Below are 72,089 nucleotides of genomic sequence, written 5' to 3' on the forward strand. Positions count from 1 at the left end.
TATAATAAAGTTTGGGAAGAGGGGCTAATAACAAAAAATTGGAAAGAAGCAGTAATAATACCTATAATTAAACAAGAAAAAGATTCAAGCAGACCAGAAAACTAGACCACTAGCTCTTACGTTGCATGTTGGAAAACTAAAGGAAAGAATGATTACGGAGAGATTGAATTATTTTCTTGGGAAGTAGATATTTAACAACAAAATATCAGAGTGGTTTTAGTTTAAGGTAGGGGAACAATAGATCCATTGGTTTATCTTGAAAATGAAATTAGAAAAGCACAATCTAATAAAGAAAGTTTGGTAGTTGTATTTTTTGATCTTGAAAAAAGTATATGATATGGTTTGGAAAGGGACTTAATGGTAGAATATTTGAGTGGATGAAGAATTTCTTATTTAATAGATATATTCAAGTGAAGGTGGGGAATATAATGCCAAATATGTATCTAGTTGAGAATAGGACTCCTCAGGGAAGTATAATTAGCCCAGGTTTTTTTCTAGAATGATAAATGATGCTGCTTTTGAAAATATTGGTTATGACTTTGGAAAAGCACTTTTTGCGGATGATGGAGCCACATGGAAAAGGGGAAGAAATATTCAACATTTACAGAAGAAGTTGCAATAAGCAATATGGAAGGTGGAAAGTTGGTCTTATGATTGGGGTTTTAAGCTTTCAGTGGACATAACTAAAAGTACGGTTTTTACAAGAAAGAGGAATATGGTAGTTAATCTTAGATTATATAGAGAAAATCTGGAACAAGTAAAGAGTTTTAAATATTTGGGAGTTATTTTTGATACTAGATTAACTTGGAAGGAGAATATCAGTAAAATTGAAGAAAGACGTAAAAATGTAATTTATGTAATAAGATGTTTAAAAGGAACTGGCTGGGGTGCTAGTGCACAGTATTGATGGGAAGTCCGGCTCTTTTTAGAGAGCCGGCTCTTTCGGCTCCCAAGTGGCTCCTCAGATTTTCTGTTGCGTAGAGTACATTTATAACCAAAATAGTGCAAAACTATATGTAAAATTATTTACTAATGTAAAAAAAACAATATATTAAATATTTATCATTTATATGGATTTAATAACTGAACACTTCAAGAAATCTCCACTTTCAGACTGCTGGCACTCATTTTCTCACAGTCTTCGTTGCACTCTCCTCTCTCTCGCTCGCCCTTTTCCTCCTCCTCATTCCCTCTCGTCTCCCTCCACCCGCATGTGCTCGGCTGTGTGTCTGAGTATGATCCTTCCTCTTCCCCGCCCCTACTGCTCCGTGTGTGGACAGTCTGGACACGCAGTCACACATGTTGACCAATCGCCTGTAGCTTTCACCAAAGCAAGAGGAGAGGGGGGAGGGGAGGGGACGGCTCCCAGTGACGAGCCGGCTCCCGTCGTTCACTTCAAAGAGCCGGCTCTTAGAACCGGTTCGTTCGCAACCGACACATCACTAGTGCACAGGCATTGAAGCAGATTTATATATCCATGATTAGGTCGGTGATAGACTATGCTAGTATTATGTATGGTTCAGCTGGTAAGACTTTACTAAAAAGGATAGACAGTATACAAAATCAGGCTTGAACAATATGTAGTTGAGCAATAAAATCAACACCAGTAGCATCTTTACAAGTGGAAATGGGAGAAATGCCGATATGTTTGAGATTTAAGCAGATTTTGTTAAATTATTGGACTAGCCTACAGGGGTGTACAGAGGAAGAACATTTGGTCAGGAAAGAAATGTTTTTATGTTGGGAAAATGGAAAGGAAAAGTACGAGAGTGTGATTGGGAAAGCAAATAGATTAGCTGAAATATTTAAATTGAATGATAAAACTTTTGTAAAGAAATGTTTATATTCAGTTATTCCAAAGTGGATTTTTCCTCATTTTAATATTAATCTTCATATTAAGATTAAAATGGAGTAGAATAAAGGTAAGGGGTGTTGTTGTTGATAGGTTAAATGGTATTCATAAAACATTTATTCCAAAATTTACAGACGGCTCAAAAGGCTCAGGAAATGAGATCACGGGTTTTTCTTTTTGTATTCCAGTTTTAGAAAAGTGTATAAAATTCAGAACGTCTAATCATTTATCAGTTTTAAGGTGCTAGCAATCTCATTTAGCTAACTTTGAATAGAACAGAATAGAATAAAAAAGTGTATAATATGTACAGATTCTCTTTCGGCTCTAATGTCAATTAAGTCGTTGTCAACTGATAATCTTTTAGAAGTATTTGAAAGTTTATTTAGATTGAATAGATTAGAAATAGAAATAAGATTTATGTGGGTTCCAGCACACAGAGGGGTTGAGGGAAATTAAATGGCAAATTTTATGCAAAACAAGCAACAACATTAAACACATGGGTAGATATTCCATTTAGTGTCAAAGAAGTGAAGGCGATGATCAGGAAACAGATGATGAATGAATGGCAGGAAATGTGGGTGAGGGAAGAAAAGGGAAGGTGTTTATTTAATATACAGAGAAAGGTGGGTATGATGAAAATTATGGAAATTAATAATAGAGAACAAACAATAATATCAAGGTTACAGATGGGACACACAGGTTTAAATATGTAATGAGTCTAACTTACATGTTTTTTAATAAGCCATAAGACATAAGTTTCCATAGTAAACATGAAATCAACCTTATGGATCTGTGAGTACTGTTTAAGATTGGAACTTTTTTATTGCAGAGATTAGATAACAGCTTCATATTCACTCAGAGACAGAAGAAAGAGAGTCAAGTTTAAAAGTTTAAAGATTTATTACTAAACAAATTAAACTAGACTAACTTTAACACTAAATGTATGGTGTTACTAAGGTGAATGAGACGGAGAATGGTGTAATGCGGAATGTTGCTCAGAACCAGCAAATCCAAAGAAGCGATTAGTTCTGATGGGAAATGAAGGTGATGTCTTCGCTTTAAGCTTTGGTTAGGAGATTTATAAACACATTCAACGCCATTTGTCGGTCTACGTACCCTTAGCTGAAGTCCCCGTCTAGATCAGGAGGTGTAAAGGTCCAGCTTGACCTTTAAACAGCTGCGGCAGCCGAACACCAGTCTTGAGATACTCCCGGGTCACGACAGTTTTGTTGGCATCTAGTGAGACCCAAACCTGGGTCGTGATGGTTCAGCTTTTATTCTGAAAGGAACCATTGCAGCAGTTGGAACAGCAAAAGATTTTATCCAGCTTGTCGTTGGTTCTTTTGTTGAAGAGGAAAGTTACGGATTGGCCACTCCGACACTTCTCTAGAACGCTTTGAACTGGCGTTAGAGATGAAGTGGGCATAGTTTTACACTTCGGATGTTTTGGTTTATGGTCAAATGAAAAGATGACAGATTTACCAAGTACATGTAGGTGGACGGTGGCTACTAGAGTCTCTCTGTGGGCCTTGTTCTCTGATTGTTAGGCAAGAAACATTTTCATTTCAGCTTAGGCTTGTGTAAATGGACAGTCAAATCATGTGTTTTTGTTTCCTTTTAGTTTGCCACTGCTGCTAGATTGAGTTCATTAACTGAGTAGTATATATATATATATATTTTTTTTTACCTATGTTTGGTACAACCCACTTTTAAGAAAACTGAATAAAAATAAATAAAGGCCCTATTTTTCTCTACCTCTGCCTTGGTTCCTTATTGTGACCAGACCCGCCTGGGGGTTCTGATTGTGGGTGTCTATTCCTTGCGCTAGGTCACACACTGAACCTCAAGTAATGTGGCGTCTGTGCCTCTCCTCTCTTTCTCCAGACTCTGGAACCTTAATTTTCAAAGGAAAAGCAACATTTACTTTCATCAGATAACATAACTTTGGACCACTCAGCAGCAATCCTGTCCTTTTTGTCTTTAGCCCAGGCGAGACGCTTCTGACGCAGTCTCTTGTTCAAGAATGGCTTGACACAAGTAATGTGATGGCTGAAACCCATGTCCTCCATATGTCTGTGTGTGGTGGTTCTTGAAGCACTGACTCTAGCTGCAGTCCACTCTTAGTGAATCTCCCCCACATTTTAGAATGGGCCTTGCTTCACAATCCTCTCCAGGGGGCAGCTTTCCCTATTGCTTGTACACTTTTTTCCTACCGCATCTTGTCCTTCCCTTCACCTCTCTAGTCATGAGCTTGGACAGCCAGCCTCTTTAGCAATGGCCCTTTGTGCCTTGCCCTCCTTGTGCAAAGAGTCAATGGTTGTCCTTTGGACAACTGTCAAGTCAGCAGTCTTCCCCATGATTGTGTAGCTTACAGAACTAGACTGAGAGACCATTTAAAGGCTTTTGCAGGTGTTTTGAGTTAAACAGCTGATTAGAGTGGGGCACCAGCAAATTTCATTAGTTGTCAAGTATAATCATCAAAATTAAACCCCTGGGATGGACATGGTTCAGCAACAATACTCAGGAAGGCTGTGATGTTTAAACCAGGCTCAGATGGCACTTAGGGGTCCAAAATAGGACCAGAACATGCCACCACCACCAGCAGTAGCAGCCTGAAGCACTGATACAAGGCAGGATGGATTCATTCTTTCATGTTGGTGACACAAAATTCTAACCCAGATCATCAGACCAGGAAAGGGCTTACCAGTCTCTTCTGGTCCGGTTCTGGTGAACCTGTGTGAATCGTAACCTCAGTTTCCTGTTCTTGGCTGGCAGAAGAGACACCTGGTGTGGTCCTCTGTTGCTGGAGTGCATCTGGAGCCAGATGTTGTGGTTCTCCAGACCTTGGTGAACCAGCTGCTGCTATCTTTCTATCATCTAGAACCAGTCTGCACAATCTCCTCCCATCAGTGACATCAACAATGTAAGAAGAGTGGTGATGAAACTTAGCGATCGTCTCTGGTTCTAACAGCAAAAGCAAAGGTTCGACTAGAAGGTAAAACATGTTGTGAGATGAGGTCAAATCTTCAAATGTGAGGTTTCTCGAAAAGCCTTGGTACGGTGTTCCTATAGCGGCTATTTTTGTGACGGTGTGCACATAAGATGAACATTTCCGTGTTTTTGTTGTGACAAATCAGGTGAAAGATTGTTATTGTGACAGTTCTTCTAACTTTTTTTTAAGACTTTGATTTCTCCGAGCACAGAACAAGGCAGAAACCTTTCCGTTCTGTGGAACCTGTTGTTTTAGAAACCTAATGCAACACTTTCTGTTTCCTTCAGCAGCGCGCTGGCGTGGGGGTTTCTGTGTGAACCTGACACGTTTACGTCGCGTCTGTCAGTTTTCTCCGGGTACATGGTTTACGTGAGACGGTGTTTTTAAATTGACCGAAGACGTGTTTGTGAATTCTCAGCGTGTTTGCTGTTTTGTTGTGTTCTCCAAAAAACAACCCCTTTTACATGTAGTCATGCTCTTTGCATTGTTGATGTATTTTCTCCATTTGAGTGCTATCTGAAATCTTCTTTCTTTTTATTTATCTATTTATTTGCTATAATTTCCGAAATGTTTTTGGGTTTTCTCTTTGCGTTATAATTAAATGTCTGCAATCAGAGAAACTTTCCTCCCTAAATAACAAACAAGTAAACAAGGTTCAGTCAAGACTGATTATATTTTATCAACTAAAGGAAATCGTTTTATTTATTCAGACTCTCTAAATCAAACGCTGCAGGTAGACATGACGTGCATTTATTAAGAAATGAAATAACTGGCAACAGTTTCCTGCTGTTGTTGTTTTCCAATCATGCACTTATTTGGTGATAAAGTTCCTTAACATCGTGTGGGTGACTGAGGACAAACATAACGGTATCACTCTGCAGAGTGTTGGCTGCAGATGGCCGCAGCTCTGTTGTCATACGGACTTTTGTTTGCTTTGCTTCCTCCTGGACTGACAGTGAGCACCTGCAAAGGGCAGCGCTCGCTGGGCTGATGTGTGTTCAAACGCTCGGCTGACTCGGAGAGAAGCTCGCGGTCGTAGAGGAGTCCGAAGGGCCCGGTGCCAATCACATATAGCTGAGCTGTCTAAAAAATAAGTAAAAAAATCAAGACATAAATGGGTCTGCTCAGCTGGACGTTGTTCTTTGGAAGGTTTCTGTAGCTCGTCTCTGTCCTTCTCTCTCTGCTGAAGGCGCTGCTGGTTATTTCTTTCCTCTCTGACTCAGGCCGAGCGTCCAAACAATAAAAAATGAAGCTCAGAGGTATTTTATTGTTGACCTCTTTATAAATTCATGTAAGTACCATAAATATCTTTATAAAACTTTTAAAGGTCAATGTCACTGAGAAAACATTTTTTAACAGTTATTTCTGATTGTAATCAGAGATTTTCATGCAGGCTGAACATGAAAATAGTCTCCTACACCTATCTCCTGCTTTAGCTTCTTATAGAAAATGGAAAGTGAAACTCTAGGATTAGAAAATCCTGACAGATCTACATTACACCGTCACTTAATGTTCATGGACTCACCCCCTTCACTCATGACGGGGAAGGCTGTCGTTGGTTTAGCATCCAGGAAACAGCAGAGAACGTCTCTGGTAGCAAAAGCTAACTATTAGCAACTCCACCACACGGCAGAACTCCTTCAGGGTTATTTGTGGAGACAGATCATCAGCATTGCAGGACAAAGTCGAGGCTAGTTTACAGACAAGCAACGCCAGTAAAGGCCACTTTTCTAAATGCAGTGGTCCCTCGTTTATCATGGTAAATGGACTGTATTTGATATAGCGCTCCTGGAACCCCTCAAGGCGCTTTACAACACAATCAGTCATTCACCCATTCACACACACATTCACACACTGGTGAGGATGAGCTACAATGTAGCCACAGCTGCCCTGGGGCGCACTGACAGAGGCGAGGCTGCCGAGCACTGGCGCCACCGGTCCCTCTGACCACCACCAGCAGGCAACGTGGGTTAAGTGTCTTGCCCAAGGACACAACGACAGCGACAGACTGAGTGGGGCTCGAACCTGCAACCTTCCGATTACGGGGCGAGCTCCTGTGCCACCGTTGCCTCATGAGAGCTAAGTTCTAAAAATTACCCACAACAGGTGAATTCCACAAACTGTTTACTACTACTATAGATGTCTGTAGCGTATGCAGCTACTACCAGGATGTCTGTGGCTGTGTCTCAATTCAGGGTCTGCATCCTTCGTCGGCCGGTTACGTCACAGCGCCGTGACTAGGCCTGTCCCAATTCAAAGACTCCTTCAAATGCGGTCGACAAATCCGGCCTTCTTTTCGCCTGCATGAAGGATGGGTCCGGTGTATCCTTCAGTGGTTTACATTTCCCAAGATGCCTTGCGGGTCGGACGGCAGAACTTTTAATAACAATGGCGGACAGTGAAGCGGGAGCTGTCGGAGAGGATTGCGCACATAAATGTCAGTATAAACTCGAAAACTGTTAGGTTAAGGACTTTTTGTGATGCATGAACATTGTTTTAGTTAGAAATGTTACAGTAAAGGTGCTTGTATTGCGGTCTCGGCTCGTATGTTCGGCCGCTCGGTGTCGTACTTCTCCCGCTACGTTTTCCCCCTGATTTTAATAGAAGTTTGTATTTTAGGGACAAAAGAGAAAACCACGGACTTTATTAAGCTCAGGGCGGAGATGGACCACATGTTCACTGGAGCAGAGTTTAGTTTTTTCTGCGAAAACATGAAAGGAATAACCGTTGTCCTCTTTTCTCTTCCTGTTTTTTTTCTTACATGTTTGTTAAGACTATTCTGGAGAAAATGGGCATCCGGGGGAAGGTGACAGCGATGACCAGCTTCTGGAGCTGATCAGGGAGGACATGAGGCTGCAGAGGGAGGCAGAGCAGCAGAGGGCACAGGAGAGAAGGGAGAATTTTGACAGGCTTGCTAGAAAAAATGGTTAAGAAAGATTAAACAAGTACATATAAAATAAATAAATAAATAAAATCAGTTCTGTATTAAACTCTTGAATTTTATTTTTGTTTACAAATGTGAATTGTTTAATATTACAGGGTATCCGCTGGGTCTTGAAAAGTCTTAAAAGGTGATAAATTGGTTTTGGTCAAATTAAGACCCTTAGAAAGTATTAAAAACTATTATCACATCTTTGCTCAGGCTCAGCTTGTCTAAAGTATTTTCTCTGAATTAGCTCTCCAACAGTCAAGGAAATGATTAAAAAGCTAAATAAAACTTTGAGCCCCATCGTTTAAAGTTCCTTCTCCCTTCTGCTCAGCGGTTCCACGGTTGCTAGGCGACGGAACGTTCGCTGAGGGAGTGGCAGGAATTCATGAAGGCTAGGCCTGTCCAAATTCACAGCCGTTAACGTCCGGTCTACTCGGCCGACGGAGGACCCAGCCCACGTCGGCCGAGTAGGCCGGGTCCGTCGAAGGATGCCGACCCTGAATTGAGACACAGCGTGTGTCTAAACATTTTATGTGTGCATGCGTAGGGTGACCATATTTCCATTTCCAAAAGAGAGGACAGGAGATCTGTTCCTGCCGATGACATCACACTAGGGCTGGGCGATATGGCCTAAATCAATATCACGATATATTGAGGATTTAACCTCAATAATGACAAATGGACGATAACTACAGGTGTGCGCAGAGACAAAAGTTGTCCACTAGATGGGGCTGTCACGTGTATTACGTTGAGTCACATTTTTACATGACTCAAGGTGGTACAGCTTCTTAAAGGGACATGAACGTTGCCAACCTACACACATTTTTTCATTTTTTATTATCAAATTTATTGACATGGGAAAAATTATCTCAATAAGAGTCAGAAATTTTGATAACGATAAATTTTCAATTTATTGCCCAGCCCTACATAACAATCTGGCAAAACTACATAAACCACGTTGGGACCCATAGTGTTAGAGCTAAAATTAATATCAGATTCTGCCAACAAAACGGCTCTAAAACAATTCATATGTCAATATTTAGCATTTTTATTGCAAAATCTAATTTTCTGCTGCTTTATTGCTGCAACAATGTTTTATTAATAAATTATTGTACCTTTTGTTTAACTACGGCACCGGTAAGCTTCCTGTGCACAGATTATTAAGGATGCTTGTTTCAGCTGTGAGATTAGACGATAGGATCAATGAATGAAAAAAAAGTTTGTCATGGAATCCATGGAAACTTACAGAGAATCCACAAATAGTGGCTTTCAGATGGTTTTGTTACTGACAGATATGTATGAGTTTAGAAAAGAAGCATATGAGACGGCGTGTCCGGTAATTTTATTTTTTGTTGTACAACATTAGAACATGTCAGTAATGTTTGAGGGTTTTTTACAAACACTGTATAACCAATACTCCTGGACAGGGTAGGAATTACACAGAGGTTTCTGGGGGAACCCAGGGATGGGGTGGGGAGGGTGGGGGGTGGGGTTCCGTTTTGCCTTGGCCCCCAAAATGCCTTGAGACGGCCCTGGGTGTGTGACTTAGTTTTGAAGGTGATCTGAATTGTATCAAATGTATAAATATTACATGTGTGTAACTTATTGCGTTATACAGGTAAAAACGTGTCGTAGAGATAAAGCTACCTACATTTTACTTGTCAACACTTTGCTTTGTTTTCTTGTTTTTATTTAACTATTTTCCTGTTCTCTCTGTCTCTCATCTTCCTGCATCTCCTCTAAATTCTGCAGAAAAACTGTTGCCTGGATTCTTACATTTTCACCTCATCAGTTACTTTAGAACAAAGCAGATCAAAGGGATCTCCTGACCGCAAAGCGGAGTGCGCCTTTCCATGCTGCGTCAGTGAGGTGAAATCACCGCAGCACACGATGAGTGGACCACATCAGGAACAATTAAAAGACAGAGTACCAGAGGATATGAACAGACATGAACGATTATGTGTTAATAATAAAGTTTTGTCGCACCACCTTGAGAATGTATCGTGCGCTGGACGTAGCGGGCGCACCAGCGATCAGCGCTCTGCGTCCTCTCCGCTCAACAGAATCCCGCTACGCTGAGAGTCCATCAATATTGTAATATGGAAACTGGATCTTTCCCTGAAAGATATCTAGCCCCCATAACTCAATCCCTGCTCCTGGATGAAAAACTGGACATTTTGATCAATGTAGGAAACTCCCCCGGACAGAGAGTTAAAAGTGGACATGGCCGCAGGAAAGAGGACATATGGTCACCCTAGTCTCCACCAGCTTACACATCACACTGCTCTGTGATCATCAATCAATCAGATTTATTTATAAAGTGCTTTTCAAACAAAGTGCTGCTCAAAGTGCTTTACAAAGTGACCCCAGATTCCCATAACAAGTTAAAAACATTGACATATACACGCACACGCACGCATGCACGCACACACACACACACACACAAGTAAAAAATATATATTTGGCTGGGACCAGATGAGCCAAGTAAGGAAAGGCAAGGAAAGACCATCAGAGGAGCCGTCTGCACCGGCAGTATCAGGTCTTCCACACTAAGTCAGGGCGCTCAGTGGAGGGGGAGCATAGACCCCCACCTATAGAGTGCCCAGTAAGCTACAGTCGACCACCGCTCCCGGGGCAGAGGCAGGCGTGCAGATAGGGTGGGGGACGGGGGGATCTGTCCCCCCCAGATTCAGATCGACCCCGATCCGTCCCCCCCAACTAAGGCCAGAAAGAAAACAAAATCGGAGGTTTAGCGCTTGAAGCTCTTTTTTCCAATTACATTGAATGCAGCATGACGTAAACAAACACCGACTCCAGAGGCGCCAAAGTGGTTGCTGTTAGGATGCAGGATGAAGCGGAAAAGGCAAGCAACGATTACTGCGTATTTAAAAAAGACCAACAGTGTAAGTAGGCGGGACCGATCTGTCTGTTTATGCATGTTGGTTCTAGTTTCAGTACGTTGTTGTCAGTGTTGGGACTTACTCGTTAAGTGCCAAAGCCTCACTGCTGACTTTAACAAGTCTCATCTACAAATATGATCCCTCATGAAGTTACTACTTTACATCAGAAGATAGTGGAGATGTGGAACCTTCAGGCTGAGCAAAGTTTGGGAGTTTTTAAGAGTTTGAAAAATGCCTCTCGAGTCCCGCTGAGAGGCTCCCAGTTGGGGAGAGGAGGAGATGCGTGCAGCATGAAGAGCGCAAATATTAGATAAAACGTATAATTGCTGGCAGGTCTGGTCTTTGTTGACTGATCACTTTGTCTGGTAATGACTGACTTTGATTATGAAGCAGATTATTGACTCTGATGAAGAAATTCACTCATCCAGCCGGGAAGATTGACGCTGCTGCAGCATCAGACAGCTGGTGCTGCACGAGAGGTGTGTGGAGTTTACAAGCTCCAAATGTTGGGTTTAACCTTCTCTGGGACGTGATGGATGTAGAAACTATGGTAAAACACTGCGAAACGTGACAGACGTAGCGGCAAAAAAAAAACAAAAAAAAGGCCGTTAAAAAGAGGCATGGAAGTCAAGTGTGCCACATAATCATAAAAAAAGTAAAATATAAAATTTTAAAAGAGATTTATATATAAATTAAAACTTTCCAAATATAATGAAAATTTATAAATAACGTAAAAATACGAAGGAACATCTGTTGGTCAGGCTGAAAAGTTTGGGAACTACTGCTCTAAGTGACAAGTGAACACTGTTTTTAAAATATATTTTATGTGCAGTTTTTTAGGGTTTTTATGTTTTCTGTAACGATTGGTATGCTGAAAATCATTTAATGTTTTGCATAAAGCATGAGGTTTTGGTTAGTACTTGATTGGGAGAATAACAAATGACTGAATTAAATAGTGGGGCGCCTCTGTCAGTGCGCCCCAGGGCAGCTGTGGCTACATCGTAGCTCATCCCCATCAGTGTGTGAATGGATGAATGATACACTGTAGTGTAAAGCACTTTGGAGTCCTTACTCTGAGAAGCGCTATACAAGTGCGGATCATTTATCATTTATAGTGTTGATCAGGCAGAGCTTTGTTGCCAGCGTTCCACTGCATAATGGCTTCAAACACGTATATAAAAGTGTTAGTTTTTACGTAAACCATTGGAGGAAATTACACAAACCGACTGAGCTCTAGTTAAGGCGCTTGCAATAGTTTGTGTGTGTGTGTGTGTGTGTGTGTGTGTGTGTGTGTGTGTGTGTGTGTGTGTGTGTGTGTGTGTGTGTGTGTGTGCGTGTGCGTGTGTGTTTGGGGGAGGGTACATTGGAACTTTGTCCCCCCAATTTGAAAATCCTATCTGCGCCCCTGGGCAGAGGGCCCCTTACAGAGGAAACACTGGATTAAAATGAGTAAAAATATAATAAAAGAGCTAATATAAGGGACAAAAGTTAGAAAATAAGTAATAAATAAAATCATATAGACAATAAAATAATAATATTAAATAATGAAAACAATGCTAAAATATAATCATACAAAACATGCAAAGCAAGCAATAAAACATAATCATGTAAAACGAGAAATAAAACTGTAGTAAATATTTAGATAAAAGCTAACATAAATAGGTGGGTCTTGAGCCTGGACTTAAAAACATGAACGGTCTCTGCAGCCCTGAGGTCCTCTGGCAGCTCGTTCCAGAGGCGAGGGCCACAACACTGGAAGGATGCCTCGCCGTGTGTGTCCTGACTTTAGGGATGACCAGGAGACGCCTGCCAGAAGAGCGCAGAGGCCGTGAGGGTTCATATGGTAAAAACTGTTCTGAAAGATAAGAAGGCCCAAGACCATTAAGACACTTAAAAACCATTAGAAGAACCTTAAAATTGATCCTGAAACATACGGGGAGCCAATACAATGATTCTAAAACTGGTGTCATGTGCTCCCGCCTCCTGATCTTCATCAGGACATGTGGTGCCGAGTTTTGTAGAAGTTGTAAGCCTGAGATGCTCTTTTTGGGAAGACCAGAAAGCAGGGCATTACAGTAGTCTATTCTACTGGTGATATAAGCATGCATCAACGTCTCCGTATTGGCCCGAGAGAGAACGGGGCAGACTCTGGTAATATTCTTTAGATGATAAAACCTATTTTTATGATATTTTTAATGTGTGGGATAAAAGTCAGTTCAGAGTCAAAAATCACACCCAGGTTCTTCACTTGTTCAGATGGATTAAAAGACAGAGATTGTTATGTCGGTAAAAGCTTCTCTCTCTGGGCCTCAGGACCAATGACTAAAACTTCAGTTTTGTCCTGGTTGAACTGGAGAAAGTTCTCTGCCATCCAGGATTTGATGTCTAAAATACAGTTAAAAAGTGCATCCATTGGCCAAGAGTCATCAGGAGACACGGAGCTGTACAACTGTGTATCATCAGCACCTGTGAAAGTTGACCCCGTGTCTCCTGATGACTCCGCCAAGAGGGAGCATATAAAGATTAAAAAGCGCTGGGCCTAAAATTGAACCCTGGGGCACACCACATGTAATCCCATGGACCCTAGAGGAACAGGTATCCAAACTCACCGTGAAAGTCCTGTCTGTGAGGTAGGATGTGAACCATCTATGTACAGCACCAGAGAGGCCGATCTGTTTTAAACGAGTTAAAAGAACAGTGTGGTCTACTGTATCGAAGGCAGCACTAAGATCCAGCAGAACCAACACTGTCAACTTCCGTTTGTCATAATTTACTCCAAAATCATTTAAAATCTTCAGAAGGGCCGTCTCGGTGCTGTGGTTCACCCTAAAACCAGACTGAAATTTCTCTAGGATGTTGTGAGTGTTTATAAAATCATTTAGTTGATTTAAAACCAACTTTTCTAAAATTTTGCTTAAAAATGGTAAGTTAGATATCGGTCGATAATTGTCTAATTCATTAAAATCTAAATTGCTCTTCTTCAACAGGGGCCTCACCACCGCCCTTTTAAAGGCAGCAGGAAAGACCCCCGTCTAAAGGGAGCAATTCATCCGGGTTAAAATCTCATCACTAAAAGATCCATAGAATTGTTTAAAAAACGAAGTTGGGATTGGGTCCAGAACACATGTGAGGGGTCTCACTGAGGAGAAAACTTTATCAAGAGTCTCAGCTTCTACCAGGACAAAACTGTTCAGTGTTTCCTCTGGTATAGACACACATTCAGATATATTTAAAACCTTATTACTTATGGAGGATAAAATATTCCTTCTGATGGTGTCTGCCTTCCCTCTGAAGTGGGCTACAAACTCCTCACAGAGGGCATTTGAGGATGTTTTCTGAAGTGAATTAGATGTACGTTTTAAAATGTTGTTTATGGTGGAAAAAAGTATTCTGGGATCATGTGATATCCTGTAAATAAGGAGACCAAACAGTTCTTGAAGTGTAGTGGAGCTTTATATAAGAAAAACAGGAGCAACAACCATGCTACATGTTCACATCTTCATCACAGAAGCTTCAACTCTTTCTTGCTGGGTAAAAAAGGTACCACAACTAAAAACTAGCCTGTTGTCAGCCCACAGCGCCCCTACAGGTCACTAGCAACATTACCTGCCCTATACTACATTCCTCCCCTCTAAAGCTTTGACTTCCTTAACTGAAATAAGAGAAGAATAAAACCACCCAGTCACTTAATTTCTAATTAACATGCTAGATCTTAAACTATTACCTTCCAATAAAGTTATGGTTGCCCTTTAATCTATACAGGCAAACTTTTAACACTTATAGTCCTTCAAGTAACTAGGTTTAACCACTGCACGTTTAGAACGTCGCAACGGAACCACACTTGGTGACTCAGATTCAATTCAATTCAAATTCATTTCAATTCAATTCAAAAATACTTTATTAATCACAGAGGGAAATTGATTGCTGTAGTAGCTCATAATAATAATAATCAAGTCATCAAAGAGTTGTTGTATATTACAATGGCTGTTGGCAGGAAGGATCTCCAGTAGCGGTCAGTGTTGCAGCGAAACTGAAGAAGCCTCTGACTTAAGACACTCTTCCGTTGTCGGACAGTCGTGTCATGTAGATGCCACGTTTACCACTTCTGGTAAATGTGTGTCCATCACTGAAGATGTTGGTCCCTCTGGAACCTCTCCTTCCGATGCACTGCTGTCCTTCTCTCGAACAAGGATCTGGGATCCTCCTGCAGCTGCGGCCATTTCTCCTGAAACTAATGGTAGTTCCGGGGCTCTCAGTTCCATGAAGTCCTTCTTCTCTTCTCTCCGCAGAATCTGGTCCACATGCCTCCTCACCAAGAAACCTCCATTAAACATCACCTTGTACGACAGTGGACCCGTGCTCTTGGCAATGAATCCTGGAATCAATTTAGGTCCATAGCTGAAGTTTCGAGTCATCACTGTATCTCCCACGTGGAAACTTCTCTCTCTACTTCGCTTGTCATGATGTTCTTTTTGCATCTACTCTGTCCTCTCCACCTTAGCTCTGAGGTTTGGGTGCACCAGATCCAATGTTGACCTCCGTCCTTGCAACATCTCTGCAGGTGACAATCCTGTTGCGAGGTGTAATGCGGTAGTTGAACAACACTCGTGACACTTTGGTTGCCATACTTCCTTCTCCGGCCCTTTTCAACATTGATTTGAAGGTATGGAGAGCCCTTTCAGCGCGGCCATTTGAAGCAGCATGGTATGGTGCCAACGTGACGTGTTCTATGCCATTTTTGTTCAGAAAATCCTTGAACTCCACACTCATAAAACATGAATCATTATCTGATACAATAGTCTCTGGTAGTCCTCGGCTACTGAAACTTTTCCTCAGGCATTCGATGGTAGTGGTAGAAGTGGCTGTTTTTACTGGGTATGCATCCATCCATTTGGAATGAGCATCCATTATTATCAAAAACACTGACCCCATAAAAGGTCCTGCATAGTCTATGTGTAGTCTCTGCCATGGTTTACTCGGCCACTCCCATGGGTGTAGTGGTGCAGCCACAGGTGAGTTGCGATGTTGTTGACAGGTGTTACACTCTTTCACAGCGACTTCGATGTCTTGGTCCAACTTGGGCCACCAGAAATAAATTTGTGCTAAGGCCTTCATTCTGGTGATGCCAAAGTGACCCTGATGCAGCTGTTGTAGAAGTGCACTCCTTCCTGGTGGAGGGATTATCACTCGTGACCCCCACAACACACATCCATCTTGCACACTCAGCTCTGTTTTTCTCACCACGTATGGCTGAAAAACTGGATCAGTTTGTTGTGTTGTCCAGCCTCGCTGGACCAACTGGAACACTCTGGACAGCACAGGGTCTTTGCGTGTCCACCCGCTCAGTTCCCTCGCTGACACCAGTGTGATGCCCTCCATCATCAGAACTCGGTCCTCCGTTTCCTCCTCCTTGGGATGCCATGGTAGAGGCAGTCGGCTCAGTGCTTCCGCGTTGCTATGGTGTTTCCCGGGCTTATAAACAATCTCATATTCAGAAACTCTCAACGTTACAGCCCATCGCTGCATGTGGGGAGAAAACATCTGAGGCACTGCTCTCTTCTCGTTGAACAGTGACAACAATGGCTTATAATCTGTGCAAATAATAAACTTCCTTCCATATAGGTATTTATGGAAGCAATTAATGCCAAAAATCACAGCTAAACCCTCTTTGTCTAGATGGGAATTGTTTGACTGCTGTGGTTAAGGTTCGTGACATGAACCCGATGGGTCGTTGTTGTCCATCTGGAATGCGATGTGCCAACACGGCCCCTAGCCCATAAGGAGATGCATCACATGACAGTATTAAGTCTTTGTGACTATCATAGTGCACCAACATATCTGATGACTGCATTAGCTTCTTTGACTGCTCAAATGCTCTGTCCTGTTCCTCCTGCCATGTCCACAGTGTCTCCTTCCTTAATAGTTTATGTAAAGGAGCTAACAGCACTGACAGGTTTGGTAGGAACTAGGGATGGGTACCGAATTCGGTACTTTTTAAGGTACCGACCGAATTCCATAGCACCGACCGAGCACCGATTCATGTCATTTCAAACGGTGCCTCGTTTCGGTGCCCGTCCTTCATAACGAGAACTTGTCAAGACAGCTGCGCATGCGCAAGAGCGTTATGTCGTCGCCCACTGCGAGCCAGTTGTAAACAGAGCAGCATGCAAAGAATGCACGCTGAAACTTGGGTCCACTTCACTAAATGTGATGGGTAACTGGGTGATGATGAAACCAGCGACAACGATCTAAGTGAGACATCCTCATCTTAATCTGCTTCGGTAGGTAAATAAAATGTTTAAGATAATGTTAGCTTGATTTGCTAGCTTCCATTTTGCTAGTGGTGCGTTCGCTTTCTCCTCGGAACTCCGTATTTCCCACTAGAACATGAATGTGCTCTAAAGTTTGGCTTCACTTTACAACGATCTAAGTGTGAGGCATCATTGTTTTAATCTGCTCCAGCAGCTAAATAAACTGTTTAAGATAACGTTAGCTTGATATGTTAGCTTCCATTGCCACCGTTGTTATCAGCTAATGGTGCGTTCGCTTTCTCCTCGGAAATTCTAACTTCCCAGTAGGAAAAATCAAATAAAAAAGGACGGCAAAAGGAATGAAGATACACAATAACTTTAGTTCACAGTAAAGATGTTTGCTTCAGTTTAATTATCAGCTTATAAAACTACAAGGACAATGTTAAAATACAAACAGTTTAATGTTATTTATCGTGATATTTATCAAATATTGTTATACATTGAGAAAAATATATATTTAATTATAAAAGAGAATTAAAATAATAAAAGCACTCAAAAGTATCAAAAATTGGTACCGTTAAGTACCGGTATCGATTCCTAGGTACCGGGAATTAGTACCAGATCGATTCAAAAGTCAAAGGTACCCATCCATAGTAGGAACCTGTCATAGTAGTTGAGTAAGCCTAGGTAGGCCTTCAGTTCTGTAACATTTGTGGGTGCAGGTGCCTGCTGTATGGCTTTTACCTGGTTTGGCAGGGGGTGGAGGCCCGAAGCATCCACCTTGTAGCCCAAGAACTCTGCTTCCTGTTCCATGAAAGCTCATTTACTCCGCTTTACCCGCAGACCTGCCTCTCGCAGTCTCCTCAGCACCTCGTTCAAGGTCTCCAGATGTTTGCAGCTGTTCCTACCCATCAGCAGGATGTCGTCCAAGTAGACAGCCACATTTGGCATTCCTGCCACCAGTCCCTCGATTATTCAAAGTCACTGAACAGTCCTGCAACTCTTGAGCTTCAACCGTCTTGCCATAACTTCCCATATTCAGCCTTTGACAAAACTGTCACACTACAGCCAGTATCCACTTCAAAATGGATCATTTTACCTTTTAAGTCCAACTGTGCTGTAATGGGATCGACCCTTTCCATCCTTGACTCTTTCATGTTGAGCATAGTAAACACTTCCTCTTCTTCACTGGTTTGTTGATCTGCAGCTTCACGCATGTGGTGTACATTCTGTTGTTTTGTTTTCCTGTTTCTCCTTTTGTCCTTTATGTTGCTCTTTTCCTCCCTCTTCCTCTGCTGGTCCCTGGAGGGCATCGACCTGCACATTTAATGTGACTGAAGTAAGCTTGTCAACTCTGTGAACGATTTATCCCCGGCTTATCAGGGCTCAATAAGTTCCTCATCAGACTGTACGTCTTGCTGCCCACTGAGCTCAACAATATGGCTCGCTTCCGGCCTGCATCCGTTATCTGGTTTGCTTCAAAAAAGTGCTCCAACACTTCACAATACTCCTCCCAGGTTTGTGTTTGACAGTCGTATGCAGCCAGCGACCCCAACATGGAAACAGACATAACTCCGGCAGCCACAGTCTTTTCGTCGTCCGACATTAACTGAACCCCGCCGTCTTGAAAAAAAAAAAACTCGCCCGCCGTCGTCATTCTAACAGCAGGCTCTTGAGTTCTCCAGTTTCCTCGTCGCCAATGTGTGATATCCTTGTAAACAAGGAGACCAAACGGTTCTTGAAGTGTAGTGGAACTTTATATAAGAAAAACAGGAGCAAAAACCATGCTACATGTTCACATCTTCATCACAGAAGCTTAAACTCTTTCTTGCTGGGTAAAGAAGGTACCACAACTAAAAACTAACCTGTTGTCAGCCCACAGCGCCCCTACAGGTCACTAGCAACATTACCTGCCCTATACTACAGATCATATAGTTGTTGTTGTTATTATTACACTTTATTTCTTTGACAACATGTTTCTCAGTTTACATTTTTAACAAACCAGATAGATTAGAATAAGATTAGCTAAACTAGTAATCTTACATACTTTTGAACATTTATTTATGAGCTTTACTAGTACAACAGAAGACACAATCTCCCATCAATGTGTGCTTGACAGCTTAACACAGGAGTCTGTTCCGGATGGGAAAAAGGATGGTAAATAATACCTCATTTAGCAAGCAGTTAGCTTCCATTAGCAACATACTAACTGTAGCAATTATAACCAATAAAGCTTGTTTTTCTAGCAGAATTATGACTGAACATATCACAAAACACACTGAGAGTATTTAAGTATCAGTAATGAATCACATAAGCTACTTAACTCAACATTACCTGCTGGGGTAAAACGTGAACACGCCTGAAGGACCCTTGTGTGTTATTGTGCCTAAAAACTAGAAGATGATTTTAAAATACAAACACTAAACATCAGTCAGAGTTAACTTTAAACTAATGTTTAACTATTACACATAAGCACTGAAATTACCATCCATATCTTCCTTCTGATCTCTGTTGAGTCTCAGTGAGCGATAGTTATACTTTTATCAAAGCAAAACACGAGAATTTAGTCTTTTGCACTGAAGAAACTCTGTAAACTCTCCAGCTAATACAATTTTAACACAAGCCAAAGCAGCTAGCTGTGCTTCCTTGACCGGGGCATTCTGTCACACTTGTCTGGCGGCTTTTCAGTAAGTAAACCTAATTTATTAGACATCGAAACCTCTACTAACTTAGTCGTAAACCTATACTTTGATTGAGTTGTAAAATCATGAAGCTAACTGGTTTTAAAACTGTCTACAAAACAGAAGGGTTATTGGAGGCTGTAAGCTAACGTAGCTAAAAGCCAAATCAATCAACACAATTATTAAGCTTTCTTAGCCTGTTTTTAACCCTAACTAGCAACATTAGGCCTTTATAACAATTACCAAAGCTTAATCAAATATTTTTCTAAACGGTTTTGACCAAGTTTGCCTTATCTTGATGAAGCTTAACTTCAGGTCGGTTTAAAGAATGACGATGCTAAAAGCAAATCCTCCGGTGAAGAACCAGTGGCCTGCGAGCAGACCTCTAAAACATTTTTTGTGTGACATGTTCCGGGCAGGACTTGTGTTGGGGGTGAAGTGCATCTACAAACCATTGCACAGCTAAGATGTAAGGGTTAAAACACCACCTGCGACGCTTCTTTTTCTGTTGTTTATCTGTGTCTGCTTTCAGTTCCTTAATCGATTTGTTATTCTTCTCCTTGGTGTCAGAATGATTCTGGATTTCATGATCGAGCTCCTTCTGAAAGCTGCCAACCTGCTTTTTAGCACGAAGAATGAATGTTTCATTTAGTTCTTTGATCTCCTTCTCTAGCTGAGCTATTCTCTTCTGTTTACAAACCGTATTTTGGGCATTCGATGCCCTGGTTTCAGAATGAATCTGGATTTCTTTATCTAGATCCTCCTGAAGATGTTCAACCTGCTGTTTAGCAGGAAGAATCTCTGTTTCATATTGTACCTGAACATCTTTCTCTAGATGAGCCTTTCTTTGTTTATAAACATTATTTTGGGCATCATACATCGCTGCCATTCTGGGAGACATCACTATATAAGTCTGATAGTTTGCTTTTATATCTCTGAAGGTTTTCTTCTGCTGTACTTCTGGTTCCTTCGGCTCTTCAAAGGACTTCCTACAACCGTTTTTCTTGAGAGCGTCTCTTTCAACTCTCAGGTTTTCAATCACTCTTTGAGTCGTTGCCCTGGTTTCAGAAAGATTCTGGATTTCTTGATCAAGTTCCTTGTGAAGACGTTCAGCCTGCTGTTTAGAAAAAACATCTGCTTCATGTTTGGCGCTCAGCTCTTCTTCTAACTCAGCTATTTTTTTTATATAAATATTTTGCTGATTGTTGAGAGTCACCAACTGACTTTTAGTCTCTTGGTGTGCCAGGATTTCATTTAGCAGCTCCATTTCCAATCGTTCAGATTTCTGTTTGGTGCTAGAGCCATCAGAGTTGTACATACCATGAATTTCTTCACACGAAGCCTTAATTGTGTCCAGAGCATTGAGTAATATTCTCTCTCTGCTTTCAAAAGACTTGCTCTGATCCGGTGTCTCCTGTTTTTGGCGATCTTCTCTCAGTTCTGTGATTAGGTCTGTAGTTCCTGCCAGCGTATCACAATGAGCAAAGAATTCTCTATCGAGTTCTTGCTGTAAATGATCAGCCTTCTTTTGAACACCGTCGTATTTCTCTTGGAGCTCCTGATTTAAAAGCGTCATATCTTCTAGAGCTTTTTGTAACTTTGACTCTTTCTCTCTGAAAGCTGACTGTTGTTCAGTCATCATGGCATAAAGACCGTCTTTCTCAGCTTTCAGATTTTTAATAAGAGCCAGGTCCTTAATGTTAGCTTTTCCAATAGCCTCCCTTTTTCGGTTAGGTTCCTGCAAAGAACCGTCTAAATGCTGGCTTGTCGGGGGAACACTGGTGTCGTTTTCTGTATCTGTTGGACCAGAAACCTGGGAAAGCCCGATCTTTGCTTTGAGATCGTCTGTACCATGCTGGTCTTTTAGTTCCTGTTCTAAACAACCATTTCCCTCCATTTTATATTCCTGTGCTAATGGTTCAGCTGTTGTTAAAGTCAAAAGACTATTTCCAATCCTCTGTAAAAGATTTTGGAAGAAAGTTGTCATCTTACCCAGGTTTTCCATAAACTTCAGTTTTTCTAATCAAACTAACGAAGATAAACTGAAATAAAGATGAATAAAAGTCCTCTTCAGAAGTGTTTGCTTAGCTGCCTCCGCTGGGGTGTGTAGCTATACTGAAATGAAACAGCTGCTGCTGAAGCGTTTATACTCTGACCCACTCTTGGCTCCTCCTGCACCTTTATGACATCACTCCTATCATCTCCATGGTTACAGTGGAATCAATGCAAACAGCAATGTAGTTGTGCATTTGTAATCAAAAAATGAATCAAACATTCATTTAATTATTTAGGCTCATAATAATAATGTTAACAATAAATAAATAAATATTTAAATATATAAATAAATATGTAAATACATACAATAAATATATAAAATAAAAAAATACAACAAATAATTAACTGATTATTTTCTGAAACAATAATAATAAATTATCATCAGCTGTTATAATAATCATTTTTAAAAAGTAATTATTCAATTAATCCGTTATAACAATGAATGATTATTTTGTAGTTATTTTGCTAAAGCATTTAGTAATCAATTAGTTGTGTAATAAATTATACAAATATTTATTTCATTTATTAATTATTTAGCATTCTGAGGTTAATTAATTTCATAACTTATTAACAGATCAGTTAATTAGCAAATTAATCAGTAATTGAATTAGCTAACTACAGAAAATTACACACACAAATCCTTTAATGTGTGTTAATCGTGGGTGTGTTCATTATGCGTATGCACACACACACGTTTCATCAAAATGTAATGCGGTTGTGATAATCATGATATTGCAGTGATCGACCCAACGTCTCCTCAATAGCCTGATTTTGGGGTGATCACCCTGACATCACCCCAGGATCATGATTTTGGCCTTCATCTTTGCCAGCAGGCAGGCCCCTTTTAACAAATTCTTCAAGAGTTTTCTAGTTTTTTTGTTTTGTTTGTTTACGGTTCCAGCTATTAGAGCTAAACCTGTCCTGCTGTCACCACTGGCCTCTCAACCTTCCTGCTCTTTACCAGGTTGGAAGATCCTAGCTCTCTGACTGAGACTATGCTACTGAGATGATGCTGTAAGGGCAGATTGCAATAGGGGAATGTCCCATGAGATACATAAGGAGAAGGTGCATGGCCTGGAGAACTATCTCCCACATATTTGTGTTCTGTATGATCACACTCCTGCCTCTAGCTGATGTCCCACCATGCTTAACTGACTCTGACCCTGCATAACCCCGGTTGCTATCCCTCCCACACCAATTAAAAGCACTGGCACAGTCATACCATACTGCCCCAAAAAGTGATAAAATGTAATCAATAACAACATGCAAAGTTAATTATCTACTAAAAAAAGAATAATTTAAAAGCTAAGCTAAATTAATAATTACTAAAAAATCCATAAATATTAAAATAATATAGTATAAAATAGTGAAAAAAAATGTGTGTCCAGACTGTAAGGATAACAGGTCTGTTTAACCGATGTTACCCTGTCTTCTTTACGAGCTCGTCTCCATCCACCTGCTGCAGAAACAGAAACAGGGATCCGTGCTGCAAACACTGAATCTGTGTGTTACCAGTACAAAGTTGAACACATTTGTTGAATGATTTGTGCAATAATCAGATTTTTATTTTACTTCAAGAAAATGCAAGTTCTGGATTAGATATTACAGAAACGGTGACGGCTTGTCATCAAATGTAAAAGCTGGCGCTCTTTAATTAGGCATCATTTTTAAAGTCAGGCAGTCCAAATGACGGCGTGGAGGCTCGCTAGCTAATGCACATATGCGCAGTGGGCATTATTTTACTCCAACAATCCGGGTGGCTGTGTGCATGCACGTCATTTGGAATGAGGATTGGACAGAACCACCTGTCATGGATTTTATCAATATGTTTATCAATAACCCATTTCCTATAGTGAAGAGAGAAGGAGACAATGAACAAGTCAAACAGTTATAACTGTGGCAAGATGCCTGAGGCAAATGCCCCGAACATCCGGTCGCAGAATTTATTTGGAGAGAGAGAGAGAGATTGTGTGTGTGTGTGTGTGTGTCTGAATGAGTTCTGAACTAGTGGGCATGCAGGGAGGCATAGAGCAATAGAAATTACATTCAGTTGGTTGAGTCCATGATCAAGAATTAATAAACATACATTTTTCCATAACATTCCCTCCCGTTTATCCGAATAGGATAACCAAACAAAGGGAAGCAACAAAACAAAACCACATAAGGAAAACTAAATAAGTAAAGTAATGAGGAATTTCATCCACTGACATAACTAGTCACCATCATCCATGAGAGCTACATCAATCTGCTCAAGACAAAAAATGATGAGCATCAAAACAAGAAAAATAATAAGTAAAGTAATAAACACTCCGATTAGATAGGAAAAGTTCAGGATCAACACGATAAGGCAAACACAGCATGAGGTGCTGCAATCATTTGTGCATTGCAGATCGTAATCTCAATCCTATTAACTTGTCCAAAGAATCATTCCATACAAAGTTTAATACAAGAATCAGCAAAACAAGAAGAACAAATAAAATAATACACACAATAATTCAGACACAACTGACAATAATATCTCACAGCTGTTCACAGAGATAGAGAATGGAATCAGCTAAATCAGCACAATTACAACCTTAAGAAAAACTATTTCATACATACTGAAATGAATTTACTGTGATGCACTATTCTACGACTTATGGCAGTTCCTGTAAGGAGATTTGGGAAGGGTTAGCAAAACCATATAATACACAGAAAACATCAGTACAGTGTATTGAAACATCAAGTTAATTTAGATTAAAGCTCCAAGGTGCAGACAAATCTTCAGTGAAGGAGGAAAACTGGGGGTGTAATATTAATTTACGCAGCTCTATCTATGGCAGAGCTGAGGCAAACCAGGCGTTCATCAAAGGGCTTGTCCGTAGACTGAGAGTCCTGGTTGGAATCCTTTTGTCACATCGCAATTTAATTGCACATGCAGTTAATCGTTCAGCCCTAATTTACATGCAGCTCTATGCTAAAGGTGTATTTTCAAAGAGGTAATGATGGATTTCCTTGTAAAAGTTGTCCATCTTTCTAACAGAAAAATTTGCCTGGACCAACGTAACGTGATAACAACGTAACGTGATTACGTAATTCCGTAAGGTTCATGTTCAGCCAATCAACTACTTTGACGTCATCGGCAGTCGACGGACCCCGAGCCGATCTTGCACCTGAGCAGATCTTGTACCGACACCGACAACCTAGTGGTGGTCCACCCCTTTGTAGCCGGACTTCGTTGCCACACTAGAGCGGTTAGTTGATAAGCTTGCAGTGGGATAGATGAATCCAAGATTGCCTCTCAGCAATCTTCACAGCAGTGGGAATGATGAGGCGTACTTCGAATGGACCTCTGGCTGCCCCATCTGTTTCACTTCAGCACCTTCATCTAAACCCAATTTCCTGGTTTCAAGACCTGTGGCGAAAAAGCACAAGAAAATTCTGGGAGATCACTGATGATTTTGAATTCTTTTCAGCAACAATCCTTATCATTGTAGCATCATGAATGGCCTCTAATTTGTTGCAAAGGTCACATTTTCCCAGCTGGGTCAAGCTGTAACTTAGCACCACAGATTACCCGCCAGGAGCCATGATGTCTGCTGAAACGCCATCTTTATCTGGCTGCTGTTCCGTCCCAAGATGGACACTTCAAGATTTCACAATAATAATTTTTAAATAATAATTTTAATAAACTCTATGACTTTATTACTGCTTATTACAATCATCATAAATCTTGGTTCAGTATAAATGTATTTTAATTACTGAAATGACTTATTATGCTTTGTGCAATAATAATTATTATTGACAATCAAGTAATGTGTGTTCAGTAAACCAGAAGGTCATCTTGCACGTTAACCACCTCATGCAGAGGCTATCCAGGGTAAAAATTAAACCACCTCACATGTTTTTTACTTCATGACCAAGTTTTCTGACGCTGAGAGGGCGTGTTCTGAGGGTTTTGTTAAAACCAAAATCTCTGCAGCAAAAAGCCAGTTCTTGAACCCACCAGAGGACGAGGGTCGGCCGCCCCAGCCTCACTAAGCATTCTGTCACGCCGATAGAATTGCTCCGATGAGACGTGCCTGTAACCAGCTGACGCAAAACTCCTTCAGAGTTATTGATTTTGAGACGCAAATAGTTTCACCAGTCGAGTGACCCACGGAGACATCTCAGGACCGATTTGGTCGCACTAAGGTCCTTCTACCAACCTCGTGCCTGGAGGACATCATCTCCACCTGATATCTCGAATCCAGAAGAGGGTCTCCTGATACTGGGTGAGGTAGACACTTTTGACAGATTGCGTCCGTGTGCTGTTTTCTCTAAGAAACGACTCAGTTAGCTGCAAAACCAACTTTTCACCTTTTCTCGCTGAAAGAAACCTTCTGAGATTCATTCATGCATCCAAAAACTCGCATTTCATTTAGTTTCCATTCAGTCACAGGTTTGCTTTTAAAAACAAGTTTTAATATCAAATTGTCTGTTAAAAATTGTCATTTCAAATTGTCATTTTTAAAAGTGTTAGTAATAAATTCTTAACTTTAAAAAACTGACTCTTCTTTGAACTGAAACACAGAATGGTGTATATATTTTTGGTTATTGAATAAGCAAAGATTCCTAACTTCTGATTCAATAAATAAACTTTTGCTATTAAATTTAATTATCTTAAATTAAACATTAATCTTTGGATTAAAAATAGACCAAGCTCGTTGGCATATGAACTTCTATCGAATATATAATATCCTAGATATTTATATATGATAGAAGCTTCATTGTTAACTTGTTTGAGCTTTTCTCAGCATCTAACAAAGCTGATAGCAAACAGCGTTAATTCTAGTATGTAGTTAACCATGCTACATCATCTAATATGTAAGGTAATTCCATCCGGGCAGTATAATAATGTGAGGAAATCGTTATCAGCGTTCCCTCCTTTTGAGGCATGAGGCAACCCAAACCTCACATAAATATGTTAAAGGAAAGGTAGCACAGAGTATTGGGGTTTTGGGAAAAGCAAGACATTTTGTGAATCAAAAGGCGTTGTATATACTGTGCTGCACACTGATAGTACCATACCTAACTTACTGTGTTGAAGTGTGGGGACACACCTATAAAACTACCCTATATGCACTTAGTACATTACAAAACGAGCCATAAGGTTGGTCAGTCATGTTAGATATAATGAACACACAAATAGCTTGTTTATAAAATTACAAACCTTAAAGTTAAAAGATTTAATAGAATTTAGGACTGCATTATTTATGTACAAAGTAAATAAAAAATACTGCCTGAAAATATTCAAAAACTGTTTGCAGAAAGACGAGGTGGATATAAGTTGAGAAAGGAATTAAATTTGAAGCAGCATTAAGCTCGAACAAAACTGAAAAGTATGTGTATTTCAATTAGTGGAGTTATTTTATGGAATAGTCTTGAGGAAAGAATCAAAGAAAGTTTAAACAAAGTGCAATTTAAGAAATTATATAACGAATTAATTTTTCAAGATATACACAAGAGGATCACTAATTTGTATATGTACTGTAGTGAGAATATATATTAACATTATTGTGTATTGATGATGAAGGTAGCGCCAGTGTTTCCGGCTTGTCATCTGTCAGCTCCTCTACTTTTGTATTTTTATTGTTTTTAGCCTACGTGTTGCAACCCGCTCACCCGAGATTGGTGTATGATCATCATATGCTATTTAAAATAGGTTTTTCAGTTGGATTTTTACCATCTGAAGCTGTTGAGCACTGGAACACTTCCTCTCCCCTCTACCTGGATGGCCTTTCGGCGTGCTGGGAAACACCGCCGTTTACGCACTCTGCTAGTAGGAAATGTAGGAGAGACTGTCGGGGTGGACGGCTCGTCAAGCTGAAAGCATTGAAGCTTGCCTTTTCTGGCAGTTCGCGAGTGGTCTTGTGTTCATCCACTTGGTTCCTGGCACCGTGGCGTGTGGTGGATCTGGTGGATTCGTGGCTCGTTCCTGTTGCCGGCAATTCATGGGAGTTTGGTAAGTGCTCCCCACCCTTTCGGACATTCAGTCGGAGACGAGCCGATCTGAGGAATCTCCAATTATTGCCTAGAGCTTCTTCCACCATCAACAGTTCTGAAGTATCCTTAAGGTGGGGCCTGGTCAATGCTAGGTCTGTGGCTAACAAAACATTCATTGTGAATGAATTTTTTACAACGCATGTTCTCGACATCCTCTGTGTGACAGAGTCATGGATTCTTCCTGATGAGTCCGCTGTTTTTGTCGCGTGCACGTCCCATTTGCCGGTTCCGTTAAAACCCAGTTCTGTTAGAACTTATGAGACTGTGCATCTTTCAGGGTTCGGTGGAGATGTCGGTGAGTTTTATCGTACTAGACCCTGGTATGGACTCCCTAAGTAAGAATCATATCTTTTATTTTAAAGGTGAAATGATATGCAAGACTTTTCCTTTGTAGTAGCTCACTTCTTTTTAAGCAATCCCGTTATTTTTTGGTTAAAGTACTGGGGACGAAGCCTGGAGAAAGGCCAATCCTTCCAGCAATTATTTGGGTTATTTGGATTAATTGCGTCCCTATCAGCTTATGTGGGTGGTTGGTAACTATAAAATGATTTTTGTTAGTTGATCAGGCTAACATAGATTTATCAATTTATTTAATTAATCCAACCCTCCAGCTGATAGAGACTTTTTCAACTTGCGAATCAGAGCCAAAATTAACCACTAATGTTCTGGTTTTATCATCCTTAAGACAACTCGTCACTCGCGGATGAGGGAGGAGGCAGACTCCTCTTATCTTAAGGTTTCTTTATATTAATTCGTCACAAACTGTAAAGTAAGTCCTGATAATTCAAGAACCCATAATTAATATGCTTACCTCTGTGCAATTAATGGTCAGGGCCCCAACCGTGAGGCTTTAGAGAAAACCTGAAAGAATCAGGATTATATTTCTTTTTCAAAAAAGTTTATTACAAAATCAAAAAATACAAAAATGAGTAGATATGAAAACAAACGCTTTCCCCCAAGAAGGGATTAGTTCTAATGATTAAGGAATAAAGAGTTGATTTACACCAACTCGGTTCTTCTGAGAATCGCCCCAAACTTCTGCCTCAAAAACTTGTCTAGTTCTGCTTCTCTCCAAAGAACTGCCTGTCATCCCCCATCCAGAGGATGGGGATGACCTCTCCATCCCTGCTCTATCTCTGTCGTCTGCCCCAGCTGCTGTCGAATCTCTCTTCTGCTGTTCAGAGCTGTTCTTATATACCCTTCCTGGGCCAGCTTAGACAAGGTAAAAAGTCACATATCATTACCTCATGACAGTGAGGTCATGGGGTCATTTACCAGATACACACTTTTTAGCTCAACACAAGACATTTGGTATCATTTTCACTACATGCAGCATTCACATGAGGGCACAAATCGTTACATGCAGCATTCTTCTTAATACAGGTCATTACATCATCTTTTGCAGCATTCTTCAGTTTCCCTCCAATGTTCCTGAGAGGGCTTCTGGATCTGATGGACTTGTCTTCACTCTGTTCTCCTCCAATACCATCTTTCCAAGCCAGGGGTGGATCCAGGGAAGCCAGCCTGCCTCTTGACCCTTTGCCTAGTTCTGTCCCCGACAGCAAGTTCTGAACTCTTGTCCTTTTGACCCTTCTGTGACCCTCAGCTTGGACGCTTAAAAGTGGATCTGAGCTCCTGTCTTCTGGCTGATTTTACTTGCATAAGCCAGTTCAGTGTGTTTCAGCTTGCCACTGTCTTTGGCATGTGGGGACTGGCAACATTTTTAATGAACTGATCCCAGCTGACTATGCTTTTATTAATGTGCCGAGGACCACTAAACGTGGCGGTGGATTGGTGGTTATTTATAAAGCTAATCTGAAGATGAAACATTTGCAGTCCTGGTCTCCTATTACCAGTTTTGAACTGTGCTTATTCGAACTTGGTCATCCACAACCAATCCTCTGTGCTGTAGTATATAGACCCCCGAAATACAGTAAGGATTTTTTGCCGGAATTTTCAGAAGTCCTAGCAAACTGGGCTGCTAGATACGAGCGGATATTGCCACTGGGAGACTTTAATATTCATATCTGCTGCCCTGGAAAACCTTTAGTCTCTGATTTCATCAACCTTGTGAACTCTGACTTTTACGCAGTGGGTTAATGGGGCCACACAGGAATGTGGCCACACACTGGATCTTGTGTTATCACTGGGGTGTTCAGTAGATAATCTGACTATTAAGGATGCAGTTTTTTCAGACCATAATCTGATATTATTTGAGACTACTCTGCATAGCAATTTGCTGGCGCCTGTTGCCCCCAGTAGGTATAGTTGTCATGTGAACTCTGACACTGCAACTCATTTCACTTTGCTGTTTGAACAAGCCTTCTTTGATTTATCAGACAAGTCCTCACTGGATGGACTACTTACTTGTTTTACTGAGACCTGTGAGGCTATCCTTAACACTGTTGCGCCGTTAAGGCCCAGGAGGAGAAAGCGTACGGTAAATTGATGGTCAACGGACACTACTCGTGCCGCAAGAAGGACATGTAGAAGATACGAGAGACAGTGGAAGAAGGATAATCTGCATGTTTCCCTAATTCTCTACGGTCACGTAGAGAATTAAACTACACACTGGAATCAACTCTGTTGCTATTCAGTTGGAGATTCCGAAAAATGACCAATCAGATTAACCCATGAGGCTTAGATCATGTATAAATATCCCAGATACTTATATATGATCTAAGTTCATACACCAACCTGTTGGTCTAATTTTAGTCCAAGAATTAATGTTTAATTTAGATAATTAAATTTAATAGCAAAAGTTATTTTGAATCAGAAGCTAGGAATCTTTGCTTTCAAATAACCAGAAATATTGTACCCTTTCTGTGTTTCGTTTCAATAATGAGGTAAGTTTAAAAAATGAAGAAACTTATTACTAACAATTTTAAACCTGAAGATTTGAAACGACAATTATACGACAATTCATGGATGACAATTTAATGACAATTTTTAACAGCTTTGATATTAAACTTGTTTTAAAAGCAAACCTGTGGCTGGATCGAAGCTAAGTGAAAATACGAGTTTGAATGCGTGAATGGAATTATTAGAAGGTTTCTTTCAGAGAGTTGGAAGCGTTCTGGATGGAAATTATGTTTTGCGGCTACCTGAGTCTTTCAACTTAGAGAAAACATCATCAAATGCATTCCCGTGTTCTACCTCACCCAAATGGAGACCCTCTTGTGGATCCGGAGATCAGAAGGAAGTTGTTCATCCAAGATGACACTCGGTCCGGCAGGGGAGACGCGAGTGTCCGATCATCTTGTCCAGAGATGTCCCGGGTTCACAGTTGTCAAGCGTTTGCGGATGGACGTTCTCGTCTTAACTTAACTCAGAAGTCAACAACTCTGGTAGAGTTTTCGTTAGCTGGTTACAGTTACGTTTATTCTTAGCTATTCTGGTCGGCGTGACTGGAACAGCAGGTGGAGGTTTTAGGGACGGCCGTTCCCTACCTCCGTGATGTTGGTTCAAGAACTGACTTGAAGCTGGTGATGGTTACAGTTTTACCAAGCTCTCAGGAAACTCCCACTCTCTCCCCAAGAAAGCTTTGATCATGCGTCAAAAACATGTGTTGCAGTTATCGTTTATCTGGACTCTGTGTTAGATGGATAAGGTGCACTGACCTTCTTTGCTGAACACATCTTTTACTGTCATCAACCATAATCATAATTAATCATTATTATTATTATACCCAAAGCATAAATTCATTTCATGTAATTAAAATAGCTTTATACTGAACCAAGTGATCATATAAGATGATTTTCATAAACAGTAATAAAATCAATGAGTTTTATTAATTATTATTATCTAATTATTATCATCGTGACTTGAAGTGTCCTCCTCCTGGGATGGAACAGCAGCAGATATGGACATGATCTTGAGCAGACATCATGGCTCCTTGTTTAATCTGTGGATTTAAAAGTACTGTTTGACCCAGCTTGACCCAGCTAGGGTAGATGTGCCCTTTGCCACAAATAAGAGGACCTTCGGTGACGCTACAGACCCCCCTTTTGTCAATGGCAGGTGGACGCTGAAATCCACCTGTCGTTGGCAACCAAAGACTTGAAGGGACTCTATCTGAAGAAGCTGTTGCAGTCCAGGCGAATGCTGGAGAGAGGAAAGCGTTCCCTCTTTCAGTGAAAACAGGAGCACATCCCGAGAAGTTGGTTAAGTCAAAATTGCAGATCATTGTAAAGTAATCCTCGATAAGATGGCTATTTCAATAGCAGTTGGTTATCTTAAGTAGTAATGCCAAAGCGTATGCAAAGGATAAAGTAGCCCGTGTTTCCACACAGAGCCGAGCAGGAGGATGTAGACAGACGACCAGCCGTCAGCAGCATATGATGAGAAGAAACGTTTAAAAGCTGAAAACATTCATCTGGAGAACCAGAAATCAGAGTTTGAGCAGAAAAAGATAGAATTACAGCATGAGATTACAGATAGACAATTTCTGCTCAAAGAGGAATTAAATATTCAACTTCTCAGAGAGAATCTGCAGGAAGAGAAAAGGGAGTTTATTAAAACAGTAGAAGAAGCTAAAAGTGATTTCAATGAAAGTCTAAGGGATTTAAATGAGAGTTTAAAATGTCTGATCATTGCGAGTCTGTGTGTGTATGTGTTTATGGGGGTGCAGTGTATGCGTGTGTGCATGTGGCAAGGACGGGGAGCGCCAAGGATTAATCAAGCCTGGGGCACCAAATTGGGTAGAGTCAGCCCTGGTGTTACCTGACACCTGATGATAGGCCCTGTCAGCATAGGTAGGCGGCCTTGGGGATCAACCCAGCGACATGATGACTGAACTTTCCGGAACTGCGCTGCTCTGGGTGCCTGCATGTTGGAGTAGCTCTGTTGACGCTATGTAAGTTTTGTCTTTTCTTGGACATTTTTTCTTCTAGTCTCTCAAGAAAAATTGTATTTTTTTGGACATTTTACTTTTCTGTTTCTGGTGCTGTGAAGCTTGGAGGATTTTTTTTGTAATTTATTTATTTTTTTGCTTTTTTCACTGTTTGAACATTTGTTATGATGCGTAACCATGGCTACAAGCTGGTTTACAATCGGGAGCAGCTGACTAACATTGGAAAGGCTGAAATAATACCTCAACTGAAGCCACCAGAGGTGGAAAGTAATGAATTACATTTACTCACGTTACTGTAATTGAGTAGCTTTTTATGTTTATTTATACTTTTTAAGTAGTTTTTAAAATCTGTACTTTTACTTTTACTTGAGTACGTTTTTAAAAAATAATTGTAATTTGCTACATTTTAAATCATATCTGTTACTTAGTGAAAATAATTTGTAGGCTTAGTAAATAAAAAAATTACGTGTAGCAGCGTCAGAACAGAAAGAGACACCTGCATGAGCACTGCACCTAAAACGGGGGGGGGGGGGGGGGGGGGACTTTTGATAATGAGGACAAACAGCCATTTTTACCGCAGTTTTGCTCAAAAACATCAGTTCAGTCCCTGTGATCCACTCGCTGTTTACCTCCTCTCTCCCTCCTCAGCTGTGGGAGCTCTGTAAAGCTGACCCCCCTCCCGTCAGCTTCAAAAGTGCAGGCAAATAGGCTGCTCGGTTATAACTAGAGGGGCGAGGAGGGCTAATGCAACAACACATTCTCACTACCAGCACGTCAAAAACAAACGCTTGGTCAGCCACCCTCTGTGTCAGACCCCTGACGTCAAAAGAACCCTTTTTCGTCACTTATACGCGAAAAGGGTTTTCCCTTTTCTGACTGCAGATCCCAATGCAGCGTAAAACTGACGCGATGGGATTTCCACAGTCAGGGCACCAAACAAGCTCACTGTACCTCACCCTAACCTTATCCTCTTGTTATTTAACCTTCCCCACACCCCTATCCTAACCTTAACCATCTTGCCATCGAACACGTTAGTGATGTGTCGGTCGCTCTAAAAGCCGGCTCTATAAAGTGAACGGCGGGAGCCGCCTCGTCATTGGTCGGATTTGGACCGAGGCAACGTGAGGGGGAGGTTTCAACTACCAAGGTGGAGGTTAAAAGCAGAGGGTATTTGTAACCTCCCCCTCACCAGATGGTATGTTCTAATGTTCCCCTTGGGCGGCAAATATGAAAACTCACAGTCAGAATGCATGGGAAACAAACACTTGATCACAGTGAGAGTAACGTTTTAGGTAGCAAGAGGGTTAAGGTTAGGATGAGGGTGAGGGGAAGGATATAAATAGCAAAACTTTAAGGTTTAGGTATGGTTAAATGAGCTGGTTCAGTGCCGCATCAGCGGACATCCCATCACATCAGTTTTACGCTGCACTGGGATCTGCTGTCAGAAAAGGGAAAAAACCCTTTTCGCACATAAGTGACGAATAAAGGGTACTTTTGACGTCAGGGGTCTGACGCGGAGGGTTGCTGACCAAGCGTTTGTTTTTGATGCGCTGGGAGTGAGAATGAATGCAAACAAATGGGAATTACAAGGGAGTGACTGGGAGGAAAACATGAGGAAACCTAGAGGGAGCTGGGGAACACAAGAAGACACATGAGGGGAACCTGAGGGAGAACAGGAGGGGGCTGGGGACCAAGGGGACACAGAACATGACACATTCAACTGGAAAACCAGAAATTAGAGTTTACAAAGTCTGAAGAACAATTTGAACAGGAGAGAGCAGAAAAAAAATAGAAAATGTTTTAAGAAAAATCAGGATGTGTGGTAATAATGATTTTCTGCTACCATGGCACCAAAATCTGTAAAGCTGACAGAGGCTATTTTTGTGGTTACAAAGGTTGATTAGCTGTAGCAGCCATCTTGGATGCTGTTGACATCAGCTGTAAATGCACATCTAATGAGGGAATGTCCAGGGTTCAATTAAAATCAGTCCAGTGATTTCAAGGTCAAGACAGAACGAAGAACATCAAAGCCACACAAGCATAGGGGAATTGTTGTTATGCAGATTTTCTCTGATGCTTAGAGAAGACTGAGGAGTTAATCTAAGTCAGTGAAGTTGATGCTTTGACTGTTTCTCAGGTTGGTCTGAGATCTTTTTGAACAGCTTGAAACAGTTGCATCAGAGCGTTCGTCCACAGCTCTCTCTGATGCTGGTCGGTGATCTGCGCTAAAGTCTGCGATGTGTAAACTAAAGTCAGCACGGTCCTCTCGAAGTCCGGCCAGCTGAGAGGCTCCAGCCGCTGGGCGAGTTCAGCCGTCAGACGGCGGATGTCGGAGAGCCTCTTCGGCAGAACGTCCTCACAGATCACTTCCAGCTTTTTAACGCTTCGTAGGGAGGCCAGCTCCTCATCTGGGATCAGCAGGGTGTGCTCCTCGCCTCGAATCTGCATTCCCGAGAGCAGAATCTGGAAGATCAAGAGACACTGGGATGACTTCCAACCAAGTTGACAGAGGTGGAAAGAGTACTAAAATGTTGTACTTAAGTACAAGTATAATTACTTTCATGAAATTTTACTCAATTACAAGTAAAATTACCTGCCTCAAAATGTACTCAAGTAAAAGTAAAAAGTAGCTTATTTCAAATGTAGTCAGAGTAAAAGTTACTTAGTTACTTTTTTGACTGTGCAAGGATGGGCTCTTCTGAATAGTTAAAAAAAAGACAATGGGGTATAAATGTCAAAGTGGCCGTTTTTTTAAATTAAATGAACAAATATGCATATTGAAGTACAAAGGCAGTTACACTGCAAACTAGTAACATAAATTAGGTTATAGTCACAAGCCCATGGCTTTTCCCTGAATGCTTATTTAGAGCAGCTGATTTTTAAAGTTAGCAGAGTTCATCTTTGGTAGTGGGTTCACTCACTCATTTAAAGATATCGGCCAGAGGCAAAATTTGTTTGAACAGCATGTGTAAATGTGTATTAAAATCTCAGATGAAAAAGGTTTTTGGATTTTGACGGCTGGAATTGTAAGAAAATCTGATGTTTGTGACTGGCGCAGGAAAAACAGAAACTAACTTCCGGTCTAAGCCCTGGGCAGCAGTTGACGTTTCACATGGAGCTCTGCTGAAACAGCTGTAGTAAACAACGCCTGACTCCGCTGTTTCTGCGTTAGCGTTATAGCAGAGAACAATGTGTCATCAATCAGATGTAGCTTCTGAAGCCTCTACTAGTCCATCAGATTTGTTTTTTCTCTGGGAAACGGCGACAAGAACGGATGTTAGATTACTGGAGAAGTTCAACCGAACTCCAACCCCGCCAGCTGGATATCACTACCAGAGGTGCAGACATGTTTTAGACCGTTTGACTCAGAAGACCTGCGACCTGATTTGGACATAGAGGAGGATTCTGTTCCTCTTCAGAACCACAATCGGTACAGTTTGTTTACTTTTCTTAAATATTTCTTTTGCTCCACTGGAAGCTCTAAGCTGACGAGTTCTCAGCTGGTCTTAGCTCCATCATGTGTCCCAATATAGTTCAGTTATCTAGTTTTACTGCTGTGTGTATTTATTGACATAACTCTGGAAAATAATGAACCTACAATTTACCAGAATAAATCTTCCTGATGCTGGAGTAACTCCTTAGCTCAACTCATTGTTTGCACTAATCCAGGATGTCATGGAGGTTTTAATATTGAAATATAGAGATCATCTTTTAGATTATCTGTGTGTGTGTGTGTGTGTGTGTAGGTGTGCGCGCGTGCGTGCGTGCGTGCATGTGTGTGTGTGTGTGTGTGTGTCGTAGCTTTCCCAAAGGACTTGTTCTTTCCTTACTGGAGCGAACACGGTTAGTGTTGCTGCAGTCATGCTAACGGGACTCGTCTGGAGTCCAGAAGTAGCGGTGCAGTTCTAGATGGATTTATAGATGTAGGTTATTATTTTAGATCAGACCTGTTATTTAAAAATGCATGTAGGACACAGACACATGGCTCAGACCTTTTGCTGCAGCTGTAAACACAATTTTACGTAATAATTAGGAGCATGAAAGTAAACAAATAACAGTTATTCACAATATTAGCATCAGCAGCTAGCTTGTTTTACGTGCTGGAGTGATGTATGCGAAACACAGTTCTTCACTGTCTGGAGGAGAGGATTTGGATTTTCTTTAATGATTTATGACAAAAGTCCTTAATAAAATAATAGGGCTGGGGGTAAACGATTATTTTTAAAACGATTATTCTGACGATTATTTTATCGAATAGTCGACTATTCTAATGACTATTTAGACAATTAATCTAATGATTATTTTTCTATTGCACAGTTAAAAACCAAAAAATCTCTAATAAATTCCTCAAAAAAATAGATAAATTGTTACTGTAAGAAAATAAACACTACAGGCCTTCAATTTTGTAAAACACTGCTTTTATTGTGTTGCGGTTGGTTATGTTCTGGTGACGTGTAGAACTTAAGCGTGCAGGCTGCTGCCTGAGAGGTGGTTGAAGATGGATTGTCTCCATGCTGCTTTGTTTTGGTCACTTATGTGCGTGAGGCGAGTGGTGTTACGACCCTTCCTGGGGAGTTTGGCTCATGTGCAAAAAGGAAGGGACAATAGCGGGATTTTAGTTAAAATGATGATCAGGTTTATTTACAACTACAAAAAAACATAAACCTTTCCATCCACAGGTTGGGAATAATAAAACTAATTCTGCCTGTGGGGAATTAAAACAAAAGTACAAATAAGTAGGGAGGTCCCACTGGGCAAAGATTACAGGGTTCTGGACCAAAATAATCTCCAAAGGTCCAACTCTAAACTGGGTGGTTAAACCAAACTGAAGGTGATTTCTTAAACGAAACCAAAAACCCACAACACTCTAAATGTAATAAAAGGGAGATCTACGCCACAAAAAAAGATGAACTCTAAACCAAAACGTAACAGCTTATCCAAACGCAAGAAGCTGTTAGCGAAAATGCTAACAGTAGCTTCACCAACGTTAAGTTCAAGTTACCAAGTTTAAATAAACCAAAAAAAAAAAAAACAGCGGCAAACAGACCAGCACGGAGGAGAGACTACTACCACCAAAACAGCTCTCCTAATGTCTGAAAGAAGCACCTTAATGAAGGGGAGAAACGCTCCCAGTGATGTTCTACATCTGCGGTAGAGACGGAGCAGCGCATCTGACCCCGGAAGTTGTTGTCCGTTGCCGGGAGACGAAGGCGGGCAAAACAGGAAAGGAATCTAGTAGCGGACGGACATTATTCTGGGTCTTCGGTATTTGTCGGAGATGTTAGTGAAGGCAGAGAAGAGGGCGAACTAGAGGAAAAAACATGCAGATTCCTCTTCTATTTACAAACTCTTGGGGATGCAACAAGTGGGCGCGGTGCGTCGACTACCGGATCTGACGTCGACAAATTTTTAGAATCGAGCCGTCGACGTCATCGAGGCGTCGCTACAGCCCTATAAAATAAAAAACTGGACCCAGTACATGTTTATATAGATAATAAAGTGTAGTTATTTTGCATTTCTACAATTTTAATGCCGAGCCAATTCCTTTAACCCTTCACCACTGAAATCAGTTTGTTCATTCCAATCCTCCTAAATAATCCTCCAATCATCCAACTGGAGTCCTTAAGGGTCTCGTAACATCCATCCTGTCAGAATAGGCCTTGGGAGCCCAGGTGCTACTAGAACTAATGGTGTCTCCTCACCAGCGTGAGCCTCCAAACTGTGAAGGTTGGTCTCCAAACATGAACTTTAAATTCATGCATTTATCTCTTCTTGTAACACTTTAACATGTTTTAAAAGGCTTGTATCATGATATGTTACACCTCCCAGACCAAAGATAGGTCCAATATAAGATAAAAATATTATCATAAACACTGTAGAGATATCATTGTTTATTAAATATAAGTTATTTTCCTGAGCCATTACTTCAGCCAAGCTAGGATGCATGGATTTGATGAAGCCATGCTGTCTCATGCAGTCCCACACACACACACACGCACGCACGCGCGCTCACACACACACACACACACACACACACACACACACACACACACACACACACACACACAGCAGCATTTTAGAATCATTTGAATGACTAATTTAACTACACTGAACTGCTTTTGTAATAATTTAATCTCTTATTCTGGAGTAAAATAAAGAAACAAGTTAAATGATCACATATCTGTGGCATCAAGAAGCAACTTCTGAGTTCAAACACAGGGATGGAGCACAATGTTTACACCTGAACAGTATCAGGATTAACTCACAGAGGCCTGCAGGTCTTCTGTTTTATGAGCAGAGCGCTGATAATCGGCTTCTTAGGAGCGCTAAACGTAATTTTGCCGCTTCCGTGCGCGGTAAGGAAACACATTTCAAACATGGAACCGAGCAGAATTCTGATGACGTCACACCGGTGCGCGAAGGTGTGGGTTCCAACCCACAGGAGAGGAGGGAGAGAGGAGGTAAACAGCGAGTTGATCACAGGGACTGAAGTTTTTGAGCAAAACTGCGGTAAAAATGGCTGTTTGTCCTCATCATAAAGCATGTAGCCCCCCCCACCCCCCCACCCCCACCCCAACCCCGGTTTAGACGTGGCGCTCATGCAGGTGTCTCTTTCTGTTCCGCCGCTGCTACACGTAATATTTTTATTTAATTAAGCCTATAATTTATTTTTACTCAGTAACGGATATGATTTAAAATGTAGCGAATTACAATTCTTTTTTAAAAACGTACTCAAGTAAAAGTAAAAGTACAGATTTTAAAAACTACTTAAAAAGTATAAATTTACAAAAAAGCTACTCAATTACAGTAACGTGAGTAAATGTAGTTCGTTACTTTCCACCTCTGCAAGTTGATTACACTTTAGATTGATTATCCAATCCAATCCAATTTTATTTATAAAGCGCATTCACAAGGCATTACAACCAAACAAGGCGCTGTACACTAAAAATGTTAGTTAATTAAACCGGCGTTATACAAACATGTCGAACACAGATAGAAGATAAAAAGGAAATACAACAAAATTCCCAAAACTAACAGCTAAAAATCAATCAGACACAGGGAGAATAAAAAATTAGAAAAACATTTGAAAAAGAACCTTTCACCTACACGTGAAGAGAGCTGATGAGATAACTCAATGGTTCTTTCATGGGTGTCAGGAAGCCATTGGCTAAGCACATGGTTCACATTTCTGTTAATTATTAGCAGGGCAGCAGCGGTCCACACAGATGTACAGTCTGGAACCGCGCGACTCTCATGCTGAGCTGATTTCTCACAAACAAGATTTCTAAAGCTCTAAACTGACCTCAAAGAGCAAACTGATGTCCTCCGATGAGCGCTGGAACGTGGGGTTGATGAGCGAATACGCCCCGCGCTTTATCCTGTATGCAGACGGATACAGAGCTGGGAAACACAAAAACAGGAAACTGAATTAGACAACCTTCTTTGTGTTTAAGAAGTAAGACACCACGTTGGTGTGTGTGTGTGTGTGTGTGTGTGTGTGTGTGTGTGTGTGTGTGTGTGTGTGTGTGTGTGTGTGTGTGTGTGCGCCAGAGGTTGAGCAAACACAGATTCATTACAGCCCAAATATTATGAGGGTGGCAGAGAGTCCAGCTCCAGCTGTGAAGGGGGTAATTGGGCTTTAACCTGATCCACCATGGCTACCATGGAAGTGGCAGCAGGAGCTACATCCAGGCGTGAGGTTCTTGCTATTGCTCGTGCAAAATGATAAATGACCCGTACTTGTATAGCGCCTCTCAGAGTAAGGACTCCAAAGCACTTTACACCACAGTGCATCATTCATCCATTCACACACTGATGGTGATGAGCTACGATGTAGCCACAGCTGCCCTGGGGCGCACTGACTGAGGCGAGGCTGCCGAGCACTGGCGCCACCGGTCCCTCCGACCACCACCACCAGCAGGCAAGTTGGGTTAAGTGTCTTGCCCAAGGACACAACAGCAGAATTCTCTGTCCAGAGCCGGGATCGAACCTGCAACCTTCCTATTACCGGACAACCCGCTCAACCTGTTGAGCTCCTGCTGCCCCAAAACAGATCAGTGACCCAGCAATCTGATGTGCTCAGAAAAGGCTGGAATTAACCAGCTGCTTCCTCGTTTCCATGATATAAAACTAAAAGGGTCAAATGTTTCACTTAACCAGCAAACGGCCTCACTAGCAGGGCAAATCTTTAAAGAAGCCACAAGGACGTTTATTCAAGATGGCGCCGCTGTTTACGACAGCTCATCAAACGCTGTGCGGTTTGGATACTACTTCAACATCAACGACTGTGATGATTTACTGAAATCTATACATGTTCTAAAATTCTGCCTATTAGTGATCATGGAGGAGAACCACATAGTCCCTTGTTGGCAAACATCTCGGCTATTCTGTTCCGCCACCCCTACACCACTCCAGGTGGGAAACGCTGGCAAAGACGTGGTAAACATGAAGAAGCAATGGTCCATCCATTATCCTCTTTTTGCTAACAGACGGTAGTAAATTTGGAGACAAAGAGATGGTGTGGACCACAATAGCTTGCATCTAAATGAAGCTCCACATGGCTCTGTTCAACAGATGTCAATCAAACAAAACATTCCTGTTGAAAGTTTCCTTCACTTCTCCAGAGCTGGATTTCGTGTTCACTGATTAATCTTGGGTGAATGAACTACACAGCAGCGGAGCCCCGGGGGCGGGTGAGGTTCATCCTGGGTATCTCAAGGCTATGGATGTTGTAGGGCTGTCATGGTTGACACGTCTCTGCAACATTGCGGGGTCATCGGGGGCAGTTCCTGTGGAGTGGCAGATCGGAGTAGTGGTCCCCATCTTTAAGAAGGGTGACCTGAGGGTGTGTTCCAACGATAGGGGGATCACACTCCTCAGCCTCCCTGGAAAGGTCTACTCCAAGGTACTGGAGAGGAGGGTCCGATCGATAGTTGAATCTCAGATTGAGGAGGAGCAATGTGGTTTTCGTCCTGGCCGTGGAACTGTGGACCAGTTCTATACCCTTGCAAGGGTGATGGAGGGGGCATGGGAGTTTGCCCAACCAATTCTCATGTGTTTTGTGGATTTGGAGAATGCTTATGACCGTGTCCCCAGGGGCACCCTGTGGGGGACGCTCCAGGAGTATGGGGTGGGTGGCTTTCTGTTAAGGGCCATTCAGTCCCTTTACCAGAGGATCGTGAGTTTGGTCCACATAGCCGGTAGTAAGTAGGACCTGTTCCCGGTGAGGGTTGGATTCCGCCAGGGCTGCCTTTTGTCACCGGTTCTGTTCATTACCTTTATGGACAGAATTTCTAGATGCAGCCGTGGTGTGGAGTGTGTCGACTTTGGTGGCAGGAGAATCTCCTCTCTGCTTTTTGCGGATGATGTGGTCCTCCTAGCTTCTTCCAGCTCTGACTTTCAGCTCTTGCTGGGTAGGTTCGCGGCCGAGTGTGAAGCGGCTGGGATGAGGATCAGCACCTCCAAATCTGAGACCATGGTTCTCAACCGGAAAAGGGTGGCTTGCCACCTCCGGGTCTGGGGAGTGGTCCTACCTCAAGTGGAGGAGTTTAAGTATCTCGGGGTCTTGTTCACGAGTGAAGGTAGGAGGGATCGGGAGATCGACAGGCGGATTGGTTTGGCGTCTGCAGTGATGCAGACGCTGAGCCGATCTGTCGTGGTGAAGAGGGGGCTGAGCCAGAAAGCCAGGCTCTCGATTTACCGGTCGATCTACGTCCCAATCCTCACCTATGGTCATGAGCTTTGGGTAATGACCGAAAGAACGAGATCCCGGATACAAGCGGCCAAAATGAGTTTCCTCCGTAGGGTGGCCGGGCTCAGCCTCAGAGATGTGTGAGGGTGAGGAGCTCGGACATTCGGGAGGGACTCGGAGTAGAACCGCTGCTCCTCCGGATCAAAAGGAGCCAGTTGAGGTGGTTTGGGCATCTGGTCAGGATGCCTCCTGGACGCCTCCCCGGGGAGGTGTTTCAGGCATGTCCTGCCAGCAGGAAGCCCCCGGGTCAACCCAGGACACGTTGGAGAGGTTATATCTCCAATCGGGTCCGGGAACGCCTTGGGGTCCTGCCGAAGGAGCTGGTGGAGAAGGCCGGGGAGAGGATGGTCTGGAGCTCCCTAGTTGGGATGCTGCCCCCGCGACCCAGACCCGGATAGGCGGAGGAAGATGACGACGACGACGACTACGGCAAAAAGGGTTTAGAGGGGAAATATTGTTCAACGAGCTGGTTTAAGGAAAAGCCAGTAGTAGTCCAGGATTGACTACGAGCTTTTGTATTCAAGGCTCTTCACGGTCTGGCCCCATCCCATCTCCATAACTCTGTTCACTCTCCTTATAGAACCACGAGGTCAAATAACCAGATGCTCCTCGCTGTTCTGAGATCCAGAAAAAAGGGCAGAGGTGACCGTGCCTTTGCAGTTGCTGCCTCTAACCTCTGGAACATGTTTGATCAGCTCAGAACCTCTGTCATTTCCAAATTCCTTGTACCTCCCCCATGTCTTCAAGTATTTTACTATATGCATTGTATGTATAAGTCTTTAACTACTTCTTGTCTTGATGACGTGCTGTTTGGTACATCCCTGGTTGCTATAAATAAAATAGATGTTGACACTCGTTAACACACCTAGAATTTCCTTGAATCTAAACAAGATGTCAGAACCACTGAGCAATGCCCAGGAGGGAAAAAGAGTACTGCCGTGCCCTCCAGTCCTTATCTAATTAGATACTTTAGGATTTAATTCAGCTAAAATATCGAATAGTTAAAGAGCTTTTGGAGGCACGCCCACTAGAGCCGTTGCTCAGTTGTAATGGAAACCACCAAGAAGGTGCAGAGCCACGCTGAGAGGTGGAAAAGGGCCAAAAACGTATCTCTTTGTAAGATCTCTACTTTGTTAACATGATTTGTGCTTTTAATGAAAAAATAATACAAAACATGCTGTTAATATCAACATAAATAAAAGGTTTGGAAAAAACTTTAAAATGTTGGTCATTGAATCTTTTGTTGGATAGCTGAGTTTATATTTAAAAAAACCACAAAATATGTTTCTTCCTTTTGGTTTTTGAATCTTATGTGACGATGATCATCTTTTAATTCTGGTAACATGAAGAAACCCAGAGATGATCTCCTTCTGTATTGTTTTGGTTAGCATTGCCTCCCATCCTCCTAAAAACAACTTTAGATTTCTTTGAGTTTCTTCAGAATAAAACACTTTTTCCATTACTTCACATATTCTACAGCTGCCTGGTCCAACGTGGAAAGCCAACTCATTAATGAGGCAACATATAAACACTGTGTTTCATCTGAACTTGGATGCAATCCCCTTTCCACTATAGAGCACCCATGGACAGCTGCCTCTCCATTTCTGCAGTAACGATCAGCTCTGCTTTCTGCAGCCTCGCCAGCCAGACACATTTAGTTTTATTGCAGTTCTGAGGCCAGCCAAAGCCTCGTGTACTGGCTGATCTCCCTCTCTACCTGCCTCCAGCTTGGCTGACTTCCATTTTCTGGCATTGCTTCAACATTATAGCCAGCTTACAGGATGTACAGAAAATCGTTATCCCGTGTACCAGCATTAGATGATGATTTCACATAATGGTGGCGTATTATGTGTAATCTGTAGCTTATTATCTCAAAGCATTCACTAGTCAAATGTCTCTGACCCAGGCACGGCCAGGAGAAGGCTTTTGGAGTGAATAGAAAGAACATATTCAATTCAAAAATACTTTATTAATCCCAGAGGGAAATTGATTAAATTGATTAATTGATTAATATCTGCCAGCAGAAGCTAACTGTTAGCATTAGCAACTCCACCACATGGCAGAACTCCTCGAGGCTTGTGGAGATATTTGTAGAGAGAAAACATGCAGAGCAAATGGAGTGAGGGGTAGAGGGGTGTTGCTGTTAGCCAATCAGAGGTGAGATGTCCGAATATCAGGAAATAAGACTCCAAATCCTGTTGTCAGAAGCTACCTTCTCCACCGGCAAAATCATCTGTGCTGAAACAGGTGAACTGGAGCTTTTTTTTCACCAGAGTAGAACTAAGACATTCGTTTCCACTTGAGACCACTGCAATTGTATTAAAAATTTAACAAAGAACCTTTTCAATATTATCTTTTTCCCTCTACATTCATTAAATGTACCATTATAGAATCAACTGACTACCAATCCATTGATTACTTTATAACATTGCATAATTACACAACAGTGACCAAGGTTATTATTTACACATGAAGCAAGTGCATTACTGGACCTCCATGGCTCTAAAATGATCCAGATAATGGTGGTTAAGAGCAAAAATTGGAGGTTTAAAACTGCAGTTATTGCTATTTTACACTCATTTGCTTTTGGTTACAGAAGACAAAGATTCTACATGATAACGAGAAATTAAGTTCAAGCTCAGAGTTTTGAATTACTTGAAGATTGACTGTAAAATAAATGACAAAATGAAGGATGCGCTTCCAAATGTATCTTGCTTAATTAGAACGTGACTCCAGGAGGTACCAGCAGCAGGGTAGCAGCACGCTGTCTACCGATTACTGTAGCTTCAGCGGTGCATTGATGGTGCAAACAGAACAACACCATTGGGGAAAGAGTGCTCACCGGAACACGGATTTTATTGTTAAAAGCTGCAGGGAAATGACAGGCAACTCAGTGCTGTTTACGTTTGAAATGAATAACCTGCATTTTACATAAAAATATGCCTGCTGCTCTGTCATTGTTAGCTAAAACACAACGGTCCTTTGGGATTAGGAACATTAGTGTTTTTAGCAGGAGCAGCAATGTGGAATTAAAAGTTTTTCTTTATATGGTTGAAGCTGAATTTGCGATTGAGCTTTATGCTCTCATCTGTTACAGTCTTGTGCAGAAATACATAAATAACTGGGCGGTTTAGATTTGGTTAAAAACGAACCGGACAACAACCGCATTAAAAAACTATTTCTACCAAACAACAGAAGCTAACCTCATATCCCGTTTAGCCAAGACAACACATTCAATTGTTTTAAGAAAGAAAGGAAAAAAAAAACTTAGCAAAAAGGAGATAAAAATGCAGAAGCAAAAAAAAAAAAAGGAAAAAAATACCATTCTTGTCTAGAGAGATGACATGTAATACCCGGCTAAAGTACCTTGCTTCAGTATATGCGTCAGCTATTAGGCTTCAGCAGGTGTCTGCTTTACACACCTTCACAGACGCAGCCAAAAAAGAAGATTAGCACACAGAAGCTCATGCATCTTCTCATGGGTGCTATAACTCCTGCATTAAAGCGAGTTCTCCGTGACTTAAACGAACACAAATCTTCCCTGGAGTTTCATACCTGATTCTCCAGAATGGAGAGCATCAGCTGCTAATGAAGCAACAGACGGGCCAACAGAACGCGGTGGGTCCAAACTATTTGTCATTCGTCCAACATCTTGTTCTGTCGAGGGGCCGTCACTAAGATTGATCACTGAATGGCTTCTTCTGTCATCTCCTACTCCCATGATTGTTCTCAACATGCTTATTAATAAGGTGTTTTTTATTTAACCATTTCTTCTCTAGTTTACCAGATAATTCATTTGCATTCGATTCATTTGAAGGTCAACTTGACTCATATTTTTAGTACAATTGCAGTGGTCAAGTAGGAATGAATTTGTTGCAAGTCATTCTCTGGGGAAAAAAAGCTTCGGTGCATCTAGAGCAGGGGTGTCAAACATGCAGCCCGCGGGCCGCATCCGGCCCGCGAGATGGTTGTGTAAACTTTATTTTCATACTTTACAATGTTGAGTGAAAATAAACTTAACTTTGTGAGCAAGTTTTCTCTGTAATGAGTATAAATAAAACAAAGCTGCGCTCAAGGCTCACACAAGAACTTGAATCACATCCTGAAGTTGGCTGCCACTCAGGATGTGACTTCTGATGTTGATGTGCCGGTGAAAGCTAAAAGATGTAAAGTAAAATGAGTCAAATATACTTTAAGTGCTGCATGAAACGGATCTAGCCATGTGATCTGTAAGCTCTTTGAATCACTAAGGAATGTTTTTTTAATTTATTGATTTAATTTTTTTTTTTTTCAAATTTTCAAGTACACTTCAGGTGTTGTACTTGTACTACACTGTCCTCAGGCTCCAGCCTTGTTTTAGATTGATTGTATTAAAACAAAGAAAACAATCTGAAGTTGTTTTTAATTTACCGGTCCGGCCCACTTGGGACTAGATTTCCCTCAATGTGGCCCCTGAGCTAAAATCAGTTTGACACCCCTGATCTAGAGGATGGAGACATCAGCTGGAGGAGAAAGTAGCTTAAGGTGAATATGGATCTTATTTCCTGATATCTTGACACCTTGCCTCTGATTGGATAACAGCAACACAACTACCACTGACTCTGTCTGCTCTGCAACGTTGATGTTTTATCTCCACAAATAACACAAGCCTGGAGGAGTCCTGCCATGTGGTGGTGGAGTTGATAATGCTAACAGTTAGCTTCTATTAGCCAAAATAAAAAAGTAAGATTTTCTAATTTTGAATTATTTAAATGCTAGAAAGAAGAGCGTAGTCCTTTCACTGTTGTATTTGGAAACGTAAAAACACAATTTTCAATGAACAGAAGTAAGGTGTTGTTAAATTAATCTCATGCAATTCAAATTTTGATCAGTGTATTCAACTGAGCTCAAAGAGAAGTGCCCAAGAAAACCAACAGGGGGTACATTTTCAAATGTGCAGCAATTTGCATTATTTATTTAATTAATTAATTTATATATTTATTTATATATTTAAACATAATTTTGTACGGAGGAATAACCACTTGAGATGAAACATCTCATTTTCGAGTGGGTCCTCCTTTACAACAAAAAGAACAAAAACTAAGAGCAAGACAGCAAAGCAAAAAATCAAAATCAAAACATTACAACAATCATTTACACACACACACACACACACACACACACACACACACACACACACACACACACACACACACACACACACACACACACACACACACACACACACACACACACACACACACACACACACACACACACCCTCGAAGGCTCACAATACTTCACCCCACATGTTACGACCCCAACTAACAAGGACAAAACAAAAGCAACAGCCAGTTGAACAAATACAATTAGTAACAGACAATTATTCCTGAAGATGATCGACCAGAGCCCTTCGAAAAGTTGTGAATGATGATAAACAACGAATAGATAAAGGACGATTATTCCAATCACATGGAGCCTTAAGCATGTTTCCCTACCTCTCTTTTCACTCTAGGAACAACAAAAAAGATCTGGTCATTATGCCACAGGCTGTAAAGTGAATTATAGGGAATTAAATGTATTTTAAGATAATCCAGACAGTTAAAGTAAATGCATTAAATGGGTCTGACAGCAGCCCTGCGATATACTGGCTCTCTGTCCAGGGTGTACCCCGCCTGATTGCCCGTTGACCCCTGGAGATAGGCACCAGCCCCCCCTACGTGGACAAAGCGGGTTTAGACGATGGATGGATGGATGGATGGATGGATGGATGGATGGATGGGTCTGACAGCAACTACAAGACGGGAAATCGGCGCTCCCCGTGCAACTGACAACCCGCTTTACCCTTTAAGGAGAAGCACTGACGGAGTTTTCACTCTACAGAGGTATCTTGCATCAGCGGTGAAGCTGCGCAGGTGTAAATCTTGCCTCATGATGATTCAAAGCATTACAATATTGGATTCCATCAATAGGTAAGACGCTTTTTTCATGTGGAGTAATTTACACGGCGCCGTACACAGCTTAAATTTCACAGGAAGAATTTGGACATTAAAGTAATTTATTATCCTGCATTGTAAACAGAGTTGTTTTATGGTACAGCTGGTGGCTGGCAGACAAATCACAGGTGCTAAGTGGTGCAGAAAAACAAGCCGAACAAGGGAGCCATTACACTGAAACCAAAACAAAGCCATTTCAGAGCTGAGTGAGTGCAAATATCTTTTGTGGATCATCTGGCATTTCTAAAAATCTGGGGAAAAAATTTACCTCATTTTTGGAAAGGAAATATTTTACATCAAATCTGCAAAGCTGATGCAGAGAAACAAAAGGCGATTTCAGCTTATTTGTCATTTTAGATCACAGCATCCCAGTTTTTCCCACTGCTCATCCCAAGATCATCCTTTCATCGTGCTTTCCCTTCATCTTCCAGTGCTCCAAACAATTGGTGTTTGGATGGGAAGGCTTCCCTGTGTGTCGTTAGAGGCAGGGAACTCATGATCTCCTGCTAACTGCTTGCAAGGAGACGAGAAAACAACAAAGTCAATTCATTAGTTAGGCTAAACGACGCTCCTGGCTGGAGAGAGGTGTTTTTTAAATTTATTTTTTAACAAGACAAAGAGAAAAACAAGCAAAAACATAAAAATTGATGTTTGGATCCCAGTGGCACACAACGGAGAAACGTGAAAAGGACACAGACGGGAATTAAATCCTCACAGCAGCAGCGGCTCGCCTTCTGCATTTTAATTTAGCCACAAATTAGCATCAAATTCCAGTTGAGTGACAACTTTCATGTGACTCGGATACCAAATCCAAACACAGACTTTGAACTCGATACTCCCGGAGTGAGCTCAATCAGAGCGGCTGAAGTCAGGCTCAATAGCAGGACAAGTGACAAAATGCCAAACTGTGGTTTGGACGTGATAGCCGCAAATGTAGGAGAATACATGTCTGATGTGTTTCTGTTGGGCCATGCAAACAGTAAAATGGACTAAATAGACTTTATTCAGATTTCATCCACTCAGTATTCATATGGGTCAAAGCTGAAGATGGCCCGTTTGAACCAGACACACTCAAACAGGCTCTTGGTGTCACCAGCTGGTTGAGTCATATAAATAAATAGAATAAGAAATATAATTTATTTAAATGGAACGCTTAACTGACTGGTTGACTGAAACATTTATTTGAACATAACACATCTGAAAAACAATAAACATACAGTTATATTAATATAACAAGCACATTTTTTTTGTGATCAACACAAAAGGAAGATGAACCCTTCCATCTTTACCTCATCCACTAGAAGGCAGTAGACAGATTTTTGATGAAGGTACTGGTCCTGATATTTCAAATGAATGCTTAAAGATATTGGCCAGAGGCTAAATTCCTTTGAATGGCATGTATAAAGTAGCATTCAAACCTCAGATGAAAAAGGTTTTTGGATTTTCACGGCTGGAATTTTAGGAAAATCCGATGTTTTTGACTGGCGCGGGAAAAACATAAACTAACTTCGGGTCTAAGCCCAGGGAAGCTGGTGACTAGTGATGGGAATTACGGCTCTTTTTAGAGAGCCGGTTCTTTTGGCTCAGCTCACCAAAAAGAGCCGACTCTTTCGGCTCCCGAGTGGCTCCTCAGATTTTCAGTTGCGTAGAGTACATTTATAACCAAAATAATACAAAACTATATGTAAAATTATTTACTAATGTTAAAAAAATGCTATATTATCAAATATTTGTCATTTCTATGGATTTAATAACTGAACATTTTCAGAAATCTCCACTTTTTGACTGCTGGCGCTCATTTTCTCACCGTCTTCGTCACACTCTCCTCCCTCTCGCTCGCCTTTTTCCTCCCCCTCATTCCCTCTCGTCCCCCTCCACCCGCATGTTCTCTGCAATGTGTCTGAGTCTGATCCTCCCTCTTCCCCACACCTACTGCTCTGTGTGGACAGTCTGGACATGCAGTCACACATGTTGACCAATCGCCTGTAGCTTTCATCAAGGCAAGTGGGGAGGGGGGAGGGGAGGGGACGGCTCCCAATGACGAGCCGGCTCCCGTCGTTCCCTTCAAAGAGCCAGCTCTTAGAGCCGGTTCGTTTGCGACCGACACATCACTACTGGTGACGTTTCACAAGGTGCTCTGCTGAAACAGATGTAGTAAACAACCCCCGACTCCGGTGTTTTTGCGTTAGCTTTATAGCAGAGAACATGTGTTATCAGTCAGATGTAGCTTCTGAAGCCTCTGCTAGTCGGTCAGATTTGTTTTTTCTCTGGGATACGGCAACGAGAATGGATATTGGATTAGCGGAGAAGTTCAACCGAACTCCGACCCCGTTAGCTGGATATCACTACCAGAGGTGCAGACATGTTTTGGACCGCTTGACTCAGAAGACCCGCGACCCGATTTGGACATCAAGCAGGATTCTTTTCATCTTGAGAACCAAAACCGGTACAGTTTGTTTACTTTTGTTAAATATTTAATTTCTGTTCTCCACTGGGAGCTCTAAGCTGACAAGTTCTCAGCTGGTCTTAGCACCATCATGTGTCCCAGTATAATTCAGTAATGTACAGATAAATAAAATAATGTGCTGCCAGTTTTACTGCTCCATATATTGATATAACTCTGGAAAATATTAACCAGTAGCTTACCGGAATAAATCTTCCAGATGCTGAAGTAACACTTTAGTTAGGCTTACTGTTTGCACAAATCCAGGATGGCATCGAAGGCCGGTCCACGGAGAATCTATTGTTGAAATATGGGGAAAATCTTTTAGATTATATGTGTGTGTGTGTGTGTGTGTGTGTGTGTGTGTGTGGTAGCTTTCCCAAATGACTTGTGTTTTCCTTACCGGAGCTAACACGGTTAGCAGTGTTGCTGCAGTCATGCTAACGGGACTTGTCTAGAGTCCAGAAGTAGCGGTGCGGTTCTAGATGGATTTATAGATGTATGTTATTATTTTAGATCAGACCTGTTATTTAAAAATGCGTGTAGGACACAGACATATGGCTCAGACCTTTTGCTGCAGCTGTAAACGCAATTTTATGTAATAATTAAAAATACAAAAGTAAATGTTGTAGCTATTTAGTTTATTATAGGCTTAAGTTATAGCCTAGTTTATTTTATGTTAAAGGTAATTTGTTTGTTTTGCATTATGCTTTTTATTTATTATTTTGGCCAATTAGTTTATTGTTTATTGGTCAGGTGTGGGTGATTATTGGTATAAATAGGTCAAGGTGGGTGGAGCAGCCAGGGCTGCGAGGGAACATGTTTTTTTTTTTTTACCACACAGAGACAGAGAGGACGCAAAAATCTGTGCTCTTGCTGCTTGAGTGAATAAAGCACCACCAAACGCAATTTTGGCATGGACATTGCTTTATTTGAAACCTTTTTTACCCGTGCATAAAGCCTAATGGGCTCGACACACGGGAGGCGACATCGCCTCTCCTCCATTCATTTTCAATGAGACATGCGCGACAAAGCGATAATCGCGGGTCTCCCTCCTACCAAGCGAAACGCGAAAAACGTGCGTGTGAAATTTTGCACTCGTGCACGTGTCGTGCACAGGCGACCCAGCGACGCGATCCCAGAAAGTTGAAACATTTTCAACTTTTCATCGCTGTCGCTCGGACGAGGACCAACCAACGGAGGTTTCATTCACTGACCAATGAGCGGACATAAAGCTCCGCACATCTCCGAGCAAACATGAAGGAGAAGTTGATTATTAATATGTTTTATATAGTAAAATCAGAAGTAAGATTTCACATAACTCTAGCAGCACCTTGTGAAACATCATATCTACTGCTTTATTAACTCTGAACCGCTTAAATAACCTTAATTCCCTCCAACCTGACACAGCCAAACAAAATAATGGAAGTTTCGATTTCGCCATGGAACAGAACGCGTCGATGGCTTTGCCGCTGCCGCGGGTCGCCTCCCGTGTGTCAGGTAATAAAAGCGAATGCGACAAATTTCGCTTATCGCGGTCGTTTGTCGCCTCCCGTGTGTCGAGCCCATAACCCTTGACGTAGCCCAGTGGCCATTTTGAAAGTATTATTTTTTGTTTAAGTTTTATGGACAAATAGCCACTGCAGTAAAGAAAATACAGTTATTCACAACACTAGCACCAGCAGTTACCTCGTTTTACGTGTTGGAGTGACGTATGCGAAACAGTTCTTCACTGTCTGGAGGAGAGGATTTGGATTTTCTGCAATGATTTATGACAAAAGTCCTTAACAAACTGAAAAACTGAACCCAGTTCATGTTTATATAGATGGTATAGTGTACTTATACTGCATTTCTACAATTTTAATGCCAAGTTTGGCCAATACCTTTAAGCCCAAATGAGGTTTGATGTCATTTTCTAACAACAACTAGGGATTAATAGCTTGTTTACAAATATTTTACCATTTTTGAACAGACCTGGTCAAATTTCCAAGCAGGATTGGCACAATACACAACCATTTTAAATGACGGCAGCCATGTTTCTGTCACTCATATGAGATTATTTAACCCTCCCACTGTCCTAATGGGTGTGACCCCACGAGGAAAGTTGACCATTGAGCAGTGTTCACCCCGCCACGTGGACCTCAAGGGATAAACCATCAATCCTCAATGGTCAGCTTTCCTGGCGGGGTCACCCGTAAAGACAGTGGGAGGGTTAGGGTAAGATATGAAAATGAAAAGCCATTTCAAAGCGTTTGCACTTAAATAAAAATTTATAATAACTTCCTGATCAATAAAAGTGGGTCTCTGGGTGGTGTCAACCTCTATATGCACCGTTTGTTTGAAAAATCTTCAAATGACACCTTCTCTCTTTCTTTTGAAAGTTAAAGGTTGAAAAAGTGGGAAAATTTGCACTAAAATTAGAATCAGAACATGTTTGGTAAGAGGAAAAGTGTCCGATAATCTAACTTTGAGTAAAGAGCAGAAATCATGAAACTACAGCCTCGCCTGTTGCTGGTTTAGCATCACGTGTGTTGAAGCATTTTAGGCTTTGTGAGCATGAAGACCGGAATTTCCTCCATGTGCAGATCCAGTAACAACAGGCCAGTGACTTTTCCTTGGAAAAAGAGTCTGTCAAGTGTTCTCAATCAGGAGATAAACACATTCTTTCAGTGCAGCTCATAAAAATGGCACCTTTTCCAGTTTCTTTGATCTCACGAGGTTGTGTCCTTTAAAAATACCTCCGTTCTGCTTGAGGAGCACATTTTTAAACCCAATAATGTTCTTTATTAGCAGGTGAGTCGTCCTACCTTTTCTGTGGTGCCAAGCGGCCGCCTGGAAGCTGGGCAGGTAAACAACAGCGAGTACGACCCAAAACTGCATCCTTGTGCACAGACACACCAACACACACTCTTCCTGTCAAGCTCATTCAACATGAATGATCATTATAAAGAGAAACCCTCCTTCTTACCTCTCATCTTTAATGTGCAGGATTCTTTGAATTCCCTCCTCCTTCCATCCTCCAACACTCCCTCCTCTCCATCTCTCCATCTCTGCGTGCACGTGTGTGTGTGTGTGTGTGTGTGTGTGTGTGTGTGTGTGTGTGAGTGTGTGTGTCCTTTTGACTAGACTCTCATCTGGAAATCATTAGGATTCAGGGGAACGTTTGCCTTCCTAACTGGACTTTTCTCGCAGCCACTGGAACACCGCTGGACTGGTTCCCATACTGGGTGAATTTTTAAAAAATGGGACAAAGGACCAAACTGATGAGCGCCTGACTGAGCATGAAGGCAACCAGTGAGCCACAACCAAAGCACCGATGTAGCAGTGAAGCTCAGATTCCTGGTCTGTCGGTTTTATTTTAATCACATTCATTGCCAGACAACCCTGAACTGAGTCCTTCAATCACCAACCTGCTGCAAAGCACATTTTAGTTTATGCATTTAGTTTTTTCTAAACGTTGGTACAACGTTGGCTGAAGCTAAAATTGGAGCTATTTTCTCTTTAATCTCATTTAATCGGGATGAAATGAAAAGCAAGAGGCTGAGGTGAAAAACGCTTCAAACTTCTGCCTAAATTCTTGACATTCCTTGGCTCGTGTCCTCGGGACTCAAAGAGCATTGGTTATTTAGAGGTCAGGTTAAAGGAAGTGCATGAAAACATAATCTGCAGCAAAGTAACTGCATCTGGATGGAGAAAGGAAAACCAGCAAAGACCCAACAGAACCTAAGAAACCCAAACTTCTTCAGTTAAAGATCAACTTTACTCATATTTTAATACACCTGCAGTGGTCTAGTAGAAATGGATGCCTTGTAAGTCATCCTCGGGGGCAGTGTTTCCCCTTGTTTTTGACTCGTGGACCCCCGGAGCCATTTTTTCGTACCACAACTACACCTTTAGTCGATCGTGTTGACGATTTCCCAAAAGTAGAACATACAACTGATCATTAAATGGAAATAATTTAATGAAATCTCCTGTTACTCAATGATTTCTGATCCACGTGAAACTGAACCACGTCTGTTCTGCATTTGGTTTCAACGAGGCCTCACACGCTCTCTCAGTAGCAGCTGCAGCCCTGCTCTGGTTTTTCCTTCATGTAGTGTTTCCTAACCCTGGTCTTCAGCTCCCACGTCCTGCAGGTTTTAGGTGTTTCCCTGCTGCCACACCTGATCTTAAAGAGTGATTGACAGGTTTCTGAGGCACTTGATGTCATCCTGAGGAGGCAATGCAAATGTATAAATCAGATGGGCTGAAGCAGAGAAGTGGAAAACATGCGGGTGGGGTGTGTGTGTGTGTGTGTGTTGGGGGGGGGGGGGGGGCACTCGACATTGAGGACAAACAGCCATTTTTATCGCAGTTTTGTACAAAAAACATTAGTTCAGTCCCTGCGATCCACTCGCTGTAGACCTCCTCTCTCCCTCCTCTCCTGTGGGTTGGAACCCGCACCTTCGCGCACCGGTGTGACTTCATCAGAATTCTGCTCGGCTCAGTAACCAGATTCGGTTCCGTGTTTGAAATGTGTTTCCCTACCGGTCCGCACGGAAGCAGCAAAATAACATTTAGCGCTCATAACAAGCGGATTCTCAGCGCTTTGCTCATAAAACAGAAGACCTGCAGGCCTCTGTGAGCTAAAACATCCTGATACTGTTCAGGTGTAAACATTGTGCTCCATCCCTGTGTTTGAACTCAGAAGATGCTTCTTGATGCCACAGATATGTGATCATTTAGCTTGTTTCTTTATTTTACTCCAGAATAAGAGATTAAATTATTACAAAAGCAGTTCAATGTAGTTCAATTAGTCATTCAAATGATTCCAACATGCTGCAGTGTGTGTGTGTGTGTGTGTGTGTGTGTGTGTGTGTTACACATATAGGACTGCATGAGACAGCGTGGTTTTATCAAATCCACGCATCCTATTCCTTGGTTGAAGTAATGGTGAACAAAAACAACTTCTATTTCATAAATGACGTCTCAATAGTGTCTACGATAATGTTTTATCTTATTCTGTGCCTGTCTTTGGTCTGGGAGGTGTAACTTATCATGATACAAGTCTTAAAACATGTTAAAGTGTTACTAGAGGAGATAAATGCATGAATTTAAAGTTCATGTTTGGGGACCAACTTTCAAAGTTTGGAGGCTCACGCTGGTGAGGAGACACCGTTAGTTCTAGTAACACCTGGGCTCCCAAGGCCTGTTCTGACAGGATGGATGTTACGGGACCCTTAAGGATTCCAGTTGGATGATTGGAGGATTATTTAGGAGGATTGGAATGAACAAACTGATTTCAGTGGTGAAGGGTTAAATGAGTGAGTGAACCCACTACCAAGGATGAACTCTGCTAACTTTAAAAATCAGCTGCTCTAAATAAGCATGAAGGTCATAAAGGAGCTCTAGGATGGACATGGATAAAGAAACTGTAATGTGGAGGTAAAGTAGGGCAGGGCCAACGTTAGCAGCTGTCATACGGTCCGTTTGAAATGTTTGAATTTTATTAGGCTTGTTGTGTTATGTGACAGGTTGAGCACAGTCTCATGTTAGAGTTTTGTCATGAAAACATTGAGATACCTCACAAACTGATGGCATCTAAAAAATAAATTTTTCTCAAAATAAAGAATAATTTTAAACCATCGAAACCTACAATCCTAGATACCTCGTCCAATCAATGTGCACGTCCTGTTCTCACTGATTGGATAGAAATCCAGGGTTTCCCCCAGCGCTTTATAAGCCTGGCGGGCCGCCAGGCTTTGCTTGGCCACCCGCCAGGTTAAGCGTCATGTCCCTCCCCCCTCCCCGACCCCACCATGCCCGCTAACATGAACGGCGCAACGAAACCAGAGCCCTCTATCAGCTGATACTGGTGAGAAACAGCAGCGGAACATGTGCAACCCCCCACCCCACCCCCGTTCTCACAGAGGAGCGCTGTGAGACAGAGCACTTTACTCTAAACTACTTTCTATGCCTCACAATAACCAGCTTATATGGCACATCTACTAATTTAGTGAGACTAAATGAAAACATCTCTGTCTCCAGCTTGTTGCAACAGTAGCAGTCCCGTGGGAGGATTCAAATCAATCAAATCAAAGATACTTTATTAATCCCAGAAGGAAATTAGAGTTTCAGTACACACAATTCAGAGATCAGACATACATGGGCAAGACACATGACAAGAATTGGTGACTGTGGTCATTCGCAACCCTGAGTCGTGCTACCTTAATAGAGATAAGAGGGTTACATGAGGATTGGTTCAGGTGGAGGGAAAAAACAAGGCACTTCAAAGTTACCCTCCACTAGGAGGGCAGCTTTGCTCTGCAAAAAAAAAACACCTCAGACAGACATGCAACAGACTTCAGACAACACAACAGAAGTGTCCACTAGGTGGGGTGGTGCGTTGGGACTATCCCCACTTAAGTTCCTGCAGCCACGATGAAGCAGCACATGTCACCTCAGTGTGGATAGGGGGAGGAGCATTGAGGGTTGGAGGGTTGCAGTGACCCTGGATGCTTCATCGGCCTTCCCGCAGTCCCGCCCAGGCTGGGAAAGGGGGCAGAGTTGAGCTGCCATAGCGGCGGCACATTCCACATATCTTCTGAGGGGGAAGTTTTTGTTGGAGCCTTGCAGGCTCAAGGGCGCCAGATTCCGATTAGAAATCGTTTTGGGGACAGACAAAGATAATTTCCTCTCTGTCTTAGAGTTTGTTGGTCCTCAACCTCTCAGAATACCAATAATGGATGTTAATTTATCCCAATCGGTGCTGATTCGTCCACTCTCTCCTTGATGGCATCCATCTTTTGTGCCAATAATGAATCTCAGCCAAAGTTCCAAGCTTACGATTCGTCTCGACAATTATGTGAGTCTGTGAATTCACAGCGTGGTACAATCCATCTCTGAGCTCCGGGATCCAGCCAATATTCCTCGACAGCTCGTTAATTTTCCGGTAAACCAGGAAGCCTCCAAGGCCAATGAGCAGGAAACCTGACACCAACACCACAAATATCCACACGTCTTCAGAGTCCTCCACAGACAGCTGAGATAAACAAATCAAGTTCCACTGTTTCCATGAGTCCATGATGTGTCCAACTGGGTCTGTCACGGAAGGGCATCCGGGAGCCCCTTCTCCCGTTCTCATCGTTGAAAAAATTTTATCAATTGCATTGAGTGACCAACTGACGAGATCCATTTTAGTGAATTTCATTTTCCAGTTCCCAGAAAAAATGCAGAAGCAGCCGCGCACCCAGCACACACAGACAGACAAAGGGCCTTGAGGATAAGATATGGAGGAGGAGGACAAAAGCGTCTGCACCCTCCAAGAGCCAGAAGAAGACTTGGTGTGTCTTGCCCATGTATGTCTGATCTCTGAATTGTGTGTAAAATGCTTTCAGAATTCCAGGAAAACTCCCCAGAAATACGGTAAAAATGTGCAGCACACATGGACGTAATTTGGGGGGGGGGGGGGGGGGGGGACATGTCCCCCCCACTTTTTCCAAAATCAAGTTTTGACCCCGGCACTTTTTACCATCCAAAAACAATATTACGCTACATTAAATTGACACTGGTTGAGCTCTAAGACAAAGCGGAAAACAGCCGTTTGCGTTGAAAACTGTTTCCCATTAGAGCATACTGTAAAGACACCCCCCCCCGTGTCCCCCCCACTTCTAAAGTGAAAATTACGTCCATGGCAGCACAAGTGTGGATTATTGAAGTAAAAGAAGTGTATAGCGCCTCTCAAGAGGACGACCATGAAGCGCTTCAGTCTTGAATCTTTTACCCACAGAGACTTTTACTCAAAAACAAACCCCGCTTTGTATTTCCTTCTAAAACTCCCTCTGAGCTCTCTGATGGGTTTTGTCATTCTAATATACTGCTGGGGAATATGGCACATTTGAAGTCACCTTTCTTTGACCTTTAATTCATCTTTTCCCAACATTAAAATCAAGGAGGAAAACGCCAGCGTGAGGACCGTTTAAACACCACGATTAAAGACTGACTGGACTCTTTGTTAACGTCTGTTTCCTCCTCCGCAGCGCCTTGTGTTCTTTATCGTCTCTGAATAAGTGGAATAAATATGCAATTGTCCTTCAGTGCTGAAGCGTATAATAGCCTGTGTAGGTGCTCTCGGTTTTCAGCTCTCCACTCATCTTTCAAGGCTGCATCCTTCAAAAGAAAACAGGAAAATATCCGGCCAGTGGTTGTGCGAAAGAAGTGAAGCGCTCGTGTTCCACGTAGATCAGCTGATCTGTAGGAAATCGGATAAACCCTCAAATGTTTTTTTTTTAATATTGTTGACAAAATACGCATCATTTTGTTTGCAGTTAGTCACTCCTGGAGCGACACTTCTATGAGCTAAGTAAAAACATAAAAAATGAATAAATGAACCAGGAACGCAGGAGTAAATATTATTTCTGTTTTTAGTCTCTCACCTCGGTGCAAACAATTCAGTATTTTGCGTTTTCTTCACATTTAGCTCGTATTTTATTCAAAATATCTTCTTTGTTCATTTTATGAGAATCTTTATGTTGCAATGTTTGAAAAAAGAAGAATAAGACAACAGAAAAACTACATGAGATGATTTGAACATGTAATATTCTGTAAATGGCATTGCATACTTTTGAGAAGTATGTGCTAATTGAATGTTCAAAAACATTCATTTTGACCTGTATAAACAGAAGAAAATAGTTTACAGAGAAATTGTTACTGCGTGTTCTTTAAAGTATATTTGTGATATAGATTTTAGGCCACGTCCCCCCCCCCCCCCCCCCCCCCACACACACACACACCCACTGCAAATATATTACACATTGCGTGAAGGACCTCTCTAAAGGACAAATGAAACACACTCCAAGTAAAAATAACAGATGTGTGATGTTGATAAATGCACCCAGTGCAGAGATAGGTGTGTTGGCCAGGTATATAAAGCCATGGAAGACACAAATGAAAGACCTTAAGCTCTCAATTTACTGATCCGTATAAGTTCCTACCCTCACCAGAGGTCAGCAGAGTTGGATCATGACTAAAGGACAAAATCCTCGACTCATCCTGCTGTAATCAGCTTCTCTGGTCTCATTCAGCCTTAGAGATAATGAACTCTCATCCAGAGCTGCTGTACCTCCTCATCAAGAGGAGTCATCTGAGGTTGTTTAGGTGTCTGACTACGCCTCCTGGTTGCCTTTCAAGTATGCATCGATGAGAGCAGACCTAGGCGCACCCAGAAACTGCTGGAGAGATTTTACGTCCTTTCAGGTTGTAGAGGTGACAAATGTATTATTTATTTGATATTCTGAATAACTATACACTATTACCTTGCTTGATCTTTATTGTAACGATCAGAAAATCATAGGATTCTAAGATTATTTGCTTTATTAAGCAATTGTGCACACTTCGTTTTGATTCGTGAAAGAGTCAGGTTTATAGTAAAAATTATTTTTATTACAAGAAAACACGACAAGTGAACTAAGCATTTGCCGTGAATGGATGGGTCTAAAGGTGATGAAGGCTATGTGTAAATGAGGTGCTGGTCAGAACTTCCGAGTCTCAGAGCGGCGTCTCCGGATGAAAAAGAATTTGGTTTGCAATCAACTATGAGGTTAATTGTTATCAAAGCACATTCAGACGCAATCTCTCTGTGTTCTACTCTCACCCTTTAGATGACCCTCGTCCGGATCCAGAGGTCAGAAGAGGTCGGATGACCTCAGGGCACCCAGGTCCAGTAGATTGACCGTAAGCACCGACTTTCTCCAGTCTTAAGAGATGTCCCCGGGCATCACAGGATGGAATCAGCTTGCGTCTCAGAAATAACTCTTGAGGAGTGATCAAGTCAGTTTTGTTCTGCAGGAAGTGTTTTTCATCAGCTTTGCAGGTGCACAAAAGGTTTCACGACGTATACAAATCTTGGATGTTTATAGAGTCTTGCAACAGGTGGCCGATCGGAGCTATTCTCCAGAACTCTCTAGTACTGGCAAATCTCTCAGCAGGTTTTAGTTTTATAGAACTGATGTTATAATATAATATAATATAATAACAGCCAGTCAGAGGCTGACCGAAAGGAAGATGTTACCAAGGCAACTCTCAGAAACACGCCTTCTTTAATATGGAAGTCCTGATCTGGGTAAAAGGTTTTAGCTATGTGCATGGGACTTTAACTTAGCCGTACTTGTTATGGTGGATGTGCAGGTGTGTGGACCTTGTCGTCAAAACACGGGGAGCACATTGCAGTCTAGTAGTTAAACAACATCTACTCAGTGAGCACAATTAATGAAGCATTTCATTTCATAATACTATGATTATCCTGAGTAGTCAAAAACAAATGATTATTTAATGGTTATCTAGATTATAAGTCATAGAAGGAGTTCATATTGATTTATTAAAATCATTCTTGACATTAGCACTGATTTGAGCTGGATCTTCTGTCTTCTGCAGCTGAGGCCTTGAGAAAAGTAAGTTAACGTTATGATTCAGATGTGGTGTCTGAATCCCAGCTTGTGTGAAGGCAGATTTGTTTAAAGGGAACACATGTAATGTTGTGTCTCCTCTCTTACCAGATGTTGAATGGGTGGTGGAAGGTCAGGCTGTACCTAAACGGACCATTGCTGGACGCTACAAGGTTCAGGCATGGACGTAAATTTGGGGGGCGACAGGGGGACATGTCCCCCCCACTTTTTCCAAAGTCAAGTTTTGACCCCTGGACTTTTTACCATTACTTTATATTAAATTGGCACTGGTTGAGCTCTAGGAGCAAGCAGAAAACAACCATTTGTGTTGAAGCCTGTTTCCAATTAGAACATACTGTAAAGACCCCTACCCCCCACCCCCCGTGTCCCCCCACTTCTAAAGTGAAAATTACGTCCATGGGTCCAGGAGTGACTTGAGCTGCACTTTCTCCAATCCTTATTTAAATGTTTTGTCTTAGATGGTTATTTGGTTGCAAATTCTCATCAAACCACTACTAGCATCAAAGCATCTTTATCAGAAACCCGCTTGATCCAGCCCTGTACATCTCTACTGCCTTCTGGTGGATGATCTGCGGGTGGCTAAAACCTTCAGTTACAGTTATATTGCTAAAGAGAGCAGTTATATTAAATATAGGCTTCAAATATTTCCATTTAAAAAATACAAATTATGTATTATTCCTTATTCCAGGCTTTAATCCTGCATTTTTGTTCTCAACTGTAATAATGCTGAATAAAAAACACATGAGAACGTTCATAAAACAAAGAATGGTTAAACCAAGACAGGTCATGCTTTATGTAATTGAATAGGAGCTAAAAGATTGGACTCGTCTGTCGTCTTTGCACAAGTTTTTGTTTTACGGCTGTCAAATGCTTGATTGAATATTTGGTTGCAGCAGATGGGCGCCAAACTTTTGATCTCCTTTCCTTTTTTATCCTATAGAAAACCAGATTCATTTACTTGGAGTCTGGTGGAGGACCTAGGAGTGCAAGCTGGAACTCTTGTCTGCTTTCAACTCACACGAGCAGCACAGAAGGCGAGGACAGATGGCATTCAGAGGGGCAAAAACACTTTTCCCTGCAGCTCATCTCCTCGGTGTTTGCCTGCAGGTGCGCCGACTCAACTGATGTAAGACAAGAACATTGCACACAGACTGTGTGAGGCTGTAACCCCTTTTACATGCCCCTCTCCTCCTGCCCAAGAGGGGGCAGTGTTACAACACAGATCCTCAACTGCCTCAGCCACCAAACTTTTCCAAGGTCCTCCTGCAGTGATCACTGCTGCTGCCCAACTCTTCTGCTGCGTAGATTCAAGAATAATTGAATCCTATTCAGATAAGGTCTGCCAATATGAATGCAGCCACTTAAATGGAGATCAAAGGGTTGTTTGGGTTTAAAGCAGGTGGGGACCCTCGAGATATATTTTTATTTAATTGCCTCTGTGCTGTAAATCACTGGAATGCCTCACAAATGCAAATGTTTGATGAGGTCACTGTAAATCAGGGTTTGCATGAAGCTTGATTTAGTCAAGTTGCCATTACACACACACACACACACACACACACACACACACACACACACACACACACACACACACACACACACAGATGTTGTTTCATAGGTAAACACCTGAGTAGATTTTGATCATCCTAGTTTAGCTTCAGATTTGAAAGCTTTCCTGCAATGATTTGTACCCTCCGAGTTTTGTTGGTTTTTTGTACTTTAAAGAACAAGTGACCCCCAAATCGACTTTTTTTCTGATAAACTACCGTAATTTTGGGACTATAGAGCACACCTCAATATAAGCCGCACCTACTAAGTTTTTAAAAACTCATGGAACTGTACTTATAAAAGCCGCAGATATGCACTGAATCGAAAAACGTAGTTTAACTGAACGTAACTGAACTGATCAGTATCAAACAAAACAGAAAAGTTATTGAACAGTTTATTCATCTTCCTCTTACGCACTGAAACCACTGAAGTCCTCTTCTTCAGTGTCGGAGTTGAACAGCCTCAGAAGAGCTTCGTCACACACCTTTTCTGTGGCGATGTCAGTGTCACTGCCCGTGTTGCCGTCATCATCCCTGGGTGAAGCTGGCTTGAATGAGTTCGTCCCGCTGCCGTCTCCAGCGCCGAACCATGCATTCATTCATGCCAAGCTTACGTGCGGCAGCACTGTTTCCCTCCTTTACTGCCAGATCGATGGCCTTCAACTTAAATGCGGCATCATATGAACCCATACGTGTAGTAACCATGATGAGGGGGTATGGATTTGAAAAAAAAATCTTCGTCGTGCCGGCTGCATACATGTGCTAAATTAAAATGAGCACTTTCTTCGATTTCCACTTTTGACTTCCACCTGTTTCACTTTCTGCTAAAGCGCCCCCTGCAGGTGAAGGAAAATCTTCAGTAAAGCCGCACCTCATAAGCCGCATGGTTCAAAGCGTGGGAAAAAAGTAGCGGCTTATAGTCCGTAAAATACGGTATATACTGTAAATGTGTGTGTAATCGTGCTGCAGACAGGCGTAGTTAGTAGTTTAGCATTTCAGTGCATTTTAGTTTAATTTTAAATTTTCTGCCTAAAACTGTCAGTGTTGTGTCGTTGTCAGGTAAAAACTCGGCACTGCAGTTGACTTTAAAGAGCAAGTCACCCCCAAATAAACTTCTTTTTGCTAATAAACTAAATAAACGAGTGTCTAATTGTGCTGCAGACACGTGTCGTCAATAATTTGGCACTTCAGTGCATCTTAGTTAAAATTTAAATATTCTGCCTAAAACTGGCAGTGTTGTGCCGCTGTCAGGTAAAACCTCTGCACTGTATTCTAATTTAAATCTGCCACCGCTATTGGCTAAGAGGTATGCTATGATGTAAACTGGTACATTATGATGTCACAATGCTGTTGTGAGCCTGTGTGTATGTGTGTGTGTATTTGTTAGCAGCTCCGCCCTCTCAGTCTGCCAGGCAACAGCATGTGTTGCATTTTTCAAACATGAAGTGGGAGTGGAGTTAGAATCTGGTAGGGGTTGACTTGCTCTTTAAATCTGCCATCGCTATTGGCTAAGAGGGACCCTAGAACATTAGCTGGTACCATGCGATGTCACAATGTCATTGTGAGCCTGTATGTGTGTGTATTTGCTAGCTGCTACGCCCTCTCGGTCTGCTAGGCAACAGCATTTGTTGCATTTTTTAAACAGGAAGTGGGAGTGGAGTAATACTCTGGTAGGGGGTGACTTGCTCTTTAAGCGAAAAGGCTGCAAAGGAGCAAACAAAAACAAACTCGTTCACATTATAAGCAAACAAATAAAATGAAAAACTGCAGACAAAAAGCATTTTGAATTATGAACTTTGAGGCAAAACTGATGGAAAGTTGAACAACAGCTCTTTGAAGGTTTATAACATATCTACTCATGGACTGGTTAGTGGCGGCATGGCAGCCATTAAAATGAGTGGGACCAGTGTGAAAAAAGTGCCCAGTGGAGCGCTACTTCACTGGCAAGAAGAGGCATCAAAACAATGACCAAAATCCTTCAAGCAGTGGAATAATCTCAATTGCTCATCACACCTCTGCAAACAATTCCATCAAAGCTAATCTGAATAGGAGCACAGGCACAGCTAAGGCTTTAAATGGAATCTGTGCGTCTCGTTCCTGGTGGGTGTCGGGTGTCTGCCAACCCCAAAAAAGGAGCTACTTGTCTTTTTGAGATGAACAGTCTGAGGAGCAGACAGCTGCATTCTGGTCCACAGCTGTGACATTAATCTGACATCCATTACTTTACAAGATTTAAACCAGATTTGAATCTAAAAGAGAATAAATGTTGCAGAATAATCCACACACCTCTATTAATTATGCATTTACTTTGCCAGTTTAGAAAAACAACAAAAATCTGCACACAGTCATTACAAATGTTTCTTCACCAGTGGTCAAACTAGATTTGAGTTGATGTTTATTCATGCTAATTCATGTCCCTTACTGGTGCTTATAAACCTTTTAGCAACATCGTATCACCAGAAGATGTTTATGCAACTTTCATGAAACCGTTGATACTTTTGTTTAAAAGACTGGTTTAATCTAAGAGTCTAGTCTGGATTTTATTTTACAATAATGCACTCCGTAAAAAAAAATCCTTAAAATCTCCAACATCCTCATAGCCTGGCAAGCCAGACTAAAAGAATATATGATTTAATCAAGTGGCAACGCTCCATTGTCTGACAATCTCCACTAGACAATGAACAATGTGACGGATGTCGGTAAACGAGGCAATCTGCCGTTGAAGAAGGCGAAAATGCATCCTTTTTTCTAAATCAAGGACTTAAAAACATTTATCTGCTCCTGATTCTAACAAAGCCCAAGTCCAAATAGCCCAAAACTGATGTTAAAGTCGTTTCAAACAAGCTGTCGCCATCTTGTTCCAATCTGTTGCATCATCCCGCCCACCAGACAAATAGAGGGCCATGATTAGCCCACAAAGTGGATAGAGTGCTGTGATTGGTCCAAAAAGATAGAATGCTGTGATTGTCCTACCATTGTGAACCAATCACAGCTCTTTATGGGTTCGAAACCCCTATAGAGAGCTGTGATTGGCCAGCCATGCTGCTGGAGCGTTCTTAGACCAAACTTTGCAAGGCAAGAATTTGGTCTAGTTCACCAGGCCCACATCCTCGTGCTTTAGCAACAACATCTGCAGAAATCGATAATCTCCTGGTAACATTCTGATATTTTAATCTATCCTAATGAACATTTTCTTTGTCAGTGGATCAACAATACAAGCAAAGCACACAGGAAAATGATGAATGAAAAATCCTTTTACATTGTTTTCACCTTGCAGTTATTCGCATACCTATGGTGCAAACTTTATTTAAAGCTGCTTTCCAGAGTTTTCCCTTTTCAGAAATGATGTATGATTTTTCTGAAATCCATAAAAGTGATCATGTACTGTGATAAAATGTAAGCAATACGTCTTTTTTTTGCTAACCACGCCCCCTGCCCCGCAGAGCTCCATTCAATAGGAAACTGAGCGCCGACCAGAACTAACCAATAGCGTTAGACTGCCGCTTACTTGTGTCAAATTTAAGGAATACCTCGGCTGATGCAGAGCTGAAGAACTTTTCACAGACAAGTAAGTCTCTAAAATATAAATATATGAGAACACAGTATGACATGAGTATAATACTCGTAAAACAACGTGTTTTAGCTCTGTTTGTCAGCTACAGAAGCACATTTATAAACAGAAACGTGAAGTCGCCATCTTAAACAAACAGAGGAATAGACTTTTTGTGTGATATGCTTGTCAGCCACTAGATGGTGCCATCAGATAAGAGAAATACTCCGGAAAGAAGCTTTAACTGCAGTCGTTTTCTTACACAAAATAATGCTAAAAGTTGACATTTCCACCGAATGCACGACTTATGACATCTTAATCTTCACATGTTCTGCTGTGTTTTTACCATCACTAGGATTTTGTCAATTTATGGAAGGTAATCGGAGGTTGCTGGTTCGATCCCGGCTCCGGACAGAGAATTCTGCTGTTGTGTCCTTGGGCAAGACACTTAACCCACCTTGCCTGCTGGTGGTGGTCGGAGGGACCGGTGGCGCCTGTGCTCGCCAGCCTCGCCTCTGTCAGTGCGCCCCAGGGCAGCTGTGGCTACAATGTAACTCATCACCATCAGTGTGTGAATGTGTGTGTGAATGGATGAATGATACACTGTAGTGTAAAGCGCTTTGGAGCCCTTACTCTGAGAGGCGCTATACAAGTGCGGGTCATTTATCATTTATGTTGACTTTTAAAAGGTACATAATGTAGAAAAGTAAAAATCACTTCCTGTGGTAAAACTTGGTTACTACAACCACTTTAAACAACTCTGGAGCTTTTTGCCGCCCATCATCAAATTACAATCATCACTGCTGCAGCATTAGCTCACAGGAGACACGGCACCCCCACACTCACTGTAAACAGTAGTTACGTCCCCCCTTCCTTTGTTTTGAAAAGAGAAAAAATGGGCCATTCCCATCTGTGCCGGGTTGGCCCGGGCCGGGTAGCCCCAGTCGGCCCCAGCCTGGCCCGGTTGATTCCACACATCCTTGCCTTAAGCCCATGTGGGCTGATTCTACCCACCAATCAGAGGCTTGCTCTAATGGAAGGTGTGAATTTGCTGTCAGCAGTGGGTGTGTTGGCCCTGGTCGGCCTGAAGCAGACCCCCTTGAGAAGAGGGCTGAGAATGAGCCTTGGTTGGCCCGGAAAAATACCAGGCCACCCAGATATGTAAACAACCTACGCTAGCCGGCCCGGGCCGACCCGGTACAGATGGGAACGGCCCAAAAATCTGACAATCCTCACAGCCAGCTGGGTATGGAATATGTTTCAGTATAACCTTCCTTCCAAAATGACTGAAACATTTGACTCTTTTGGGATTTTCTCACTGTAAAATTCTCACAATATTCTTACATACTGCACCTTTAAATAGAACCTAAATAAAATACAGCGCTCAGCAGACTGGCTCCACCTTTCAGCTCAAGATTCAGACTCTCCAGGGGAGATAATTCGGGGAGAGATAATTTGTCAATATAAGATATAAAAATTCAAGATTTTGTTTTTAATAGAAATCTATGATGCTTGACTCAATTCAACCTGGTAGTAAAGCACCTTCTAACAGACTGCTAACTGTCAGGATTGGGACCTTTTCCTAACAAATGCTATTTGTTGTTTTCAAAGCATAAAAAATGCAAATATGTAAACACAGGTGTGTTTTATTAGGTAAAAAGGTAGAAGAAGACCAAAGCAGAGATCAGAAAACAGATGCTGAGAAACAAAGGACTGTTTAACTGTGGATTGTAGCGAGGAGGCAGCTGGGCTGACTGACAGGTGTGAGAAGAGAGGAACCGTGAGAAAATGATGAGTCATGAATATTCATGAACCAGAAATCAAATAAAAACAAATCCAACACTATAAGGTCAAGAAAACCACTAATGTGTGAAAACTAAATCACAAATTATGACAAAATAAAGAAGAGCTTAACAAACACAGCGGTTACTATGAGCCCACACTCCATGAAAATACTTATTTGTATGTAATTAAATTAATTAATTTAATTGTAGTCTGCCAGAACAAAATGACAAAAAATGTAATATTTATGAAAGCTGTATATTAAAGAATTAACTTTACAACTGAAACATAAGTTATAGCGTATGGGTGCAAATATTCCTTAAGTTAGGTGGAAGCAGGATAGGAAAAATCGGCTGATGTTATTAATAAAATCTGTCATCATTACAAAAGTTTTTAAAGGTTTGCATTTGCAAATGACCATTTAAACTGTTGTCGTTTACCAGCAGCGGCAGGAGAAATTAAATCTTCATTAATATGAACCTTATTGATCTGTGGATGAAAGCTGCTAGGATTCAGAGGACAAAACAGAAACTAATAACCACAATACTGGTGCATATTTTGTTCTGTTGCTGCTTGAGTGTTTGTCAGCAGGTTTTTCATGAAAGTAAAATGTGCACACGTCCCTGTGGTCATGCTTGCTGTACCAGTTGGACACGCTGGATTTCCAATTCTGCTGAAAAGGGACCGGGAGTGATGAGAATGTGCTCCAGAGAGGGCGAGGGGTTTACATGTGCCAACAGATCTCCAGAATGCTATTCATTTCTTTTATGACATGTTTGTGTGATTTCATTAAGGATAACCTGAATAATCCAGACAAAAAAAAAATAAAAGTTTAACATTTTTTTATGGTTTTAGCTTTTTTTATGTTCTGGATCCAGTTTTGAAGTGTTTTTGGAGATTTTTAAATGAGGATGGACAAAACAGAATCCTATTTAAACATCTGGCTCTAAAATGTGATTTCAGGACAAATGTCAATAAAATGCATCAGCATCTTACTTGACTTTGTGGAAATGACTGATGGTTATGTGCAAAAATAAATTTTTTACTACAACTCTGCTACTAGCTATATTTTACCAACAGTTGCCTTGTATTAAAAATATTCACAGTTATTAAACAAGGCATTCCACAGGGAATTGTTTTACGTTGCCAAAACTGAAAACCAATCAGAGCAGTGTACGGTGATGCTTAGTGTCGTGCATGAATGAAATCACTTGCCAGAAGTTTTAACAGAACAAATGAGTACAGGTATTTAAAAAAACTGCTAAATAAGATTTGTCAATAAAACATGCTTTTTAACGTTTTAAATGTAAACATAATGTCTGATGTAATATTGTGTCACGTTGGGAGCCAGGAGGAGGTTAGGACCCAAAGATGCAGAAATTCAAGATAACAGGGTGGAGAAATAATGTAAAATCCTTTATTAAATAATAAATCCAAAAAAGGCAGGGAGCCAAAAACAAAAATCAAATAGCCCCAATAACAAAATAAAAATCTAGAGAGGGGACCGAGACAAGGGTGACAACAACAATGACCCAACAGCAAACAGCGATGCAGACAGGGTTAAATACACTGGGGCATGATGAGAGGCAGATAAGCTGCAGGTGTGTGGGGAGAGAAACCTAGTGAAAGCAATTAACAAATCGGGAGAGGAGACAAGCATGACCTAAGAGCAAAAACCTAAAGACAAGAAGAGCCAGCTAAATAATATTCTAAGGGAGAGGGAAAACTACAAAAACCGGTGGGGAAAGATGAAACACACTAAATAGATTAATAAAATGAAAAGCTGAACCTATAGAAAAACTGCAGAGGGGTAACTGGGGAAGACCAAAGGAACACAGGACCTGGGAGCATAGGCGTCATTTTAACCGGGGACGCCGGGGACATGTCCCCGGCAAAATTTGTGATTAGCAGCTGTGTCCCCCCCACTTTAAAAAAAGCCTGCTGATGAGGATTTTTGTTTTACCAGCTCAGATCTTATACCAGGGGTCGGCAACCTGTTCCCATCAAAGAGCCATTATTACCCATTTCCAACAGTAATGAAAACACTGGGAGCCACAGCGTTGTGGGCGGGGCCTACCCTCAGACAGCAGAGAGCTGCTCACAACCAGGTGACAGCAGCCAGCTCGCATGGGCGTCGCACCCGTGGGGGATTCAACACCCACACTTTTCCTTCTGTTTTGCTCACCTCCACACCAGTCTGGTTTCTTTACGTCGCACACTCACTCTGTTTGCCTCATCTCCTTCTTCACCTCCCGCTTCTGACAGCCGATGTCGGGTTTCCAGGAGAGCAGGAGAGGGAGGGACGGAAGAGCTCGACTGAATTCATAATTTTACATCTTGACATTAGCTGTACAAAGTTTGAGTTTGATAACGTGAAGAACAACAATTTGCAGAGGTTTATAATAGGCGCGGCGCCAGGTTTTCATTTTTGGGTGGGCCACGGTAATTCTGGACGGACCTTAATAAGCAGTGACTTAAGTGACGCAGGCAGGACGTGCTAGAAAATTTAGTTTAAAAAGACGTCATAAATGTGTTCCCCCGTCATTTTTATTTATAAAATATGAAGTAAAAACTCCCAATTTAATTTTCATTCATTTGTCATTAATATGTAGTCTACAACCGTGCGTTAAGTGGACCATCTTCCAGTAAAACAAAGCATCCAGCCCATCTCTCCAAATGCGTAAAATGTGCATCAGCCGCTAGTTAGGCGCGTCGCGCGCACCATCAGCTACGTCATCCCAGACAAGAGCAGAGCAACTAGAATAGAGGACAATTCTGTCTGGATGTGGATGGAGATTACGTTTTACAGCAGCCTGATCATCATTTAAATACGTAACCCATGACCTGGCTTCTAGTCCACGCTTTCAGCATTATTTTAATTGGTGTGTGTGTGTGTGTGTGTGTGTGTGTGTGTGTGTGTGTGTGTGTGTGTGTGTGTGTGTGTGTGTGTGTGTGTGTGTGTGTTTTCCACTTCAAACACTGGTCTAACCAACCAGACCAGCGTGTCCAGTAACATATTAATGTTACACTTCATGTAGGCTAGGAACATTTCACCTGCCGTGGCCCGACCGCTTCTGCTCCACATAAACTTGGTGTGTGATCAAATGTCTCTACAGGTGCTTTCTGAGCTGAAGAGCTATTCTGCCTCAGACTGGATGCGTAATGCGTCTCCATATTAGAGACGGGAACAAGCGCTGTTCAGCCAAAGTTTCATAATTTCATAAAAAGAACATTTTTCCAAGTGACACATCCCTCAGAGAGACCGGGTTTCCAGACCGCTTCAGTGGGAGGAAATCATCGCATGCACCGTGGTTCTGCACTGCGCTGCGAACCCCTCAGATCTTCAGCCCACTGTCCACCGTGGGCGCTCCGAGCCGCGCTGAACACAGTGTCCAGTATAAAGCTCTGATGTTCTGATAGGAATCAAGTTACCTTCGCGATGTGCGTTAACGATTAAAATGTCAGCTCATCCATGCGCATTAGTATGCGTCGGGGTAATTCTTTCAAAACAACCAACATCCTTGAGTTTATCCATCAATATGTGGCAAGGTGGAGAAACGAGGGCCCGGGCGGGATTCAATCCCCAGACTCCCGGGTGAGAGTCATACGCTCTAACCAGTCAGCCAAAGGGACATCCCCTTGGCCAAGTAGCCAGGGCGCATTATCTATCGGGACACTGTGACAGGACACTCACACTGGCACACCTGATTATGAAACTTTGGCTGAATAGTGCTTGTTCATGTCTCCAATGTGGCGACGCATCCAGGAACCTGTCTGAGGAGAAGCCCAGAATCTGACATCCTCCAGCTCAGGAAGCGCATATGATTACGCACAAGCATGACGCGTCAACCCGGTCTCACAGTAAGACCGGGTTGGACCTGTTCAGATTTACGCAGACAATCTTTACATTTAGAATTGGCATACAGATGTAAAATTAATGCAGTAAAATATAAAGCTTTTTATTTAAATATCCATTCATTATTTTACAAACACAGAGAGCCGCATCAGATGGATGGAGGAGCTGCATGCGGCTCCAGAGCCGCCGACCCCTGTGCTAGCCTAC

The 72,089-nt window shown here is 41.8% G+C and overlaps 1 protein-coding gene across 1 annotated transcript; it reads right to left on the reverse strand.

The window, feature by feature from the left end:
• Window positions 1–34,056: 34,056 nt before the first annotated feature.
• Window positions 34,057–53,803, reverse strand: LOC107386467 (protein FAM180A). Its single transcript, XM_015960881.3, has 3 exons — window positions 53,513–53,803; window positions 39,840–39,937; window positions 34,057–34,999 (listed from the first exon to the last, which is right to left on the reverse strand). The coding sequence occupies exons 1-3, from the start codon at window positions 53,583–53,585 to the stop codon at window positions 34,670–34,672; spliced, it is 501 nt and encodes a 166-aa protein (XP_015816367.3). The 5' UTR covers window positions 53,586–53,803; the 3' UTR covers window positions 34,057–34,669.
• Window positions 53,804–72,089: the final 18,286 nt, after the last annotated feature.

This window comes from Nothobranchius furzeri, chromosome 1 (genome assembly GCF_043380555.1).
Source record: "Nothobranchius furzeri strain GRZ-AD chromosome 1, NfurGRZ-RIMD1, whole genome shotgun sequence".
In the NCBI taxonomy this organism is placed as follows: Eukaryota; Metazoa; Chordata; class Actinopteri; order Cyprinodontiformes; family Nothobranchiidae; genus Nothobranchius; species Nothobranchius furzeri.

Coding starts and splice junctions, on each gene's coding strand:
- LOC107386467 (XM_015960881.3), bottom strand. CDS start 53,585: ATGCAGTTTTGGGTCGTACTCGCTGTTGTTTACCTGCCCAGCTTCCAG. Junction 39,938..53,512: donor CGCTTGGCACCACAGAAAAG/GTAGGACGACTC, acceptor TGTGTTTCCCAG/CTCTGTATCCGTCTGCATAC. Junction 35,000..39,839: donor ACATCAGTTTGCTCTTTGAG/GTCAGTTTAGAG, acceptor TTGATCTTCCAG/ATTCTGCTCTCGGGAATGCA.